This window comes from Castanea sativa, chromosome 10, assembly GCF_040712315.1.
Source record: "Castanea sativa cultivar Marrone di Chiusa Pesio chromosome 10, ASM4071231v1".
NCBI classification, from domain to species: domain Eukaryota; kingdom Viridiplantae; phylum Streptophyta; class Magnoliopsida; order Fagales; family Fagaceae; genus Castanea; species Castanea sativa.
Window position 1 is genome coordinate 10,591,175 of NC_134022.1, and position 72,089 is coordinate 10,663,263.

Below are 72,089 nucleotides of genomic sequence, written 5' to 3' on the forward strand. Positions count from 1 at the left end.
GACAAAGACTATCCTCCTTGTCTTCCAAGACTTTTCCCAGCTCCTCCACTTGCCTCTTCCTCACCCCGGAGTTGCTCCGATGCCTTGAGCTTCTCTTCCTAACGGACCTTCCAAGCTTTCAGCTCCGTCAGCTCTTACTCCGTTGCGTTTGCCTTTGTATGGACACGCTCTAGTGTCTTCTCATAAGTAAGGCAGCATTCCATCAACCCCTTCATCATCAAGACTCCCTACACCAACCACAAAGAATAAGGATAATGATAGACAAATACAACAGAAACATATTGGGACGAACACAAACCTGTGTAAGTTTGAACAAACCCGTCTCCCCCATAGCTTCAGTGGCGTGGTTGCCCAGGTCCTCGTAGTCCTCGTCCTTGATGATGGAGGTGATTTACTTGAGGGCATACTGAGAATCCTCGCAAAGAAGGATAGGAGGTTTCTCCTTGACGAGGTTTGGGTTAACCATCAAACCCTTACCCTTCCCCAGGCCAAGCTTAGAAGGCAACTTTAACTCGCTAGAAGCTTGCCCGACGGTTGGTCCCGTCACCACCTTTTGCTTCTTTGCGTGACGGTCAAACTTGTTGGGGGTTGCCTTTTGGTGGACGGGTAAGCCAAGCCCGTCTTAGGGGGAAGACTCCCCTACTGCTTTTTCTCGGCAGCAGCTTGCTGCTTAATGTAAGCCTTTCTTCAACTATCTTCCATTTCTGCATAAAAGCGGACAGGTAAGAATATTGGTATCTGATAAGAACACAAAAACATACAATGGGCAACAGACTTATGTTTGCGAATTCGCGCATCATATTGACGGGCAGTGGTAGTAGGTTTAAGGCCGTTGCAATACCAGTAGAGAGTATCCAAGGTAACTAGCTTGACCCACGTCTTTTCCGACAACTTGGTGGTCTTGAAAATTTTTTCCAAGAAACCGAATTGCTCGGTGGTAACTTGTGGACGGTCACGAGCTGCAAAAGGAGACGGTTAGAGCGATTAAACAAATTAATTTTTTTTAAACCTAAAAAGGACAGACACCTACCAGACGGGGGCATTATACCCCATGTCTTGTTCACAAGCATGTACTCATGGTCATTAGGGTGAACCATCTAGTCGTCCCCTCGGAGGAAAAAGTATCGACCCTTTCAGTTCTTGTTGGAGTCCGAGGTCTCGCACACTAATCTAAGCAACGGACTCCTTGGCAGGAAACTATACATCCCCTTGGATTGGGCGATTTCAGAAGGACAGTAACAATGGAAGAACTCCTTCATTGTCAACTGACATGCCCCGTTAGACATCACCCCATACAAAACTTCTACACCCAGGAAAACCCTCCAAGCATTCGGAGAGATCAGGGAAACGGCCAATCCTAGGTATTGGAGAAGACGATGGTGAAGAGCAATCAATGGGAAGCGAAGCCCTGCTTTTAGCAACTGCTCATACACCCCGACGTTTTCAAGACCCCTATAGTAGCACTTTTCAGACTTAAAGAGTAGACAGATGGATATGTTGTTGGGTATCTGGTACTTCTCCCTAAATGTATTGAAGTGTGTTGGTTTGATGGTAGAAATGAAGTCATTAATCGTCCACAAGGGAAGTATGATAAATTCCCTGAACCCATTAGGACCTATGATGGATTGGATGGGATGTCTACACCGTCTAGGTCATCATTTGAATCATACTCTAACTCGTCCTCACCTTGCACCTCATCCTCCATATTGGAAGGAGAGTTGGCTGACAGTTCCCCTTCCTCGCTGGAGGTGCCGGGGTCTGCTTGACCTGACGAAAACATCTCATCATAGCCTACTTCTTCGCGGACAAACGATTGACCACTTGATGCCTCACTAGACATCTGACACGTACAAGTGATGGGTAAAAATCCTAAGACTCTAGGTCCACACTGACGACGAACAGACGAACAGAATGAAAAAAGAAAAAACTTGAGACAAGAGGAAGAATACTTACAGCTTGACGGTATAAGAAGGGCGACGGGAAGACTGAAGAGGTTGGTGACACCAAGTCGACGAGGCGACGGTTCGAGAAGAGTGAACGGTAGCGCTCTTATCATCAATTTTTTTTTTTTTGAAATGTAAGAATGAAAGGGACAAGCAGCATATATATAAAGGGAATGTCGCGAAAGACAAAGGGACGCTTCGATCCAAGCAAACAACCACTAAATGCTTTCCACGTGTCCCTACTGCATTAATGGCCCTATGCTAACCTGTCAATCAACACACGATTCTCAAGGATAGAGGCAAACCGTCACTCCATGGATTCATGTAAAATAAGTGACGGGTCCATGGAGTGAGAGGGCAACTAAAGAGGGTGAAAATTAAAGTAAACAACCAGAATTTTCAAAGACCTATAGGTAGGTTCTCTAGGACGACGAATAAAAAGATAAAGCAACAAAACTCCTTGAAGATGGAAGGATGATCTAAAGAAGACAGGTTGCTTGTAGTGGACGGACAACGCTCTGGACAGATACTGAGGTTGATGGTGGCAAATAAGCCACATGGCAATGACATGGCTTACTTGGCCCCCAAGGAAATTTCAAATAACAGTAACTTATGCTCCACTATTAATCCTAGTCAATAGAACCCCTATATGGAAAAGGTCCCTTAAATTATGCACATTTATGAGGATCTTCTCTACAAGGAAATATCCCTCTTTGCCAAGACATCAAGGTCAGTTCCCCACTACTATAAGAAGGCTAAAACTTTCAGAAAACGGGGTACGCATAATTAATCCCAACTCTGGCACTCTAGAGTTGTGAACAGGAAATTTCTCTAACTTGACCGTCAGAGGGTATTTGGCCAGTACCACACCTTTACTCTTCGTAGGTTCTTCTTTTCGGTGTTGTGCAGGTGTTGCTTCGGTACGTAAGGGCTGTGCAACTAACTGACGATTTTCAGCATCATCAGATTACATTTTCTTCTTCTATTCTCTCTGCTTACGAAATTTCCAGAAGATTAAATATTAATAACTATGTCACAAATAAATTATTTAGATTACAAATTTATGAAGTCTAAAATTATGCGTAAAAAATAAATTTATAGATTATGTGTTTGTTTGGATTTGGCGTTTGCATTTTCTAAGTCCGCGTTTTTGGCTTTTTTTTTTATAAGTCCAACGCTTGTTGCACTGTTCATGAGATATGAATAGTGCACTCAGGCATATGAACAGTAATCAAAGCTCAAACAGTAACTTTTTTATTATTATTTTCAGTTTTCAGCCAAATGTGCGGTATCCAAACGCACACTATATAGTAAATAGCATTCGATTAATACGAAATTTGACATATGTATTAAGAGCATAAAAAATATGTAATCCAATTGTTGGATTTTAAAAATATTTTGCAATATTAATTTTTAAAAGGTAATTGTAACTTTAGGCTATAGCAAAGTTTGTAGCCAAACTTAGTCAGCTTATTATATGTTTCCATTTTATTTTTCATTAAAAGTACATTTTTCCTTTTCATTTACTTTACACACATGACTCTTTTTCTTCATTAAGAATATGCTATATTTATGTGTGTGTATGTATGTATGTATGTATTTATGTATATGTATATTTGAGAAGAAGAATGTGCAATATTTGATTTTGAATTGATAAATGATATGGAAGAATATTATGCGATGAAAAAACCTTTTTTTGGGTAAAAAAACCTATTTATTTTTGTGTGTGTGAGTTTATATATATTAAAATTAATTATAATCCTAAAACAATATGCCATAATTGATCAATATCGAAATATTATGTTTTTATGGACAAACTAGAACAATGACTGAAATAGAATTAACAACATTTTATTGTACCATAATTTATTAAATAAAATTCAAACTAAAGACATATTTTGTTTACATTTAGAGGTTGGCTCCAACCACCAAGATAAAAATGACACGTGTTTTATTATGTGCAATGCAACTTGGGATAATTTAATGGATGAAACTTGGGATCTTCAAATTTATCTTACTTCTTCTAAATCCACTAAACCTACCACTTGTATGGATAGAGAAAAGTTTTATTCTTACTAAAATATAATTTTTTTTATGAAAAAAGTTAATAAATACCTTAAAGATATTGATTTAGAAAATATTTTTTAAAAATTTGTATGGATTTTTTTTTGTTATAGAAAGACATTAAAAAAAAAACTAACTTTTTATTAATTTTTTATACTTTTCATTAAAATAGTAAAAAAAATTTCTTAAAATAATCCATTAATAAAGTTACATACCTTGTTTTTATCTATTATAAGCTACATAGACAAAATAGGAAATATTTCTGCCAGAGAAAAAAAAAGGCTTAAAAAGAATTACTATAAATTATTGTTTAGAGTCCTTATTTTCTATTGACACGACAGGACGTTCCGGAGTGGACCCTCTTGAAAAAAATGATCGTCAGCCGTTGGATCATTACACTCTATTACTTTTTTTTTATTTGATAAACATTACACTCTAGTACTAAACAAAACAAAAAAGAAATACAGTAGTATCATCATTTTTTTTGGGGAGTAGCACTTATTTTTCAGAGTCAGAAATTTCGAAAATCTTGGCTTCAGTGCTCGATCCAAGCGATACAACTACTTAACTACTGTATAGTATCCATAATCCGACGGTCCAAAACAATCCTTATCGTGTGCACAACTTTTCGTTCCTAGATAGGAGCCATATACCTCTCTGACTCGATCTAACGGTCTCTCGCCACGTGTCCATTCAAACATACGGATTCGTATTTTCATTATTTTTTAAAAACCATTCAACTCTAATGTCACACCTCTCACAGTCACAGCCTATTCTTTGATCCATCCACGCGTCGCGCTCTCACGCTTCCGTTTCGAATCCAACGATGGAAAACACGCCCGTTACGTAAAGGACCCAGGACCGGGCAGTAACGAAGGTCAAACTTTGAGTCACTTTCGTATCCCGAATCGTAAGAAGCCACGTGTCAAGTGACGTTACGTTTTATACCCGTCTGATCAAAGCCAAATACGAGTGCCCCACTTTTTTTCAAATTCGATCACAATCACTCATTTTTCATATTTTTTTTTTCCTCCTAACTCTCTCTCTCTCTCTCTCTCTCTCTGCACAGAGACAAAGAAAAACAAGTAGCGAAGAAAACAAAAAAACCACTTTGAGTAAACTCTTTCTCTTCCTCTCGTTCTCTCTCGCCGTCGATTTGCCTGAACCCTAATTCGATCCACCGGAAACCAGAACAAGTCCGCCGGTAAGTACAAAATCTCCGGCGACCTTGTGTTTTTGTATTTGAATTCGTCGGAGAGTGAAGTATTGGAGTGGTTGAGAGTAGTGAAAAATACTAACCCTAGGAGTTTGTTTGGTGTTTGGTAGTGAGAGCAGTAGATGAGCGTACGATTGGGGAGCAGTTGAGAGATCAAACGGGCAGGATTTCGTCACCGGATGGAGGGAGGTAGCGTCTCTAGACTTACTTGTTCTGGTACTGTTCATTTCCTACATTTCTTAAACAGTGATAGGGCTTTTCTTTTCTATGTGCATTAGTGCAAAGCTGTTGCTTCCTTTGCTTTCAAATGGTGAGTTTAACACTACTTTCATTATGTTCAATTTTTTTTTTTGTTCATTATTTCATAGCTTACTTGTTTAGCGCCAAGACGAAATTTTTTTAGTTGGTTACTATTCAAATTGATTGAAATTGGTTATTGGTTTGTGTTCGTGTTTGTTTGGGAAAGTATTGAAGGTTTTGGGTCTAAAGATATGAGCTCTTCGAATAGATTGATTTAGTTGATTTGATGGATAAGTAGACTTTTCAGTAGTTAACTGAGTGATAAGTGGTAAGACAAAAAGAAAGCTCAATCCTTTTTGTATGTGTATTGAACTTTGCGAATACTAAAGATATTGTGGGCGGTTCCATCCATAATCAACGTAGGGGTATTTCAATAATAAGATGTCAAATACTATTTTGGAAGTAACATTTAGGGTCCCATTTGGTATGTGCTGCTAACTTATTGACGCGGACAGTAGATTTTAAGTAAAGAGTACTGTTGATTTTGGATTTGGATGGAAGACTGAAGACGTTAGATGTACCTACTTTAGCACAGAGTAAATATAAATATACTTTGCTGAATCCACAGGATACCTTGAAACACTGAATACAAAAATACAAAGGAATACTATGTTGATGTTTAATTAATGTAAAATATACTAGTAATTCATTCAGATGCTTTATTCATCATAGTGAACATGAAGTAATTCTCATTTTTAATAAAAGTTTAGTGCTTGTAAAGGAGAGAGTAAAATATACTAGTAAATAAAAATGGAAAGATGTTTGCTTTGAATCATGTTTGGCCATTTTCTGAATGCAATTGGAGGGTCATAGGAGCTTCCCAGTTGTTAGTTTGGATCGCATGTTATCTATATACCATCTGTTAATGTAAGCAGACTTTAAGCACCAATTCTGATTTATCATGTTAGTGGCTCTAGTCCAATCATAAGCTGCTGTCCACATATAAACACTCCTATAGTAGATCTTATTGCTCTTTAATGTTGGATAAATTGGAGTTCTATTTTGTTTGGTGCATTAAAGATGGACTTTTTTTTTGGCTAATGTGGGTGTTTAGGGCTCTTTGAGCACCTATTATCGTGGTTGTGTAGCCCCCAGCCCCACACACACTAGGTAATTATAGGGAGGAAACCCTTGGGGGTAGGGGGTAGTTTGAATCTAAGACATCATGGATCTCATGAGGGCTTGTTAACTACTAGACCAACCCATTGTAGTTCCAAGATGGACTTTTAAAAAAAATTTGATTTGAAATACTCATGCCATATGAATGATGATAATGTATCCTGATGGGGTTTTTTGTTTACCAAGAATGTGCTTCACATTGTTCTTTCTGGATGCAACTATATGGCGGTGCTTCTTGACCAATGTCTTGTCATGCTTGTGCGTGAAGGGCTACTTATCAAAAAATGTGCAGTGTCATTATTCTGAATTAGAATAATCTTTCTATTTTCAGTCTGCAAAACATTTATGGATCCAAGGAGATCCCCCTTGACTTGTATTTAGTGAAATCCTGTGACTGAGATGTAGAAAGTTGTATGTTTGGATTTTTTTGATGTTTGACATACATACCATGGAATTCTTTCCATCAAATATTATACTCTCGAGTCTGATTCATGATTTTTGTACATTGTGTTTTGATTTTTAACTTAGGATTTGAATTGTTATTGTCTTTCTCTTGCTTCCTCTGCCCTCAATTTGGGGTGCTCTTTTGTACACTCCATGTGTATATTGGTCGCTTCCACTTTTGTGCTCTCTAATTGAATTTTATTGTTCATCAAAAACAATAAAATTTATCTTTTTTAAGCTATCCAAAAAAAAAAACTTTTTTATTTTAATTTTTAGACTTCGTTGCTACATTATTGTTAACTACTTGTAAAATGGGCATGGCCATCAACCTTGATGCTGAACAAATGAAAAGTCGCAGTCACTATAGAATTTGAGTTAAGTAGCTTAGTTGGCATTTTAATATCAAGTGTTTACATACATGTCCAATATGTTGTTTCTAGAGTGACTTTGGCATGTAAATATGTAATTTTTATGATTAATATTTTGACATCTCAATGATGTGTAAAAGTCACTGGTTTTGGGCTGCCTTCTGTGGCTATTTGTGGTTGGTTTTTGATACACATTCAGTCAGAATACAACTAACTATATCCTTTATTACTAGTGGACACATGCTATGTGTGTCCCTGTGTAATTGATGAACTGTCATTCTTGTACTGTGGGAATTGAGATTAACCTAGCAATATGTACTCTAATTATTTTATTTCCAAAAAGAGAACAGGAAATTTTTTTTTTAAGCCAATGATAAATTGATAATTTCGCTATGGCGGAGTATTAGTGAAGGGTGGGACACTTTCGCTAAGCATTTCTCTTTTGTGGTGGGGGGATGGTTCTCGTGTTCTTTTTTGGCATGATAAGTGGACTGGGGATGTTCCTCTCAAAATTCTTTATCCTCAGTTGTTTTTGTGCTCAGCCAATAAGGAGGCTTGTATTTCTGAAGTGTTGAGCCCTCCAACGGGTGATAATGACAGAGTGTGGAGTTTAAGATTTTATAAGGAATTCAATGATTGGGAGTTAGCGGCTTTCTACTCCCTTCTTCATTTCATCCAAACCCGTATCCCTAGGGGTGGAGGGTGTGACAGGCTTTGTTGGGATCTTAATGGAAATGGGAGATTCGATATTCGGTCTTTTTATCATAAGATTTGAAATGTAGCTCCTTCCACTTTCCCATGGAAGGGCATTTGGAAAGCTAAGGTTCCTAAAAGGGTGGCTTTTTTCACGTGGACAGTAGCTCATGGTCAGATTCTTACCTTGGATAACCTTATGCGTCGTGGTCGCCCTTTGGCGAATCGTTGTTGTATGTGCTGCTGTAATGCAGAATTTGTGGATCACCTGTTACTTTTTTGTCTGATAGCTCACTCTTTGTGGGTGTATATGCTTCGGCTGTTTGGAATCAATTGGGTCATGCCAGGTTTAGTGGAGGACTTATTATTTTGTTGGTATAATTGGCTTGGGAAGCATAGTTCTGATATTTGGAATATGGTTCCAAGCTGTTTATTATGGACCATTTGGACCAAACGGAATCGGCGGTCTTTTGAGGATGAGGGGAAAACTGTGGTTCAGTTATTAGAGCTTTACTAACGGACTCTCTTTGATTGGTCTCGTTGTTGCGGTTTCTCGGATTACTCTACCCTTATGGTGTTTCTTTCATCTATTAGAATAGATTAGGGGTTGCTTCTATCTTTCTGTTTCTTTTTTTCCTTCGTTCACTACCGTGAACTTCTTGTATTTTTCTTGCTTTTCTGTTATTAATAATATTCTCTTCTTACTTATATAAAAAAAAAAAGATAATTAAAGATGATAATTTCATTTACTGTTAGAATTGAGCAAAAGGTTTCTTCTAAAATTTTCTGTTGCCCAATGTGGGATCTGGCCACCTTTTTATTTATTTATATTTTTAGCCCTCTATATCATATATCTTTATTTTCCATTCACTCTCTATATCATCAGTATATGATACAAAATAACATCATTTTCATTATCATCATTATTATTGTTGTTGCTATAATTATTAGTAGCATCCTCATCCGCCTCCTCCTCATTGTGATGGAATTCAGTGAAATGCGATTGAATGATGATGCCTTTGAGTTGTGCATACAAATTTGGTTGTATATATGGTTATTTGGACAAAGATAGTTTTGGTATCTTATAGTTGCCCATTGATTAGTGTGAATCATGGTGAGAATATTTTAAATGGTGCTACCACCTAATGGCCAGTGGTACTTACCTGGTGCTATAGATAGTTCCTCCCTATGTTGATGCTTGCAAATTTACTTTATGTGGAGTCCACAGTTTTCTCACTTTAGCGATATCGTAGCATGTTTCTTGTGCCTTTTCATTGTTTGGATTATTTATTGGATTTATTTTTAGTTTGATCTTCTAAATATGTGATTGCTTCTTTATAAACCATGTAAAGTTCTTTTGGGGATGATGATTTGAGACCATTGTTCTTTTCATTTGCACTACACCCTGTTTTTGTCTCCAGTTTTCGTTTTACTTTTTTATATGACCCTTGATTGTTTCAATATGATTACTGATTGCTTTTGTGATTGTTATTGTCGTTACTCTAGCAACTAGTTAAGCACCCCCCCCCCCCCCCCAAAAAAAATTTCTATTCTTGCTTTCATTATTTTACTGAAACCTATTTTATTAATTGTTCTGCATATACATTGTATTGCTAATCTGTGAAGAATATGAAGTTTATGAATGAACATAAGTGGATGATATCATTTAAATATAGAAGAAATAACAGAGGAAGGGTCTTTTTTGTCCTTTCGAATTTTGGTGATCCTTTTTAATCTAACTGTAATTATGTGCATCATAACTTTTCATGTACTATTGTATATTGTCATTTTACTCTGTAGCCTGAAATGTTGAATACATTCCGTGTATATGTGCACCCTATTCTGTCTTCTTTTATCTCTCAATGTTTGTCTCTCTCTCTCTCTCCCCTTTTTTTGTTGCAGGGATACACCCATGGATTATGATGACAATGATTTTCAAAGCCAGAATCTTCATTTAGCTGGTGAAGGAAGCACCAAATTTCCACCGGTTTTGCGGCCATATGCTCTTCCCAAGTTTGATTTTGACGACAGCCTTCAGGGGCATTTAAGGTTTGATAGCTTGGTTGAAACAGAAGTTTTTCTTGGCATTGAAAGTAACGAGGATAACCAGTGGATTGAAGATTTCTCTCGGGGGAGTAGTGGGATAGAGTTCAATTCAAGTGCAGCCGAATCCTGCTCTATATCAAGGCGTAACAATGTTTGGTCTGAGGCCACTTCCTCAGAATCTGTTGAAATGCTATTAAAATCCGTTGGGCAGGAGGAAACTATTCTCAGACAAACTATTGTTGAGGAGTCAGATGCATGTGATGAACTTGGTTCCTTAACCAAGCAAATGGAGCCTAGTCTGAAACATGATGATGACATTCTTCCTAAAATAGGGGATGATACAGATTCAAAGTCTACGTTACCACAGGATGAGATTCCTGAAAACTTTTCTGTGTTAAAAGAAGATATACCAGTTGAGCCTTGTGTTGAAGATACTTCAAAAACTCATGAAGATGAGTTTTCTGTGGATGGAAGATCAGGTGAACTGGATCCAAATGCTGTCAGTGTAAAGGGTGGCTTACCGATGATTGAGGAAGATACGTTTGCTGATAGCAAATCTAATGTTGCAGATAGAAGAAATATCAATCCTTCGGTTGATGAATATTTGGATCACAAGACCCAAGAAGATTTTTCTGCTTCAGGGATGCAAGTTGATAATATGGTTTCCCGTGCACAAAATATCATTTCAAGTGGTGGTGAGCTGAATAATGAAGATCTCCAACAGGAGATAGATGATGTTGGCAATATGAATTTGGATGGAATGCAAACAGGAAATGATGAGCGAAAGGAAGGATTTCATGCACTGAGCAGAGAGGCTGAGAATTTGGATGGCAATGCAGTTGAAAGTGGTACCTTTCATTTGGAAAACCCTCTTGGCTCAACCTTGAAGGTAGAATCTGTGAAAGAAGGAAATGATATTGAAAATCATATCATTAATGTGGAGGAACCTTCTAGTATGGTAAACAAGATTGTTTCTGCATTGCATACGGCGGAACAATGCACAGAGGATGTAGATTCCAGAATTCCCGTGGAGACCAGGAAATGTGATGCGGTTTTGTTCAAAGACACAGAGTTTGGTGAACCTTCTAAAGTAAATACACATGAGGTCTCACCACTGGCCTTTGAAGGTGATTATGCAGTGCAAGTCAGTGGTCCTGAAGCTGGGATCTCTGCAAGTGTTGAGCCAAAGATGGATGCCATTGTGCAGCTAACATATGGACAGGAAAGTGTTGTTGAGAAAGATAATTTGTTAGAAAGTAGTCAACAATTAGATAATGAGATTTTAGTAAGTAAATCTGAGGCATCTTTGTCGTCCAAGGAGGATAATAAAGTTTCCAAAGTTGAAGATAAAGAAAACAGTAGCAGTCATATGGGAGGTATTTCTACTGTAACGGTGTGTTCTTCAGCTGAATTGCTTAGGGAAGCATGTGAGATTGGAACTCTTAAAGTTGGTCAGGTTGTTTTTGGAGTGTCTAGGGAGAATCTGGTTGCTGAAGACCACATCTCATCTTCCATTCTGGATGAATCCACTCAAATATGTGAAGCAGATAAAATCTATGGACAAGGTGAGGTTCATAAATGTGATATAGATGTTTCAATTAGTGATAAGAAGAGCACAAAGTTGCCATCTGAATCTAGTAATGTGGATTGTGTTGTGGATGGATCTCTTATTGTTGATAAGGGAGCTGGGAGCTCATCTCATTGTGAAGGTAGTGCTGGAAATGAGCCTGTTATGCTACTTGATGTCACTGTTAGCAATGAATCAGGTATTTTATAACTTATCCAATGATTGTTGATGCTTATACACATGCAATAAATTTAAAATTTTTGAGTTTTTTTTTGGCAGCATTAAATGCTACCTTGGAAAATGCTAAGGTGGCATTCCTTGATATGACTGGTGTTCTCCACCCTTCTGAGAATGTTAATACTATAGATGGAGTTGGTGATTATAAAGAGGTTATAACAGTATCTTCTGTTGGGGGTTTTACTTACTCTGATAAGGAGTCTACTGCAACCAAAATATCCACAGAAGCAAGATTATCTACTTTGAAGGAATCTTCAGAATTGGAAACTGAGCCAGGTCCTGCTTCTGAAAGTGAAAAAGATGCATCTATTGATACTGCTGGAAAGCTTTTACAAAAGACAGTTCATCAATCGCTGCCAAAGGCAGATACTTGTAATGCAGAAATTCAGAGTGAAATTCAAAGAGTGGTTGTTAATGAAGTTAACCAGGAATGCATTAGGGGGAACGAAGTGCATGCTGTTATCTGTGATGTAGCAGCAAAAGAGGGTGGTGCTGCTGATGCAGTAATTTTTCTTGAAAAGCGTGAGGAAGTGACTGTAGAAGAGAATCTTGAAAAGGCATCCTCAGAAGCTTCAGGTGGGCATTTGTTATTCACAAACACACACACATCTTCTGGTTAGTAACTGTTGAAAATTAACCTGATTTGAAATCTCTCAAGTCTTCTTTCTTTATCTCGAGTTCAAAACTTTTCCCACTCTTATCTCTTGTTTTAAAGTTAAAAATGCTACATGTTGGACCCCACTTATTGAGGGGATAGTTTGGGTCCACATGTGAGGGAAAGTGTAAGGATTAAATTTACCCTTTCATAATAGCTTTAGCTTTTGGGATGGGTGGTCATTTATCCATTACATTTTAAACCCCATAGTTTAGGGTGGTTTTAAAACCTCACTTTTAGAAGTTCCAAATTAAAATCTGTACTTTCAAAATCTTTTTAATTCCATTTACAGTGACATCGTTAACAAAATGCTTAAACAAATATTTACATTGTTTTTGTAAACAAATTATTGTTGACAAATATCTTTTTAAAAGCTTTAGACCTAAATTAAGTTTATCAACTCTAAGTTTTGCTTCTGATATTAGGAATCCTCAGAATATGACAATGTGTATGCCAAGGTCTGACATGGGGAAGGATATCTTTCTGACAGTTATTATGTGGAAATCACATTTTGATATGCAGTGATTAGATCTTGTCTTAGGATATGCAAAGGCATCTTGATATATATTCCCACTTGAGACCGAGTATATAGATTTACTGAAAATGGAGACATTTGCACGTGTTCCAGTTCAAGTTCCAGGATTAGTTAGTGTTCCATTGGTCTGGATTTTTTCTAATTTTTGGTGACGAATTATGTTTCCACAGTTGGTTAATCTATTTTATAGCATGCTATTTGATATCATAATTCTTGTCCAATCTGTAATTTTGATACTTGTCTATGTACTATATGTAATCTTCAAAGTAATGACCGCAATGTGTGCTGTACATAATTGGTCAAATGAGATGCATTTCTCCCTTTCATTGTTGGCTGAGAGGAAGAGAGGTATTATATGCTGAGTAGACCCCTTGTGAAACAAACTTTCTGTATGAAGAAGTATGTTGTAGCTTTAAAGTTTGTGTTGTTTAAAAATGCAATGCTTCACATGCGTCTTGTTCTTTGTCTTGTTAATACTTTTGTGGAAAATAATAATTTTTAAAAAGTAAAAGAAAGGAAAAAGAAGCCTGTAGGAAAAATATATTTCAAGTACCGACTAGCATTTTAAGTTACGGATTTTTTTGTGGGACCTGTAAAAAAGGGCATTAAGATGTGGAGAAAGGTTTGAAGTAAGAGTTTTAGTTCACTTTTGAAGGAGTTTAATAATCATGTTTGTTGGAGTCTTCTTTGTTACCTGATGTTTAATAATCAAGTTTAAAAACATCTATTTTTTTCCCATTGTAATTTTTTTATTCTCATTACTGATTTAATTTTGCGGGTGATGTTTTTAAACTTCATGAAGGTTCCTTATCTTCTGCTATATGTGCAATGGAAAGTGGAAATGCTTCTAGCAATCCTGATAAACCTACTGGTTCCCCTAATATGATAAGTACCACTGAGCTTTCTCAGAGTGAAAAGGAAAAGGAGGGGGTGAGGGCATCAGCACAGGAAGAAGTTAACAGGTCCCCTGATCAGAAAGCCTCAGTTGCTGAGGATCCAAAAGGAAAGGACAGTTCCAAAGATGAGCAGAGCTTCTCTTTTGAGATTGGTTCATTGGCAGATATGTCTAGAAAAGACACTGGAAAGAATTCACAACCCTTTCCTCCTATTTCTGCCGGCAAAGTATTGCCGGTAAGTTCTGTGTTTTTAATAGATGACTTTGTTATAACCTTCCATCTTTAATATTTTTTGTGGCTTAATTTTTATTTATTTATTGTTTATCTGGGGAAGATCATTATGTTGATATATGTCTAAAAATTCTGGAGGGATCTATATTATGCCCTTCAACAATTAATAACCTTTTATCCTTACCGAGAATTACTTTTGAAGATTGTAGAGGGTTCTCCTTCAAGTTCTGGTTTAGGCCAAATGGATGCCAAGATTTCACAAGATAATTCTACTGGAAGTCCACAAGTATCTGAAGGACAGATTACACGTGGTGGTTCAAAAGGTACTCATGAGCGTAAGACAAGGCGGGCATCTGGTAAGACGGCAATTGGAAAGGAAACTCCTAAAAGGGGAAATCATATGAAAGAACCAACTCCTACAAAACAATCAGAAAGAGGGGATAAAGCAGCTACTGCATCCCTAAGCCCATCTGCAATTTTCCAGTTTGTGCAATCCAGGGAAATGCAGCACTATGGGCATGTAGAAGGCAATAGTACAAAGCCAATTTTTGTTATCACTGCTTCGGCATCTAGTCTGCCAGATTTGAATACTTCAGCTTCACCATCTACATTGTTTCAGCAACCTTTCACTGATTTACAGCAAGTGCAATTGCGTGCTCAGATCTTTGTGTATGGAGCTTTGATGTGAGTCCTTTTCTCGTATGAAGATATTTAGGATTGATGTAATTTGTTTTTGTTTTTGATAAGTAAAGGATTGATTTTATTCATTTTAATGGCCATGCCATGATTGAAGAAACCTACACAAAGGGCACCACCGGCTCCCTTTAAGATTGGATGTTAATGAGACGTTCTTCTATTTGTAGGATTAGTGGATATTTTTCAATAACCTAGGGGGGGAGGGGGGGGAATCGCACTTGGCACCTTAATTATAATATTTAAGATGCATTTGAAATTTTATGCAGTCAAGGAACAGCACCTGAAGAGGCACATATGATATCAGCATTTGGTGGACCTGGTTAGTTTTCTATATCTCCCTGTTATGTTTTCCCTTTGGGCCTTCATTGCATACATGTCTTAATGTCTGGCATTGCGCTTTTAGATGGTGGAAGGAATGCTTGGGAGAATGCCTGGCGTGCATGCATGGAAAGGCTACACAGTCAAAAGTCTCATCCCATTACCCCTGAAACCCCATTGCCATCACGTTCTGGTATTTCTTTGGATTTGAAGCTGTTTAGTTTCTCTCCTTATTTGATTGAGTTTGTAATTAGGATTCAGAATTCACATCTACAGGTGCTAGGGCTCCTGATCAAGCAAGCAAGCAAAGTACACTTCAAAGTAAAGGTGTCTCCTCACCTCTTGGTCGAACCAGCAGCAAGGGTACTCCAACAGTTGTAAATTCGATGATACCTCTTTCATCACCATTGTGGAGTATGCCTACGCCTTCTGGTGATGCATTGCAATCTAGTGTCATGCAAAGAGGTTCAGTCATGGATTATCAGCAGACACTTAGTCCATTGCATCCTTTTCAGACTCCTCCAGTTAGAAACTTTGTTGGACATCACACTCCGTGGATATCTCAGGGCCCCTTTCGTGGTCCCTGGATGGCTTCTCCACAAACTTCTGCTGCGCCTGATGCCAGTGCTCGTTTACCTAACACAGAAGCAATTAAGTTGACTCCTGTCAAAGAATCATCTGTGCTGCATTCCTCTGGTATAAAGCATCCAGTGGTTCATAGCGGGGTCCCTACTAGCACTTCCCTGCTTGATCCAAAAAAGGTAACAGCATCACCTGGAAAGAATTCTACAGATCCAAAGTCTAGAAAAAGAAGAAAAAATCCAGTTTCTGAGGATCTTGGTCAGATTGTTTTGCAGTCTCAATCTCAACCTGAGCCAGTTTCAACCCCTGCTGTTACTACACATCTTCCCACTTCTGTTGCCTTTACAATGCCCACTGGTTTTGCATCTAAAGCCACTTCAGAAAAATTCGTTATATCTGAATCTCCTATATCATCCATGGATCACCTCCAAAAAAAGGCAGACCAGGATGTACAGCAGAGGGCTAGTTTGTCAGAGGAAACCCTTAGTAAAGTTAAGGAGGCTAGATTACAGGCAGAGGATGCTGCTGTCCTCTCTGCAGCTGCTGTTAGTCACAGCCAAGAAGTTTGGAGTCAATTGGAAGAGCGAAAAAATTCTGGATTGGTTTCAGATGTTGAAGCTAAATTAGCTTCTGCAGCTGTTGCAGTAGCAGCCGCTGCTGCTGTTGCAAAGGCAGCAGCTGCAGCAGCCAAGGTTGCATCAAATGCTGCACTGCAAGCAAAGATAATGGCTGAAGAAGCACTTGTTTTGAATGGTTATGGCAATCCTAGTCAAAGTACTGGAACTTCTCTCCCTGATAGTATGAATATTTTGGGACAGGCTACTCCTGCATCCATTCTGAAGGGTGATAACAGAACAAATAGCTCCAGTTCAATCATTATAGCTGCTAAGGAGGCTGTTAGAAAAAGGGTTGAAGCTGCTTCAGCCGCCACTAAAAGAGCTGAAAATATGGATGCGATTGTAAAAGCTGCTGAGCTGGCAGCAGAGGCCATATCACAAGCTGGAAAGATTGTTGCAATGGGTGATCCTTTGCCGTTGACTGAACTGCTGGATTTTGGTCCAGAGGGTTATTGGAAAGTATCCAGAGAATCTACTGAGCTTGTTGGGAAATCAATTGAGGTAAATAGAGAAAAATTAAGCAATGATATTGTTGGAGAGGGTCCAGGTACTTCTAATAAGCATATAAAAGATGGACCATTGGAAAAAGAATCTAAGAGTACTACACATGAGAAGTCACATCTTCAAACAGAGATGCCAAAGGAGTCAATGGTGGATCACATGAGATTGGTAGATGGAATTTCAGTTCCTATTCCAACTAATGAAACAGATTCAAGAGTTCAAAAGGGCCGAAAAGTTTCTGATTTGGCAAAAACCATCGGTGTGGTTCCTGAATCTGAGATTGGATCAAGATCTACTGTTCGGAATGAGTATGAAAAGGCTGCAGAAACTTTTAAAGAGGACAGCATCAAGGAGGGTTCACACGTAGAGGTCTGAGGCCTGAAATTGATTTGAATTCTTGAGTCTTAACTTCTTTTAGAATGGGTTTAAAGTAAAATCAATTTTTTTACACACCATTGCATTTCATGGGACTTGAGTTCTAATTTTTAACTTGTTACCTTCCAAATATCTGCATGCTTTGAGGTTTGGTGATTCTGTTGGGTTGTTAGGTCTTCATACTTTTTTTTATTTTGTTTTTTAACTTGTTGATTATATTTTAGGTTCTTAAAGATACAGATGGATTTAAAGCAGCTTGGTTCACGGCCAATGTATTGAGTTTGGAGGATGGGAAAGCATATGTCTGTTACACTGAACTTCAGACAGACAATGGTGAGTTGGCATGAACTTCTGTCAAGTGTACCTATGCAGCTATGCCATAGTATTCTGTACTCTTTTGCACCCCAGATTTTGAGCAATCCTGCCTAGTTGTGTGCGTGTGTATTTGCATGGACTCCTTATTTGGCACAACAATTTGTTGCCAAGAGTAACCCATCCATGAAGGAGATTATTGAAAAAGAATGAATTGTGCTTCTGCATTTACATTGATTGATTATTCACTTAGTATATATTATTTATTTCCCAACTTTCCAGCGGAGGGACCGCTGAAGGAATGGGTGTCGCTCCAAGGTGAAGGAGACAAGGTGCCAAAAATACGCACTGCCCGTCCTGTTACTATCATGCGATATGAAGGAACAAGGAAGAGACGTAGAGCAGCTATGGGAGATTATAATTGGTCTGTTGGAGATAGAGTTGATGCATGGATTAGAGACAGGTGTGTGTAAGGAATGATAAAAAATTTTCTAACAGACTTTAGAAAAGAAACTTTCAAGGATCTATCATGCTGGATACAACTCTAGTATAGACAAAGTGTTTTGGATGCTATTTAAGAATTTTTAAAATTGTTATATTGTCATCTGTCTTAGTTTCACCTTTTTATTTTATGACCAGAATCTCTTTATTAAATTGCCTATTGCAAAGCAAACTCCAAGAAATGTTACCTAAAAGATTCCACAAATTTTAATATTTTTATGACTCTAGCTTTATAATTTATTTTCACTATGTGATTGGTCCTGATGTAACACAGCCTGAACAACTTATTCTACTCCATAGATATTTATTTGCAATCTTCAGTTTCTGAATGGTCTGAGGTTCAAATTTTTAATGAAAAACATCGTAGAAAGCGATCGAATGAAGACTTATCATTTGAAATGTCTTAGTAGCTGGCTTTCTAACTCGCTATTTTGTTTTGATGATTGTTCATACTACTTGCTCTGTAATGTGGGATTTAAAGACAGTAACTTTAGTAACAAAATACTGTCTAGTATCTTATTTGATGATTGTTCATGCTGCTTTTGCATGGTATGCAAATAAAAAAAAAGGATTGTAGTAGGTGATGTTTTTTCTGAAATCTCAAGCTGCCAGTTTGGCACATATTTCACCCCACCTCATCATCATATTTTTGTGGGAAGAGGAAGTTCTATTTTAGCTAAAGCTAGCTCATTGGCTTTTCTTGCTTCTCTCTTTTTTTTTTCTTTTTTTTTTGAAGCATCTTCCTCTACTGAAAATATTTAAACTTGACCCAGTTCATGAATCCTGTTCCCAACTATATGCAGTCAAGTTTGAAATTTTTTTTGCATACACTCCATGTGATAATAGCTTAATCAATCCCTGTCTATTATTTCATCTTTCAGCTGGTGCGAAGGGATTATCACTGAAAAGAACAAGAAAGATGAAACTGAATTAACTGTCCATTTTCCAGGTACTTTTTTTGAAAGAAATTTGTTATTATTTAAAAAAAATTGGTTATTTGAATATCCCCAATTGTTATGTGCTTGCTATTGTTGTGCGGAGTCTACTGATCCTATTTATTGAAAGTGAATCATTGTTTGGTTCTTGCAGCTCAAGGAGAAACATCAGTTGTAAGAGCCTGGCATCTTCGGCCTTCTCTCATTTGGAAGGATGGGGAATGGATAGAATGGTCCAATTTGCGAGAAAATGTCAGTGCTTCCCATGAGGTGTGTTCTTATACTTGATGTTTGTCTGATGGTGACTAAAAATAATTTTAATAATTACTTTTTTCCTTTACTGAGATGCAAATCTGTTGTTCAGGGTGATATGCCACAGGAAAAACGAATAAAGTTGGGCAGTCCAGCAGTAGAAGCCAAAGGGAAGGATAAGATGTTAGAAAGCAAGGGTGTTGTGGAATTAGGGAAATCGGAGGAGTCAAGATTACTGGATTTATCAGAGAATGAAAAGGTGTTTAATGTTGGTAAGAACACCAGAAACGAGAATAAGCCTGATGCTCTCAGAACATTACGGACTGGTTTGCAGAAGGAAGGATCAAGAGTTGTTATTGGTGTTCCTAAGCCTGGAAAGAAGAGAAAATTCATGGAAGTAAGCAAACATTATGTTGCAGATCGGGGAAATAAAATTAATGAACCAAATGATTCAGTTAAATTTGTGAAATATTTGATGCCTCAAGGCTCAGGATCCCGTGGATGGAAAAATAGTACTAAAAGTAGTATTTTAAAGGACAAACGAGTAGCTGAAACCAAGCCCAGAGGTCTTAAGACTGGAAAACCACAAAGTGTCTCAGGTAGAGCTGTTCCAGCAAAGGACAACCTCTCAATTAATGCAGTTTCTGCTCCTGATGATGGCACTCTGACAAATCACTCAGCAAAAGTCAAGGATTCTGTAAGCCATGCTGAGAATGCATCAGGAAAGCATAACCAGTTTGATATTGGATCGCTCTCTAGCACTCTGGGAACCGCAGAGGGCCCAATTTTATTTTCTTCACGGGCTTCTTCATCAGATGGATCCTCCAAGAAAGTTTCCACATCAAATGCCAAATCTGAGAGGGCTAATAAAGGAAAACTTGCACCAGCTGGTGGAAAGTTAGCCAAAATTGAGGAGGAAAAAATCTTTAATGGTAATTCTGCAAAATTAACCTCTGAAGTTGTCGAGCCTCGTAGATCTAATCGCAGAATTCAACCAACATCAAGGGTAAGTATTTCATAACTTCTGTCTTCTTCTAATATACATGTTGCCATGAGCTGTGGCACTTCCTCTTAAAAACAGGGTGGAGTGTGAAATCGTGGGTTCATGACCCACCTTGTGCATGTTTAAATGACCAATATAAAAATAAATTATGTTCTAAGTAATGAATTTGTTAGAATATATCTTCCTGTGACTTTTGCAATTAAACCAATCCTTAATTAGTTCTCCATTTAGGGAAACTTACCTGATTAAGAATTCTTTCTCATCTGCCTATGTATATATTTGAACGCTTGCATACATTTATGTGAAAAAATTTAAGAGGTGATATTTTTTTTTTCAATCCATTGTTTAAATGAAAATTGAATAAATTTCACTTTTGCACCCTAAACTATGAGTCTAGTTGCAGCATCCCCTCTAAATTTTAAATTTGAGCAATCAATATCCCCTCTATATCATCTATCTTTGAAGTATATCCATTTTTTCGTTATACTTGACCCTTAATTTCATATTCCTATTATATTATCACATATACACTAAACACCATTATATAATCACATAATCATGTGCATGTTTAACTTTTGGTTTCTTCTTTGATCATGCAATGGTTGTGGGGGTCAATTGCTTGACTTCAAATTTAAGTGGCCCATTGATGATGACCCTATAGTGCAATTTACCCTTAAAAATATAAAATACGACCTGTTTGAGAGATTATATATGAAATTCATTCATTACTTGCTGGTTATCATGTTGACTGGCACTGGCACTGGCAGTGGGTTTTTTGTAGCAATGTCTGCTAGAGTTAGTGAAGTAGCCAAATGAGCTCTAGCTCAAATGCCACGTCCTTTCCTCTCAAGGTATAGTGGAGAGAAAAAGTTTAGCTCCAAACCGGTTTAGAGCATTCCTCCAACTTACTATGTGCTTTGAAAAGATCATCTATGTGTAACTTTTTTAATAATTCATATGATTTGTTTGGATAATACACATGGATAATCATATAAATCGCCATGTAATAGATTGGAGGAGATTATTTCAAACTAGTTTGGAGATAAACTTTGTCCAAAGTGGAGGGTAAGGTTGCGGTTTTAAGACCCACCAGGGTTGCATAATTTACTAGCATACTGTTACACTCTGGATTACTCAGTAATCCAAGAGAAAAAAAGTACCTTAACTCTAACAAGACAAGAGGAGAAATATTATTAATAGAAAGCCTTAGTTATTATTTATTAAGAATCCACCAGGAGGGACCTTAGTTAAGTGTTGTTAATTATTAGAAAGTGTTTGCTTTTCCAAAAATTAGTCCGTGTAATTTCTATAATTTATTATTTCCTTTTCCCCTCCAACTCTTATTATTCATGCAGTATTAACCTGTATATATATGCCTTCTTAATTTCGTGCCTTTTGTGCTTCTTGATATTGCCGGCAACAGCTATTGGAAGGATTACAAAGTTCATTGATCATCTCAAAGATTCCCTCTGTTTCACATGACAAGGGTCACAAAAGTTCAAATAGGAGTGCTTCTAGAGGTAAGGCGTCTGATAATTGATTTTCTTATTTGATGTGGCACTAGTCTTCTCTGGTGTGTATAAGAACCAGTATGCATAAAACTGATTGCTTGATTGTAACAGGGAATAACCATGGCTGAAATGAACTTTTGCAATGAGGGGTTCCAGTCAACAGAATGTCAGTTGTCGGATGACCACACATCAAGCATAGTTAATATGTATATCTATAGTAGGGGAGAAATTAGGAATGGAAATTCTTGCTTCCTTTGATTTAGTCTTAAAAATCTAGTCAGTAGATGTTCATATTGATTTTAGTTTTTTCATAATTATGATTTCCCTAGGTCCTGCCCTAATAGGTTGTATATGGAAAATTCTCCATGTAGTTTGGCTTGAAATCACCGAGGAAGTTTGCAGATGATCAAAATCACGGCATGTTGCTTTGTGCCTTACTGATATTTACTTCTCTGATATGCTTTTTGTGTGCGTGCGCAAGAGGGGGAGAGAGAGAGAGAGAGAGAGGTATGCATGCTGCACGCCAGTTGAAAGAGAATGGATGCATATACCTGATACACATGATACTTTAATTCAATGTGACGTTACTTTGTCACAGCCTGAGCTTTTATTTTTCATTTGCAACCCCTCCTCCCAGAAAAGTATTAATGTCATAGTTCCAGTGGTTCTCATACATTCTCTCTATTGACTTGTGTTGTTGGAACTACTTTAATATTTATTCTTACAATAGGGGAGGGGGAATTTGTTCTTAGAAGAACTGGTCAATGCTACTAAACTATACCGCTCCTGGCAAGCTAACTTTTTGAGATGGCCATAAAGTAGTATTTTTTAACTTTCTCAATCCTATTTAATCAAGAGCAGCGTAAATTGAATATGAGTAAATTTATTAATCATTTTGCATAATATAACTTGACAAAGTTCGTGACCCTAGTAATCGTTCGGCAGATGGGTCATTGCTGAAAGGCTGAATTATATGGGAGCACTTTCATTCATATTTACTTGTTTTTTATTTTAATAATTCGATAGTAGGAGAATGAATTAATGTGAGTTCTTTACACGGACTGAGCTGCTGCCATGCAATTAAATTCGCCACATGGTGCAAAATAGTGGTGTCTAGATATTGATATTTGACGACGACTACTTATTTAATAATCTACGCTTATCATCCATAGCAGGTTTACTGACGTGAACTATATAAATTGAATGCAAGCAGGGCATGACGAGTCACAATATGATAAATTTGAATTTTGTTGATGCAAGTGTTTCTCAAAATCCTACCCGGCTGTCCCTAGAGAAACTATTTATAAACAATTGCACCTCATCACTTCAAGCTATACATGGACCCAACCCAGTCAATTCTGCAATCCAAACGGAGATATTGAACAGCAATAATGGACCAAAAAAGAGAAATAAGCTACAAGATGCCATGATTGATTTCGCTGTTCTAGGTAAAATTTTGTGGCGGCATGATAAAAATTTGCCATACTAGAGATGAAAAGGCCGTCAGAGCCATCACCATCTCTGGTTGATGTATGAACTAATTCCTACTACCACATTATATCGGGATAATTTTTTTCCCTATTCTCTCCTTGGTCATTCTATTCCCACTCGTCTCCCTTTACTCTCTTCATTGTCCACTTGATTTACTAAGAAAGTTGGCTCTTCTGCCATGCTTCTCTTTTTTTGTACTGGTAGACTCTCACCTCAACCTTTTCGATCATGTGAATTTAATTTTTGCCACAGATTCCATGGCAACTTGTTCTGACTGATGATCTCCATTGTAGCTGGTTTCATCATCATTGAACGGTTTCTCACAAATACAAGAGTACGGAGTTTCAAGAAACTCTCCTCGACCTGGTCTCATCTCATCTGGATCTCCCATGAATCCTTTTTGGCATGATTTTACCTTTCTTGCAAATGTCTCCCAGTCCATCTGATGTCTCGCCATAAACAAAGCACTAAGTTTCTTCGCATTTGGTCTGATAGTCCTCTTATGACCAATGTACCTCCTATGATATCCATAGAATGAAATTAAAAAATTAACAAAGAAACAACATACTGAACAAGCAGAAGATTCAACAACAAAAGCAAATTAACTGGTGAGAATTACAGTTATAACAATGACGATTTTTTTTAAAGCTAGGTAAATAGGGGGAGGGGGAGAGGGGGGGGGTGGGGGCTTGTAGGGTTTGAACACTCAAAACTCAAACCTTACATCCATAGTGCTGAGATAACATGGAAGAAAATTCCTGAGTTCTGTAATATTAAAATGTAAGAAATCATTCCAACAAGGGTTTCAAAAGAAGGCTTTTCAATCAGGTTCTAGTGATCACAACATTCAACAACAAAAGTGGTCCATAGTTATTCAAATCTGAAGTCTATAACAACTGCAACTTCCTAGACTTGACCCACCATGCATTCATACCCATCTGGTGCCCTATTTACTGTGTCTTTGTATGGAATCAAACCATCCCAGAGTACATTTAAGAGAACAACTCTTGGTAGTTGGAAATAACTGCACTACTTTATTAGCCTAGGCCATGAAGTACATATCAAATGGGGACATAAATTTAGGGATAGAGTTATAGGAATAGAGAAGGCTAAATTATATTTTTGGCCCTTCAAATATAAGATAGGTCCCAGTCCCAACTTGATCCTAAATTTTTAAAAGTTTCAAATCACCCTTTAAATTTTAATTCTGAGTAATGTAGCCCGTACCGTTGAAACAGATGACATTACTGTCACAAAAATTGATAGCATGGAAAACATAGAGACAAGCCACATCAACAATTTCTGTGCCAGCATCACTTTTGATGGATAAATGGAGTAATTTCTCAAACGAAGATATTTTCAACAACCAAATAACTTTTCAAAATCTAGGACCTAAATTGGAACCTGTCCAATATTTCCAGGAGCAAAAGTATAATTTAGCTGAGAAAAAAAATCGAAAGGATCACCAAGCAGGACAGGCCAGTACTTTTAACAGAACACTTGATACCTCCACAAAATTCCATCACATTTTGACATAGATTCACCTCATTTTTAAACCATAAAGCGTTATCTTTTAGGGAGATTCTTTGAGTATTTGATTCCAAGGCATAAAATTTCCTGCAACTGATTATCATATTATAAAATTTAAAAAAAAAAAAAAAAAAAAAAACAGGTTGTACTCGGTGCATAAAACTCCCAATTTTTATTTTAGTAAGATTGATTCCCGGACTTCAACCCACAACTTGTCCCTTTTGGTATCTATAATATGATACTGTTTATCATAGTATAGATACCAAAATATACGACAAATTGTATTAACTTAAAATCAGTACAATATGTTTTTTTTCCCCGCTATACTAGAACTGGGAATCTATATTGGTCAAGACTAGCAGCGTATGCAGCACTTGAAAAGATGCATTACATGTTTCGAAGTGAAAACTCCCTCTTACACATCCCTAGCAATAGAATATCACCCAGAGAAAAAATAAGTTGTTAAAGGCTTCTCTTTTTAATTTCTTTATTTGAGAATAGTGGGAAGGGTGCAACAGTTAAAATGATGAAGCAATGAAAAGTTGGTGCATTTTCTTGTGATTGTGTACATATGCCAGACAAAAAAGAAATGGAATAGATTTCTTACCTTCGACCTGCAAGAATCTTGGCCATATTTCCATTGTTATTAGTGACAAATACATCACTCTCATCACAGACAATGTAGTCAATGGCAGCAAGGCGGGAAGAGAAAGGAAGAAAAGGCTTTAACTCTTCATTGGCAAGAGTCTCCTTTGTATAAAAGTTTGGAAAGAGTTCCCTGAGAGGCTGCAGAGTCTCTTCACCACCATATATTTCTCCAGATGCAACATAGAGATATGTGTCATTTGCAAAACCAAGTGCTCGCAGCATCAAACCCACTTCATGAGGAGTAAGTGGGCATTTCCCTCGCTTCCGCTCTCCATCAGGGCTTAAATCCTAAAAAAATAATGAGACAACATTTACTTCAGATTAGAAGAGATGGAAGATGTGATGCCCCAAATTGACTGGATATTGATTGAGTGTGTGTTGCGGGGGTGCGTGCTAGGTCCCACATCAGGCATATACTAGGTTAATCTGGGTTTTTTTAACAACAAAGAGTCTCAACTGTGACTAGACTAGTCCTTTTGTGGTATAATGTAGATGTAGCTAGCGATTCTCCTTGAGTTGTTACATAAGAATTATAATAGAAGTCACAAACCCATACAACATTACCAAATGTGTGTAGTCCCTTCATCCCACACACACCAAGGGGGAATTCCTTAGGGGTGGCCCCAAGATTTTGGTTGGGAGTTTTGAACCCAGATGTGATGTGAACACTTCAAAACAAATAAATATTGCATATTTTACCAAGAAGTTTGACTTTTATTTGAACAACAATTTTTCATCATCAAGCTGTTAAGAAGAATATGAATATGTTAAGACCATAAATTATTAAGGATAGCAATCTCACTGGTAATGTTGCCCATCGTTTTCTTATTTCACCAAGCTCATATCTCTCTTTTTCACCCCCACCATAGTAACACCCGGAAAATGCTAGCATATCAGGTTCAAACCTGTCATAAAAACAGTTTCAGCCACAACAAAAGAACCTGAACATAAAAGCATAAATTCAATTAAATGAAGACGTGCTATATGTATGTATCTATAGAGTATAGACATGTTTGTTTAACATTTCTATGTTAGTAAAAAAAAGAGGGCAGAAGACATAAGAGCACAATGCATAAGCAAACATCTATATGAGACGCATTTTCATAATACTGGAGGTAAGAGGTGGGAGAAAAGAAAGTAGTCTTATCATTGGCTTCTCTGATTTGGAATATTTAAGGTCAATAACAGTTCTAGGAACAGGGGATCTCCAAACAAGTCCAACTAGGGATTATCCACATATCAAATACAGACAACATAAATTTTGTATTCAATGTTATATGAAGAACATCGGTAAAGGACAGTTCTTAGTTTTATAATCAATTATTAGTGGTTTTTTTTCTTTTTTCGATTGGTTACTTAATAGTTAGTATCATATGGATTAAAACATATATATACACACACACACACTAAAATTCATTGAAAACATAATTTTATCATATTTGGCACACTGTAACAACAATCAATTGAATTTCACAGGGCAATTAAAACTTTGCATGCTATGGATAATGTACATGTCTGCGGATGTCCAATAAGATAAAATTGAGAATATTGAGATTGGTTACATTAGTCACAGATAAATGTTTTCTGTTTGAGCATCCATGCCCCACAGATAATGGTTTAAATGCAAGTTAAAATTTTAAAATATCTGTCCAATTTTATATTTTTTTAAGTTACAGGCACAACCCATCAACTCTTACCCCCTTTGGACTCTTATTCACAAAAGGAAAGAGTTACAGGCACAAACCTTAAGTGAATTGCAATGAAGCGTTTTGCCATCTGTTGCATTCTAAAAACTAGTCTTTGACCAAGCTCTTGTATAGGTTTTGTAAATCTTAAGGCATGATAATTAACCCGGCAACGCAACTTCTGCAGCTCTTCATCAAGATCATTTGCAAGTCTATAATCAAATTTCGTCAATTGCACTACCTGCAGAATTTCACGAGTGTTAATTGCCTCAACCTGCAGCAAACTGAAACCAATTTCAATGATGTACGATGCAACTAGAAAACCAGAATTCTGTATTGACATTTTTTGAATCAAATGCATTCTCATTTCACCCAAAAAAAAAATCATGACTATCGGTCTTCAAAGACACTGAAAGTTGTGCCCAAAAATGATTCTGAAACAAAAAGTTTGATTAGGAATATATACTAACAAAATTCAAAATAAGAAACATTTATTAAAATTAAGTGAAGTAGACTTACACGCCTCCTCAAAAGTATAGGGAGGACTTGATCAAGATAATATTCAGGGGCAGATTTCCTTGGGACGCGCATAGTATATGGAGGTTTTTCCATTGATCGCATGACTTTATCAGGAACTCTTCTGACAATGGTCACATCTTTTGCAAGAGTAGAAATAAACCAATCAACATCAAAAATGTTGATGAAGTCACTGCATGCCAAATAAGGTGTCCTCAATAAGATAATTATTGTTAAGTTGATTATCTCATCACAACTGTGGGGGGGGGGGGGGGGTGGGGGGTGTGAAATCACAATTAAGTCCCATTGCTAGCAGGTTTTAGAATATCAACTTACCTATCGTCCTTCCAGTAGGAATGATGATCCAACTCAGGTACAACTAATGTAGCATTCAGAATCCGTGCAACAACGACAGCATCTGTTATCTGAATGCAGGAAATATGGTCACCTCAATAAGGTTAGCATGTTCATTTTTTGGTATGAGTAAGTACTTCATTGTAAAGACAGAAAGATAGAACCTAGTTCAACCTCCCATCACAAAAGCCAAGCCAGAGTAAATAAATTTCGTTTTTTTTGAAAAAAGGAAGTAAAGTTGGCAAATATATTGTCATGTGTTCTTGTAATTGACTAATATAACTTTTACTATATGGTATCAGGTGAAAATTTAGCAGATCAGAAGATAACTTCACTTACTCCTGTTCTTTGTTGGTTCAGTCCTCCACTTGTTGCAATAAGCAAATAGCCATTTGATGATCGTTCACGAACAGCAGCTAGATTTCAAATTAGCAGTGTTAGTGAGGGCAATAATTGAACATACGTAAATACATCTCAGGTGTTGAGTATGGGAATTTTCAAAAACGTGCTCTCACTATAAAAGATGAACTACTAAGAGTCAAATAATGCACATAAAATTTAAACAGCTACAGTGTTGCACTGGAAATTTGTTCTGAATTAAAAAAGCAGCAGCATCAGCAAATTGTTCAAAACTAAGATGGGTAGTGACAACAATAAACACAGATCCACACGCGCAAACACATGTTTATGGTTGTAAAATCAGCAAGGAGAAGCAGTCCAGCAAGTTTGACCTGCAAAATACTTTTCACAAAGAGAAGCTTCAACAAGCATTGTGAGCATCATGCCGGGGAACCAGTGAAGCAAACGAGGAACAAGGGTGGCAAACCTAAGCAAAAATTATATCGTAATGCACACACGCGTCTACAAGGAATTCAATCACTGCATTAAATTGATGAGCTAATGGACCTAACAAGCATGTATGGTAAATAATATCCTGCCTACATAAAATTGTATTAACTATTGCTAATATTCAAATTAAAACAATTGATGAGATAAAACACACAATAAGCGAAAACCGAATAGCGTAAAGAGACAAGTAATGGTATTTAGGCACAAGATATATAAAGAACTTAGACATGAACTTACGAGCAAAATGTCGGCCTCGCTCACTGCAACTGTAGAAGTACTTTGAGTACTTTGATTTCCATATGTCAATTGGTTCACGCCGACTCCCATCCTTCAAATTTTCCACATCAACTTAATTCATATTACAAAAAAAAAAAAAACTTCTAGAAGTTTCACAAAATAAACAGCTTTGTCATTTGCAATGTTTCTAACCCAGCACAATCTAATTCACAATTTAAACAAAGACACTAAAATAGAAACAAATTGTGTGTGTGTGTGTGTGTGTATTTGTGGAGTCGAGAAAAATTACCAGTCTAGAGTAGAAGCTGCGCTTGACTAAGCGCTGAGAGTACCATTCAAGATCAGAGGCCACGTGGCCGGTGAAAAGCGAAATCAAGCCCAAACCGAAGAGCATTAAGCCGCAAACCCAGGACCATGAGATCGGCTTTCTCTGAAACGGCGTCGTGGTCGTAGTCTGCGTTGGTCTCGAACACACAACATGCTTGTTATTGCTTTCGCTGTTGGTTTTAGCGTTGGTGTTGGTGTTGGTGTTGGTGTTGGTGTTTGTGTTATTGTTGTGACTGTTTTGGTTCTGTAACAAAGCCAGGTTCGCTGATATCACGCTAAACCTCCAGGCTTTGGCAATGCCCATCAATACCTAAATTTCAGCCCCTGATTTCATTGCTTAATTACTCCAAATGCCATTCCTCCATGGAGGTTAGTGTCTCTCAGTGATCAGAGTGAGTGTGAGAGGGAAAAGGGGTATGAGTGTAAATAATGTGAATGTGGAGGCTAGGAGGAGTCTGAGATTGAGGGATTTGCTGTTGTTGAAAAGTTGAAACCCTAATTTAGTTTCTATTTCTGTGTGTGAAATGTGAATCACTGTGTCTGTGTGTGTGTGTGAGAATTTTTGAATGTGGGAGAGACTGTTTTAGAGGTTTTTAAGAGAGAGAGAGAGAGAGAAAGAAATGAAGCTCCTTTTTGGTACTTATTAATTGGCTGTAGTGAAATTTAAAAATTACTGCCGGAATTTGATCAATTCTGTAATAATGAAAGTGAAATTGAAAATAGCTACGTACTCCGTAATCCGTATTAGGATTTGGGTTTTTCGATAACGAAAGAGATTAGAGCGCGAGTGACGGAGAGGTTCTCCGGATTATAAGGAACGGATAATAACGAACTAACGGCGACTCATTTCATTTCTTTTACTCCGTTCTGGGTATTTTACATTTCTTGGGGTCAAATTTGGCATTTAACACTTCTTCAAAATTTAACACTTCTATAACAAAAAATATACGGAAAAATGTAACAAATGTCTTAAAAATATTAGTTCAGAAAATATTTTTAGAAATCTATATATATATATTAATTAATAAAAAAAAATTAGTTTAAAAAATATTTTTAGAAATTTATATATATATATATATATATATTAATAGACAACTCTGAGATAAAATTCATTTAAATTTTAAATTGAAGTCTAATTCTGCATCACGTGTTTCATCTAAATTTTAAATTTGTGTGTGAAGTAAATTATTAGGTGCAAAAGTTAAAAAGTTTAAATTTAATTAGATTCTAAATTAAATTTTAATTGGAGTTCAATTTTGCATCATGTGCCCCATCTATTTTTTTTGATTTTGTGACAAGTGAATTATTGGGTGTAAATCCAAAGAGTCTAGATTCAATTAGATTCTAAATCATAATAATAAGAAAACATTACATATTTTAGAAATTTATGGCTTAAAAAATGTGTAAGTTGTAATTCTTATACCAAATTTAATTTGAACTCATATATATATATATAATTGTTTTTAAATATACATGTGCATATGCACAGGGTTACAAACTAGTTTTTTTTTTTTATAAAAGAAAGTAACTAACTTTTCTTATCTCTTTTCATATTTTTCATGAAAGTAATATCTAAAATTTCTTAAAATAGTCCAATAACAAATACTCTAATGGTACCCGTTAATTGAAATATAAAAGTACTTTCATAGTTTATTAAAAAATAAAACACATTGTGTTACGGATGGGTACCTTTACATTAAAAATGTGGTTTGTTTATCTTTCTTTAAATTAAAGTAAAATTAGCTTAATAGACACCATTGGACCTCCCAACTTGAAGAGTCCAAGTTTAATTCATTAGCATAATCCTGGTAAGTGTGGGAAGGGAGAACATCTGCATACACTTTAGATACTTGAATACTCTCAATTGTTAAAAAAATGTAAAATTATACAAATATTAATATAAAAAAACACAAAATCATTTTATATTTGTGTGTTAGTGAATTATTGAAAATTGTAATTCTTTTTTCTTTCAAAAAATGTGAACACATGTTTTTATTCATTAACAAAGCTAAATATTTAAATTTAGGAAGAGAGTTTATCTTGGATCTCTAACTTATTATGTGACTATTCAAATGATCATTCTTATGCATTTTATTCATATGACTAAAAGTATAAGTAAAGATTTATTTGAGTCCTTACACGGTGAGTTGGAGAGACTTTCCTTTACAAAATTTGTCCTCAAGTTCTTAAAAAAAATAAAAAAAAGATTTGTCCTTAAATTTGTCCTCGAAATACTGTAACTTTTATTTATTTCACAAGACCCCTTTAAAACACTGGTAAGCCATACTCCATAATGTACTAATTTGCCCTTCCTCCCGAATCTATTAAACCGTTGAGTGCTCAAATATGAAAAGGGTCTGGATTCAGGAATATCATTTTCCTGTATTAATGATCAAAAAGAGGTTATCTACTTCTAGTTATTAGGTGTGGCAAAGATTTAGGACCATAAATTAGAAATGCATTTAATTAAGGTCGTAATCTGGGCTATTTAGGTTACATTTATTGTTCGAGTCATTAGTCATTCATGTTCACCAAATTATAGTAGCTCCTTGAAGGAAAACAATCAGTATCACTATTTATAAGGGTATTGTTAACGAACATCATAAGTGTCTATTAAGAAATTGCTCTTTTTCTTACTTTATTTTAGATTTTTGACCAGATTTATAGGATAATTAATAGCATGACATTTCCTTGCTGGAAAATGTTGCTCTTTTTCTTGCCAGTTATGGATAACTAATCCGAAATTTATTCATTTTATATGGATTATGTACAGCTTTTTTAAATTTTATTATTTTTGGTATAATTGTACTTCTATTGTTAAGAAACTTATAGCACAATAAACAACTCTTGAACTTCTAATTGAGTCGTTCAAGAACAAATCCCCCCCTCTCACAAATATTGAAGTTATACTTTCTTCTCTTAGAGCAAGAGAAATAGCTTGGTTCTAAAAATCGGAACAATTAAAGAACTAAAATTGGGTATGGGTATGGGTTTTTTATTGGTTCTTACCTGTTTGACAAATTTTTACCAGACCAATTTAGAGTCCGTTTCTTGATTAAACCAACTGTACTGGTTTTTAAAATGGTAAAAAATAGTGCAAAATCCTACTATACTCTTTTAACCAAAAAAAAAAAAACACTAAAATTAATATCCCCCGAGTTAGAGCATTTTTCTAATGGAGTGACTTAAGCAAATGCCTAAAGCAGACCTTGTCTGCAACACAATTGGTACAGGCCTCCTGCGCCGATATGGAATAGAAGGATCATTTCTTTAAATATTGTTAGGAGCTATAAGCTGCTTAATATATAGGAGCCACCATTAGTTTATTATTGTATAGTTATCATTGAAGTTAATCCAAAAGAGGTAATACTAGCCTTGATAACTTAGGAAATGCATTATCAGTTTATCGGGGTTCATAAAATGAAACCATGTACTATAAAATCAAGCAATGTCCTCTCTTTGTCTATGGGGTAATTTACAATTAAGCAATAGCACCCCTTTACTATTTAGAATGGGCAAATACTCCCTACCGTTAATTAACACAAAACATAATATTTTGTTCTTGAAATATTCCCCAATAAAATTACTAAAATATCCTTAAGGGAAAATTGCAAATGACATGATATCGAAGAAAAAATTAATTCAAAAAATATTTATTAATAGACAAAAAAATTACTTAGTTCACTAAATTTTTTTTTTTTTGATTTACATAAGAATATAATGTAAATGTAAGTTGTAATTTTTTTTCCGTGCTTGGTTTTCAATTTATTTCTTTGAGCTTAGTATTAGGGTTAGTATAATCATTGTTACGTAAGGTTCTTCATAAATATCTTATAGAAAAAAAGGTTCTTCATAAATTAAGTTGGCTATAAATATAATTGCTAATATGTTTAAAAAAAAAAAGAATAAATAGACACTAAGGGCCCATTTGGATGGAGGGAGGAAGGAGGGAGAGTGAAGGGGAGTAGAGTAGAGTTGGCTGAAAATAGACTAATTTTGAGCCAAATCTACTCTACTCTCCCTCCCTTTTCCTCAATCCAAACGGACTATAATATATGAAGTTAAAAAATATTAATAAGATATTCCAAAAAAAAAAAAAAAGATATTCCAAACAATCACTTGAATACTTTAAAGTAAAATTAAAAATGATCTAATTTTATAAATATTAACAATATGATCAAATACTCTAAAATTTTAAATGGAATATCTATGCCTTTACATTATATGACGTTTTTTTAATTTAAATGGACTTTTTTTTTAAATAGATTTTTAACCTATGACATCACTTCTAACAATAGTTTTTTTATCATTAGACTAAGACACTAATCAGTTTTTGGTGTAGGCGGGGATTGAACCCAAGATCTCATATACAACTATCAAAAACTTTATCAGTTGAGCTAATTGGAACCCACTAATTTAAATGGACTTAAAATATTAATGTTTGATTTTTTTTGTAAAAAATTATTTTATCTTAGATTTTATTTCTAACTATCAAAGGGTTAGTTTTTTTTTTTGGGTAAGTATTAAAGGGTTAGTTAATTGTGAATGACCTTAAAAAGTATATAGCATCGCAAAGGTTTTTTTATTTTATTTTTCTGAAAAACAACATATAAAATTCAACGCTTTGATTAGGAAGTATTTCTATAATCGTGTTAAGACTTTTTTTTCATGACTACATTAGGAAAGTTATAAGTTATTTGTAACCAAAAAAAAATTTGAGTTTGGAATTATGAAATTTTGAATTTCGGAATATTAATAAAATTCAGCAAATTTATTTGCAATCTCCCCCCCAACTATTGGATTATTTTGTGTTCCCCTACAAGGGTATTTTAGCAATCGTCATAAAATATTCTAAGAATCAAAAGATTATGTCATATGTTAACAGATTAACTAAAAGTAGGAAGATATTTACTTATTTTCTATATCTAAGAGGAGACATTGGGCAATTTTATCGTTTAAGGGGGGATTGTGAATCACCCCATAGATGGAGGAGAACATGATTTTTTTTCCTGATAAAATTTGAGTCCTAGAAATCATAATTGTGCCAAATGACTCAATGTACGTGTTCCACGTTTCAATAGACTTTTGCCATGTGATTCAATAGTTATTAAGACACAAATATGAAATTGTTTATTAATTGTTAGGATAGTTTACTAAAGGTAAAAGTAGATTTATAAAAATAAGTTTAAAATAGAAAATTTCAACTTTCAAGAAATTTAAAATAAAATTTATAACTAAAAGTTTCAAGAAGTTTAGTATTTTGATATTTTATCAAAATTTGTGTTTTAAAATAATAAAACTTCTACATGTTTCATCTGCATTGAGCCACATATGCATTAAGTGGCTCAATGCATGTGTTATAGATAGGTATGTAAATGAACCAAGTCATTCATAAATAACTTGGTTTTAGTTTGATAAAAAACACATTTATGTTTGTTTAATTATAAATAAGTCAAGTTTGAGTCTTTATTTTAGGCTTGTTTAATAAACAAGTCAATCTAAAAAAAAAAAATTGTTCATGAGGCTCAATATAAGACAAGTCGAGCATAGACTCAAATATAGGCTTGCAATGTGTTTGTTAAATAAACTTATTACATATATCTTAATGATGACACGGCTAACACAGGATCGCTATCCTTGACCTTAATTTTTCTCTTCCTTCTAAATTGACCAAACACCGCTTTTTTTTTTCTTTTTTTTTGTTGATACAAAGCACTGAAAATTTTTATTAAGAGCTAGAAAAACTTATTATATCATGGGCTAGAGCTTGCTCTAAAAAGTAAGGATTCTCCTCTATCCAAGTCATATAATCAGTAACGCCCAAAGCGCGTACCAAACATTACTTTAGACGTTAGTTACTTTTAAAACAAAATAAATAAATAAAAATTATGTGGGCCCTGAATTGTCTTTCCCCATTAACCATCTATTATAAATTTATGAAATATGTTAGTCATTTCCTATTAATAATAGTTACAAACAAGTTTTTTTTTTTCTTTTCTATTTGTTCACCATCTAACATGGATATAAAAACTCTATGTTGAACAATTGTTAAAACTATAGACAATGAAGGATGAATGGATGAATTTAATTATGTAAAGTTGAAATTTGAACAATGGCTAATTATAAGTTGGACTATAAGCCAGAGGTGGAGTCAGGGGGGTCGAGGAGGGGCAGTTACCCCTCCTGACTCCTTGAAAAAAATCCTTGGAAGTAGGTATAATATGAACTATTCTTTGGTACTTTACTCTTGACAAAAAAAAGACTCCCATTTTAATACATGTAAAGATCCTTGACACCAAGAAAGTAGGAAAAAAAATCATATCACTTTTTCACCAAATTTACTATTCTTATTAGTTTTATCTCACCACATACGTCTTCACCCATTTCATTGTTCCTTTTTTTTTTCTCAATCATTATTTTCAGCTTACTATTGACAACACTTTTTTGAGAAGCAATGCTATGAATACTAAAAATTTTATAAATTGACGTATTATCAATCATAAAAAAATTCTTTCAAACAGTTATTTATTATATTGTTTAAGCGTCATACATTTTTGTCACATCAGTTTGTGAACTTTTATAGTCGTTTTAGCTTTGAGAAATTCTATATTTACAACATTTTAACAATACTTTCACAAAAAATCTTAAGTAATAAGTTGTTACTGATTGGTATTGGTGAGCAAAAAATTAATTTCAATGGTGAGTTGAAATTTGAACAAATAACAATTTACCATTTATGATTTGTTGTGAAAGTATTGTTAAAATCTTGCTTATCACTTCTTTTTTTCATGGCAATTCAATTAGTGGTCATCATAAGTAACACATAATTATTAGGGAAAAAATACTTAATGTCCTTTTAATACTATTTTAATCTTACCCTCTTCAACTAAAATTCTAGCTCTGCCACTGCTATAAGCATGGGATTTGTTTGTGATCCGCTTAATTTGTTGAAACTAAAAAGTTTTTACTGAAAGTATTGTAAATAAAGGTAAAAGTTAGTTAAAAGCCTGAAATAGTACAGTGAGACCTATGAATACTATTAAAAAGTGTAGTGGGACATATGAATAGTAGCAAAAATAAGTTGAATAAAAAAAATAAGTTGGCAAAAATAATTTTTCCAAACACACACATGATAAGTTTGATAACATAAGTATGCTATTTTCTTCTTCTTTTTTAATTGATTTTTGGAGATTTAAACATTTGATAATATAATTTTATTAGATTTCAAGCTCAAAAGCTTGATCTGAGTTTGAGTTTGAGTTGGAGCTTGATATTAAGTTCGAGTTTAGCTTGACTAATTAATTAAGTCAAACCAAACCAAGCTCAAATTTTTTGGCTTTTTCATAAACTCAACCTCAAACATTAGTAAAATATTCTATAGTTTTATTAAAAAGTACTTCTATAGTTTCATTAAAAAATAAAACACATTGTGTTACGTATGGGTACCTTTACATTAAAAAATGTGGTTTGTTTATCTTTCTTTAAATTAAAGTAAAATTAGCTTAATAGACACCACTGGACCTCCCAACTTGAAGAGTCTAAGTTTAATTCATTTGCATAATCCTAGTGAGAGTGGGAAGGGAGAACATTTGCATACACTTTAGATACACAAAGAAGTTTGAATACTCCCATTTGTTAAAAAAAATGTAAAATTATACAAATAGTAATATATAAAAACACAAAATCATTTTATATTTGTGTGTTCGTGAATTATTGAAAATTGTAATTCTTTTTTCTTTCAAAAAATGTAAACACATGTTTTTATTCATTAACAAAGCTAAATATTTAAATTTAGGAAGAGAGTTTATCTTGGATCTCTAACTTATTATGTGACGCTTCAAATGATCATTCTTATGCATTTTATTCATATGACTAAAAGTATAAGTAAAGATTTATTTGAGTCCTTACAGGGTGAGTTGGAGAGACTTTCCTTTACAAGATTTGTCCTTAAGTTCTTTAAAAAAAAAAAAAGATTTGTCCTCGAAATACTGTAACTTTTATTTATTTCACAAAACCCCGTTATCTACTTCTAGTTATTAGGATTGGCAAAGAGGTTTTCTACTTCTAGTTATTAGGTGTGGCAAAGATTTAGGACCATAAATCAGAAATGCATTTAATGAAGGTCGTAATCTGGACTAGTTAGGTTACATTTATTGTTCGAGTCATTAGTCATTCATGTTCACCAAATTATAGTGGCTCCTTAAAGGAAAACAATCAGTATCACTATTTATAAGGGTATTGTTAACAAACATCATAAGTGTATGTTAAGAAATTGCTATTTTTCTTACTTTATTTTAGATTTTTGACCAGATTTATAGAATAATTAATAGCATTACATTTCCTCGCTGGAAAATGTTGCTCTTTTTCTTGCCAATTATGGATAACTTATCCGAAATTTATTTATTTTATATGGATTATGTTCAACTTTTTTAAATTTTATTATTTTTGGTATAATTGTACTTTTATTGTTAAGAAAATTATAGCACAATAAACAACTCTTGATATTTCTAATTGAGTCGTTCAGAGATCAAATTCCCCCTCTCACAAATATTGAAGTTATACTTTCTTCTCTTAAGAGTAAGAGGAATAGCTTGGTTTTAAAAATCAGAACAATCAAAGAACTAAAATTGGGTATGGGTATGGGTTTTTTATTGGTTCTTACCTATTTGACAAATTTTTACCAAACCAATTTAGAGTCCGTTTCTTGATTAAACCAACCATAGTGGTTTTTAAATGGTAAAAAATAGTGTAAAACCCTCCTATACTTTTTTAACAAAAAAAAAAACACTAAAATCAATATCCCCCAAGTTAGAGCATTTTTCTAATGGAGTGACTTAAGCAAATGCCTAAAGCAGACCTTGTCTGCAACACAATTGGTAAAGGCCTCCTGCCCTGATATGGAATTAGGGTTGTCCAAATAAACCCACCACCCGCCCCACCCACCTAGACTTGACCCGAAACCACTCGATCTGATTGCTCTGGCGGTCGGACTTGGGTCCTGACTCTAAAAACCCGACGCCGGCAAGTTGGGTTTCAAATTTATTCCTATAAAACCCGTGAACCCAACCCGCCCGAAGACCATAAAATCCGGCCATTTTTTCCATCGATTTCTAGCACAATAAACATCGGATCTAGCCAAACCGGTGAATTCTCATCAAGATTTGGTAGAAATCTCACTGGATTCAACGAGATCTCACCGGATCTTGGATGGATCTGGCAAGATCTCGCAGCGTTTCGCTGGATTCCGGTGAATATTGGGTTCACCCGAAACTGACAACGTTCATTCGGTGACCCGAACCGACGAATCTGTTAATGTAATGAGTCGGTTGTGGGTTGAAAAACAGCCCACCTGATCTTGTACAAGTCGATTGCGGGTTGGGCAAAAACACGACCCACTCAACTCGTGGACACCCTTATATGGAATAGAAGGATCATTTCTTTAAATATTGTTAGGAGCTATAAGCTGCTTAATATATAGGAGCCACCATTAGTTTATTATTGTATAGTTATCATTGTAGTTAATCCAAAAGAGGTAATACTAGCCTTAATAACTTAAGAAATGCATTATCAGTTTATCGTGGTTCATAAAATGAAACCATATACTATAAAATCAAGCAATGTCCTCTCTTTGTCTATGGGGTAATTTACAATTAAGCAACTCCTCTTAACTATTTAGAATGAGCAAATACTCCCTACCGTTAATTAGCACAAAACATAATACTTTGTTCTTGAAATATTCCACAATAAAATTACTAAAATATCCTTAAGGAAAAATTGCAAATGACATGATATCGAAGACAACATTAATTCAAAAATATATTTATTAATAGACGAAAAAATTACTTAGTTCACTAAAAAAATATTTGATTTACATAAGAATATAATGTAAATGTAAGTTGTAATTTTTTTTCCGTGCTTTGTTTCAATTTATTTCTTTGAGCTTAGTATTAGTGTAAGGGCAGGTTTTGGATCCTAAGCCCAAGAGATAATAGGATTAAGGTCCAAAGAGCCCAACATAATGAATTTGTAGAGAGTGAGCTAAAAAATAGGCTTCAATGTATTAAACAACGCTCACAATTGACTAAAGATGGTAAGATGGTAAAGAAAAACAAGCTTTATGCAAAGAAATCCTTCCTTGGCAAAGCCCAAGGAGAGTAGTTCTTGAATATATTTCTTTTAGACTTGATTACAATTTCAGTTCTTGTTGCTACAGTATATTTGTTTACAAATTCTCATACGTCCCCTGTATAATGGTGTCTTTCTTCCTTATTTTCCCTTCCTTTGCTTCATCTCCACCCTCCACGTGTAAGCCAAGTTGTTTGCTTTGATCCATGTCCTATCAGCATCTTCTTGAAGTCTTTGGAAGTAGCTGTAAGATTGAATATCACTGTTTAGGTATCACCTCCATATTAATGCGATCAGAGGGTTAGCTGTAGAGCTTTTAATGCGGTCGTAGCTTTCTCTTAGATATTTCTTAACTTCCCTTTGTCTTATTCCCTCCTAGTGTTTATCCTTACCATTAAGATCATCTAGAGTGTTGCTCTTAATAATAGATCAAGCCTTCTAACCTCTGCTTCACTAAGCCAAGGACACATTCCTCCTCAAACTACTGTCCCAAACCCTCATGGCCAAAACTTTCCATAATTCACTAATTTGTACTTATTCCCTAACGTCTACTTGTCTTCGGACTATTGAATGTCCCCTGACAAGGCCCACGACTCAATATACATTCCTAGGCCTTCTCTCCCTACAATTAGGGTTAGTATAATCATTGTTACACGTAAGGATCTTCATAAATATCTTATAGGAAAAAACGTTCTTCGTAAATTAAGTTGGCTATAAATATAATTGCAAACAAGTTAAAAAAAATCAATGAATAAATAGACACTAATGTATGAAGTTAAAAGATATTAATAAGATATTCCCAAAAAAAAAAAAAGATATTCCAAACAATCACTTGAATACTTTAAAGTAAAATAAAAAATGAACTAATTTATAAATATTAACAATATGATCAAATACTCTAAAATTTTAAATGGTATATATATGCCTTGAGTCTTAAATACATTTTATGACGTTTTTTAATTTAAATGGACTTAAAGTATTAATGTTTGATTTAAAAATATTTTATCTTAGATTTTATTTCTAACTATCAAAGGGTTAGTTAATTGTGAATGACCTTAAAAAGTATATAGCATCGCAAAAGTTTTTTTTTAATTTTATTTTTCTGAAAAACAACATATAAAATTCAACGCTTTGATTAGGAAGTATTTCTATAATTGTACTCTATTTGTTTTGTTGGAAAACTTTCTGTAAAGATAGTTTTCCACATTTTTTTAGTATTTGGTAGCACCAAAAAAACTGGTCAATGGAAAACTATTTTTAGTCAATGATAAATGCTAATAAAAATAAGGCTTGTTTTTTATAGGTTGTTTTCTAAAATAATTTTTTTGAAAACAATCTCTCTTTCACGGTACAATCTCTCACTCTTTCTCTCTTCCCTTTTCTTTTTCTTTCCTCACACTCTCACTGTCACGAACTCTAGTCTCTCCTCTTCCATAGATCTCTCTCTCTCTCCATATTTCTCTTCCTCTTTATAACACAGTTCTCTGATTAGATTTTTTTTCCCCTCATTGCTCAGTAATTATTTCATTCATCTCTACCGACTTGCAAAAGAGAACATATTTGCAACGGTAATTATTTCATTCCTCTCTACCAAAATCCCAATTCTTTATTTTGAATTTCAAACTTTATTTTATTTTTTCTCTAAGAAATTTTTGGTTTGATGGATTCCAGGTAGAAGTTTTTTTTTTTTGGCACATAAAAGTACTATAAAAATAAAAAAGAAGAAAGAAAGAATGAATGAAGGAATGAAGTAAAAGACAAAATTTTTAAACATAGTGCCTATATGGCTCTAAATTGCTTTTACATAGGATAATATTTTTTGTTGACAGATACATTATGCAGATCTTATGTAGTGATGATATATTATGTAGATACATTATATGAATACATAATTTTGAGTAATATTAAAGACTTGTGGTTGACCATAGTAGACAATTAGTGTACCAACAAAAAGAGTAGACAATTAAAAGTTATTGTTATTTGTACTTATTATAGATGTATTCTCCTATCAATTTTATATATATAGACAAATGGTTGATATGTGTGTGTGTGTGTGTGGACGTTCCTGTCTATATATATGAGCAAGATGAGTGATAGAGATCATGAAAACTTGACAACTAATTTTGATTGTATCTATTGTCAAAATTTTAGTATGAAAACCAAATTCATTCTTGGTTTTTTATTATTATTTATATTGATTACATTAGTTGGTTTACATAATACACATGTTTTAAATTACACAAGAAATATAAAAAATAAAAATAAAAATTTGCATACCAAACACCAGAAAACACTCGCAAGCTTATTTTTAAGGTCGTTATCAAACACTGAAAAATTATATAGTTTTCTAGAAAATGTTATTTGAAAAATGAACCATTTTTCAGAAAACGTTGATGCTGAAACAAACAGAGTGTAAAACTCTTTTTTTTTTTTCACAACTACATTAGGAAAGTTATAAGTAATTTGTAACAAAAAAAAATTGAGTTTGGAATTACAAAATTTTGAATTTGGAATATTAATAAAATTCAGCATATTCATTTGCAATCTCCCCCCCCCCCCCCCCCCAACTATTGGATTATTTTGTGTTCCCCTACAAGGGTATTTTAGTAATCGTCATGAAATATTATAAGAATCAAAAAATTATGTCATGTGTTAACGGGTTAACTAAAAGTAGGAAGATATTTACTTATTTTCTATATCTAAGAGGAGACATTGGTCAATTTTATGGTTTAAGGGGGGATTGTGAATCACCCCATACATGGAGGAGAACATGATTTTTTTCTTGATAAAATTTGAGTCCTAGAAATGATAATTGTGCCAAATGACTCAATGTAAGTGTTCCATGTCATTCAATAGACTTTTGCCATGTGATTCAATAGTTATTAAGATACAACTTTAACACCAAAATATGAAATTGTTTATTAATTGTTAGGATAGTTTACTAAAGGTAAAAGTACTTTTAAAAAAAAGTTTAAAATAGAAAATTTAAACTTTCAAGAAATTTAAAATAAAATTTTATAACTAAAAGTTTCAAGAAGTTTAATGTTTTGATATTTTATCAAAATTTGTGTTTTAGAATAATAAAACTTCTACATGTTTCATTTGCATTGAGCCACATATGCATTAAATGGCTCAATGCATGTGTTATTAGATAGGTATGTAAATGAAAGTCATTCATAAATAACTTGGATTTAGTTTGATAAAAAACTTGTTTATGTTAGTTTATTTATAAATAAGTCAAATTTGAGCCTTTATTTTAGGCTTGTTTAATAAACAAGTCAATCTTAAACAAAATATTTGTTCATGAGGCTCAATATAAGACAAGTCGAGTATAGACTCCAATATAGGCTTGAAATGTGTTTGTTAAATAAACTCATTACACATATCTTAATGATAACAAGGCTAACACGAAACTGCTATCTATTATCTTAATTTTTCTCTTCCTTCTAAATTGACCAAACACTACTTTAGACTTTAATTACTCTTAAAACAAAATAAATAAATAAAATTTATGTGGGCCATGTATTGTCTTTCCCGTTAACCATCTACTATAAATTTATGAAATATGTTAGTCATTTCCCATTAATAATAGTTACAAACAAGAATTTTTTTTTCACCATCTAAAATGGATATAAAAACTCTATTTTGAACAATTGTTAAAACTATAGACAATGAAGAATGAATAGATGGATTTAATTATGTAAAGTTGCAATTTGAACAATGGCTAATCATAAGTTGGACTATAAGTTTGATAACATGAGTATGCTATTTTCTTCTTCTTTTTTAATTGATTTTTGGAGATTTAAGCATTTGATAATATAATTTTATTAGATTTCAAGCTTAAAAGCTTGATCCGAGTTTGAGTTTGAGGTTGAGTTTGAGTTTGAGCTTGATATTAAGTTCGAGTTTAGCTTGACTAATTAATTAAGTAAAACCAAACCAAGCTTAAACTTTTTGGCTTTTTCATAAACTCAACCTCAAACATTAGTAAAATATTCTTCTCATAATTATTTAAATATTTTCTAATTAGCTTTGGACCGCAAGGAGTACTCTACTAATTTTCGTTTAAAAAGAAGAATGAAAAACCTCTTACCTCCCTTTCACTCTAACTCAGAGGACTTCCAAGTTCCAACCAAGGCAATTAGGCAGACACAAAGGATACAAAACAGTGGAACCCACTCATCAAAAAAATAAAAATAAAAAGCAGTGGAACCCACAATTAGCAGTGATGTTAATGGGATGGATCTTTCAAGTTGATTGAATAGGATTGTTTGTTTGTGTTGTGTCAATTAGATGAGATACCTTGCCACAATTGTTTTCTCAACCATTGAATGTGTCTTTCATTTATTTGGTAGGAAAATGATGGTCCTAGATTTTCCTCTTCTGTTGGTAAGGGAAGACGTTCCACGATGTTTATTCTATTCCCACCACGCATATGAATTTTTTAAATTTCTGAACCAATTTTTTAATAATACATAATTTCTTTGTTGATGATTTTGAGATACGACTAAACTCGGTCGGTCATTAAATGATTAAGTAACGTAAAATGAAAAATATTGGTGTTCGGTGACACAGCCTCCCAGAAAAAAATATCTGGCGGCAAGCTTGGATATGGATCTTCGACTTCGTGGATTCCTATTTTGTTAGTCGGGACGAATCGATGTGTGCCATGCATTCCCCAAATCCCATGCCATGTCAAACAAAACTCAAGCCCTCACAGTGGACAAGACAAAAGTCACAATACTATACTCCCATTGCACTCTCAGGATCCTTTGGAGAGAGGAACGTCTACGGAGGACTTGCAGATGTTGGAAAAAAAACTGGTTTTGCATCTCATACGAAACTCAAACAAAACTCATTGAGAAAGCAACATAATAATCTACTTCATTCATAAGAAATAACATACAACCTTGAATTTTAGAACAAAGAAGAAAAAACATACCTTGATGCGGTAAAATTTGAAAAACAAGACTTGAGAATACCTTCAATTTTCATCTTAATTTACATAATGCCCAAGATGAGTGATTTTTCAATCAATTCTTAAGCACGTTGATTTTCCTTTATAAAAGTATATTCAAAAATACTACAGAGAAAAGCTGTTTTCTCTTCTTTTAATTATATGTACATTTTTAATTGACACTATATTTTGTACCCCTTCGACTTGGTCTGTTCTTCAATACTACCCATTCTGTCCACAGGACTGAATAAACTATTTTCTTCCTCAACCTTTTTTTTTTTTTCCTCAATGAATTTTCCTCACCAATCTTAGTAAAGCTTCGTGGAGTTAATTTATTAATTGTCTAAAAGTGTTTATTATTAAGATACTTCCAACTCCAAAAATACCATGCCAATATTTATTGATTGGATTATGATCAACGGATAGTGGACAATTTTGTTTTCTTATGGATTGCAATGTGACACGCTATTATAAAATAGGATTACGATTCATGTGCGAGCCAAGGAGAGCATTTTCTATTTAAAAAAGAAAACCCTGTAAATTACGCTGCAATTGAAGACTTGAGGTACGTATTGTAAGTGATGAAATTCATGAAACTATCTCGATAAGCAACATACTGGCAGCATTGGAGTTCAAAATGAACTTTAATGGTTTTTTTTACAAAGCTTAAAAAGGGCAAAAATTCCTGAATGTCTGAGATTTCGTTGTCAGCCTATATTAGTCAATTTATTGTGTGGATTGTACTTAAAAGAGACAACAAGCAAACTCAAAGGTTATAGAGGCTAACGAATGCCTTTAGGATATTGATTAATAATTTATTTAAAGAAAAATTTTATGTGAAAAAAAAAAAATTAATATTTTGACAGTTTTTTTTTATTTTCTATAAAAGTGATGTTAAAACTTTCATAAAATAGATTGTTAACCAATGTCTAAAGGTACTCGTTAGCATAACCTTATAATATAATGCATTAATGCCAACCGAAAATGACAGTTAGGGTTTGATTCAACAAATGGATGAATTAGCCAAAAGAGGAAAGATAACCGAAGGAATAAAGAAGAGATATAAGTGAAACACACATACTAACAAAATAAAAAGAAAAAACAAAAGTCAGAATTTTGAATTATTTAGTGCAATGATGATAAAGAAGATACCATTATCTTAAATATGGTTTTCAAAAGAGAAAAGATGGTTTTCATAATGATGTTTTCGGGATAATGGATTAAACTTTTGTCTTGGTAGTGAGTGGATTATAGAAATATTAGAGTGGGTTCTAGAAATATTAGATTTTAAAATAGTAAAATGCTCAATAGCATTGACTATCTGAAAAAAAAAATATATATATATATATATATATATATATATATATATATATATATATATATATATACATATACATACACACACACATACACACTGCCTTGTGCCGACCTATTAGGCTAATACATAGTACTAGTACATAGTACACATGGTGCCGACTTAACGATATAAGCTATTGATGCAATCGTCTAAGGCCTCGAGTATAAAAAATGACCCCAAATTTTAATTTAATCAAACCCAAATATCAGCCCATAAATAAAATAATATATATTTTCAAATAAAAAAACAAGAGAAATAGAAATGCTATATTCACAACATTTTTCACAATATTTTCACAACAAATTTTAAGTAACAGGTTGTTATTGATGACAAAAAAAATTGATTAGTAATTGATTAGGTGAACAAATTGTAACCAGTTTTCACCTAGATTCACCACCAACATCACGCTTTTACTTATTGCTTTCATTCTACCACATAAACATATGTGAAAAGTTTTGTCAATTTTTTTGTATTTTTAAAAAGTAAATTCTACGTGGTTCATGAATATTGATTAATAATAATTTTACGTCTAAAACAAAATAATAAAATTTAAATAAATTTTTTTTTTTAAAAGATCATATTTAAATATATAAAAGACTTCACTTTCAATTTTCGCGTTTGGCCCCAAATACATCAACGAGCGACTGAATACACACTCTCAATGTAAAGCGTAGACATCCTTAATAAAATGTGGATATACCTGGCTTTTCAAATTGTAGACATTGTGTAAACTAGTGAACATCAAGTAGTGTAAAAGAAACAGTGATGTATATATATATATTAGAGAATAACATAATTTAAACAGGGGATAATAACAATAGAAACATAAAACACATACAGCATATATAAACTTTAAAAGATAGATTACAGTTATAAATTTAAAATTTGAAATAATATTATTTGAACTTTGAAAAACTTACAATAAGGAGATATGCAAGCTTGAAATTGAAAGATTGAGAATTCATGGTGACAAGGAAAATTAAGAGAAAGAAAGAAGTAATGCCAAAAGAGATGTAAGTGGAAAATACAGTAGTGTCCTTCTTCATGCAAGAACAACAACAATAACAATAAGGTCTTAGTCTTAAAATTTAAGATTGGCAATGGTTCTTTGACAAATTAGATTGAATTATTTTCTATCATTTTTTTTTTTATATCTGAAGTTATACCCTTTGTTACTCTCCTATTTGATATGTCCTTTTTTTATTGTTACTAATATTATTTTTGGTATTTTCTACTCTTTTTTTTTTATTCCCTCAATTTGGATCAATTCACTTTTTTTTATCAGTTAATTACTCGTAAGCATAACCAAACTATCTCAAGTGACTCTCCTTCATCTTTTCATCAATTGAGGCGACTCTCAAGTCCCATCTTTAAATGAATTTATTCATTTCTAACCTTATTTTTCTTTCTTAAACATACAACTATATTTTAAAATGTTCGGGAAAAAAAAAAGCACTTTAAGATAAGATATAGGATTAAATAATTTTAAAAATTATTTCTCATTTTATTATTTGAAATAACTAAAATAAGTAGCATCTAAAATTACATCTCAAAATGCATGGAAAAATATACTCAAATCACATCGGGCATGCCCTTAATCTCAGGTAAGCACATCGTGCATGCACGCCTCATGTAAAAGTAGAAGAATACGTGCAAATCACAGCCCCACACACATGGATTATTAAAAATAAAATTTGGAATTTATGAGATGATGATTGTTTTGTCTTGAATAAAAAATGCAGAAGATTGACACCAATCTTTTATGATTTTTTTTTCTATGCTTTGTTCCTCACCCTCTCTCACTTGATAGCAATGCCCCCAAAGAAGGAACATATGGGAAAAATGAAAATAGGACTCAGCAATCAAATTTTTTTTTAAGTAATCAATGAGAAAGAGGGGAATAGATGAAGAACTTATTAGTGTAAATCCCAAATATACCCTAAAAGGAGTACTCTTAACTATTAAGATTTCTCTTTGCAGAAGTTTTATATGAACGACAAATCTACCCTCATAAAGAAAGAATTTTATTGAAATTTTTTGTAATTAGTCTCACCACACTCATTAAGAAATAAGAATACAAAAAGAATTTCCCAATAAAAGAGAATAATTTTATTGATACTAAAACATTATACAAACATTTTAACACACACCACAATATTCTTCTTCTTATGTCCCTTGTACTTGTATACTCTTGCAATGGATGGGAAGCTTATACAGAGTACAAAAGAGACGATGACTTCCTAAACTCATTCACCTAAACTAGATGCAAAATTTGAATAATGCAAGAGAAAAGTTAGTAAAAGCAACTAAAGTATGATGATATTGTCCCTATCTTATTTTTGTACGAACCATAAAGACATGCCAAATGCTTCAACAAATCATCACCTATTGCTAGAATTGATGATGACTCTTGAACTAACTTCCAAACTAGTTTAGGCTCTTATTAACACCAACATTCAATTCCCTTCTTAGTAAAGTGGGACAAAACCCACAAGGGGATCTTTTAAAGAGTTTTCATTTTCTTTTGCTAGGAGTTGGAGAAGCCATGTGGGAGATAACAGCTGCATTATCCTGGTGACTTGTATTTAAGGGTATTCAAGAAAAGCTTTCATGAGCTTTTACTGATTGGATTCAAATCCAAGCTTGGAGATTGAGATAAGAAAGGCATATTCCTTGAAACATGTGGAAGAGCATTTCTCCTCAACTTGCTACACCCATCTGGCATCCAAATCAAAGCAGTAAGTTTTTGAGTTGGCAAAATTTATAACAAATTTATCACATTCAGATCAGAAATAATGTGTAGGGTTTATCAAAGAAAAATTTATGTTGATTTGTTCATTAGGTCATCCACCATAAGATTCAAAACATGTAGACGTGCTTCCTATTTCACAGGAAATGAGAGGGTAATGCCTGAAATTTAATAATCAATTTTTGTCATTAATATCACCCACTTTTTCTATAATTATGATTTTGATAAATACTTCCTCTAAATAATGGTTGAAATGTTGCTCAATCTTTTATATTTTCTAGACTGAGGAAAAAAAAAGAAGCACAAAGGGATTGGGTATATTGATTAGAGGTAAAATTTAAATTCAAAAAAAAAAAATCAATCCGACCTGCCGGATTCGAACCAGCGACCTAAGGATATCTGAGGTATTTTTCCACTACAGTCCTCCGCTCTACCAACTGAGCTAAGGTCGGCTGTTGTTCTTTTGTTATGTTATTATTTTGTTATCTTATAAATAATACTAATAATAATTTGTTGGATTGGATTGGACAACGATCCAATTGCCAAACGTAGTGGTTTTGTGGGTCAGGCTCTTTGTACCTACCTTAAACTTAATAAATTCAGACTCTGATCAAGCCCATTAATATAAACCGAAGGAGATGAAGCCCATTTACAAGATTGGACCATCTCAAAGCCTCTGATTCTCCACCAAAAAAGATAAAGAAGACTATCTCAATTCTCAAAGCCTCAAGCTAAGGGTTCTTGTAGTTCGTTCAAAACAAAGTTAGATATTAACACGACTCGCAAGCAATAAGATGGGCTTTTTGGGCTTTTGGTTGCTAATATATTAAGCAAGACTACCCACTGACAGCGATGACTGACTCATGATCTTGTAGATCCTTGGCTTTTCCGCGCGAGGTTGGTATTCGTTTTCATAAATTCATACTCGAAGTCCCATAAACAAGAGAGTAAAGTTGCTTTTTTTTTTTTTTTGGATGGAACAAAGAGAGTAAAGTTAAGACATGGCACCAAACTACTTTCTCAAGAAATATAGAAAATGTACCTTAAGTTAAGTCCATAACTCATTCTGCAAATTTACGATTTCCTTTAAAACAAAGAAAAATAGGCATTTATCGAACCTTAATAGTTAATTCTCAAAGGGTAGGCCTGTTGTTTAGATGTAATACCCGTTAGTAGTAGAGCTATTGACCTTTTGTGGGATTTGAGAATTTTTATTAATTATTTTTTTGTGGGCCCTGAAAAAATCCATATACCTGTCATACATGCTCTTGGATTCCATTTAGGAGAATAACGCATGTTTCACGCCCATATCTATACTCTTAAGAGCACCCCATTAGTATGTGCAAAATTTTTTCCATTTTGCACATTTAAAATCTACTTTTTATATTTTACACTCTTATTTTTATAAAACACCTATATTAGTTTGTCTATTATACACATTTATTCAAATAAAATATTCACTTCTTTAACACTTTCATCTCTCTCACAGACCCAACACAACCCGCACAACCACCATCATCAGCCACCATCTCTCTCAAGATCGACGCCTCTGGCCTCCGATCACACCGGAATCCCAAAGAAAACCAGTAAAAAAGAAGAAGAAACAAACCCAGTAAGAAAAAACCAAAAAACCCCAAAGATTGATGAGATGAGAGAAAGAGAGCTGCTCCTCGACGTCTAAGTCTTCGTCTTCGTCAACGTGGTGGTCTAATTTCTGCTCCTTGGCACTCAAAACAAAGCCTTAGGTTTCTCCGTCAGAGAACTCCGTTCGTGTTGTAGGCGACGGACACGTCTGGCGACTCAGCTTGCTCGATCTTGTAGGCGACAGACTTGGCTTGCTCCTCGGCGATTGGCGAAAGCTAAAGCAGGCCAGATTGATGAGATGAGAGAAAGAGAGAGCTGTGCGCCTGAGTCTCTGATGAAATGAGAAAGTGAGAGTCGGTATAGAGAATAGAGAGAAAAAAAATATTAATATATTATATGCACATGCTACAGTAACCGTGTATATTTGCATGGTTACTGTAGCAACTTGCATTTATTCACAAGTTTACACCCACTGATGTGGGTGTTTTTTTGCTCAGATGGTGTAAAATAGTGACTATTTTCTATTTTGTAAAATTTTCCACAAATTGATGTGGTTGCTCGAACTAGTTGCTACTTCATGCGGTGCACAAAATAATTGGCAAATGCTCAGTAAATAAATAGATATTAACTTTTTTTCAATACTGAAATTAGTTAAAACCAAATGATAATCAAATCAATACCTGATAAAAGGAGGTAAAGAGATAATTAGAAATAAATACAAAGTTGGTTATTCAAAAATAAATTATAAACAATAACAAAAGGAAATACAATCAAAATGAAAGAACCAAAATAATACAAAAACCAATTGGACAAAAAGGGAGAGGACTTGTTCAACGAAATTGGATATCTATGGGCAGAAATATGCAAGCTTTCTTGCAAACCCACCATAGAAACCACCCCTTTATTCCTCAAAAAAAAAAAAATTATATTAATTAACCTAAAATTAGGGTACCATTAAATAACGTTAATAATTATTTATTGGGAATGAAGCAATTGATGCATAATGGGTTATGTGTCAACAAAAAAGAAAGAAACATGTGTCCAAGGGTCATGTGCAATGCACATGATCAAGTGGATCCAATCTATTCCAAACCTATTGTGACTTAAATTTCAACTAAAAATGTTGTCAAATATGAATCACATAAACAACCCAATTTCAAGGGCAAAACTTGGTCCAAAAATCGGCTAAGTGCATACAATTCAAAAGAAATCAATACTTATATTAATTAACTTAAAATTAGGGTACCATTAAATAACATCAATAATTATTTATTGGGACCATGTTATTGATGTTATTTAATGGTACCCTGATTTTATGTTAATTAATTAGGGTACCCTAAAATTAGGGTACCATTAAGCAATATGTGCATAATGGGTTATGTGTCAACAAAAAAGAAAGCAACACATGTTCAAGGGTCATATGCAATGCATATGATTAGGTGGACCTTTAGATACTTGTCACTTTCTTTTGCTGCCACATAACCCATTATCTGGCAATTGCTGCATACAAATATGTAGCAAAACATTTTCCTTATTTATTTTTTATTCTCAAAAATTTTGTTATTTATTTTTCAAGATACAAACCTAAATTATGAAATCAGAGGTAGAAATTTAAACAATGCAAAAGTTGCAATATAATCTTCTTTTTTTTCTTATAAAGATGCAAATATGCAATACAATTATATAGTAGCATGCACTTAGGGGGGGAAGAGAAAGAAATAAAGCTACCAAAATTACTTAAGCAAACTTTCACCAAGAAGGAGACTCTAAATAAACCAAAAAAGGGGGAGAAAAAAAACTTACCGTAAGACTCACCTACAATAAACTGAAGACTTATTTATGAAAAATAGTAAAGGAATGCCAAAGTTGTTAACTGTGTGTGGGTTATAATTTAGACACATGCGGCTCCACATGTATCTTAGGGTGATCACAGGACCACCCAAACTTGCCAAAAAATGTATATATATACTTGCAAAAAATATGTATATACTAAACTAACCTATTTTGACCACTCCAATAACAATATTGACCACCCTAATTTGAGAATTACAATAAATTTTATTCAATAAAAATAAGAAAAATTCTACATTCACAATATTTTTACAATACTTTCATAATAAATCTGATGTGATAAACAGAAATCGATTACTATTTTTAATTTGGATCTAATATTAACATTACTTTTTAAACTACTAATAACAAATTATTATATAAGATTTTTAAAAAATGTTGTGAATATAGCATTACTCCAAAAATAATTTGGGCCCCTCAAGAAATATATTGTAGTCATGAGTTTTCCTTAATAGTGCTAACAGTTATGCTCTTTTGTCTTTGCAGTGGCAATAATATTTCTTTCCTTAGCAACTCAGCTCACAGTTGTAGCAGACATCATACATTTTTCTTTCTATTCTCTATTATCATTTCAATTCTCTTACTTCATTACTCTGATATCAGCATTCTCAATTCTTACTTTATCTCTTATCAATCATTTTGTTTCTCTTTGTTAGTAGAAGAAAAAGGTAACACTTCATGAGTTTTAGTGTTTTTTTTTTTTTGTGATATTGATATATTCAAGTTGTTTCTTTATTAATTAGTGTATAATTTAAGTTTCTTAGTGACCATTCTAAAAATAATTTTTTGAGCCACCACTAAATTTAGGAGAAGTTTTACTATTTTAAATTTTGAATTTGATCTAAGAAAAGATGGATGTAGAAGCAAAACCATGATTAACAGAAAACAACAACTCACAAGAATAATAAATTTATTGATTATATTGACAACAATCACACCCTCTGTTAGGATTCAATTGGCAGTAGGACTGAATAATTGGCATCATCATTATTCCCTGCAACCCAAACTTTAAAAATAAGAGTTAAAGAAAATTGTAGAGAGAGAATTTCATGAGAAGTAGTTCGATCAAACAGGAGAGAGAATGATAGAGGGGAACTATTTAATTTAATCGGCTCTATGGCTGAATAAGTCCCTAGAGAAGAGAGGCTGAAAATTTTCTTATAAGGGAAGGGAATGGTTGGTTTTTTTTTTTCGATTGTAATTTGCAATAATAGCGTGAGAGTAGTAGTCTTTTGTGCCCGAACAATTTTAGATTCTAATAGAGTTTTGTACATTACACTAGCCAAAGCATGTGAGAATGCTGACATAGTTGGATTCGAGCCATACATGTGGAATAGCTGTGAGCAAAGGAAAAGAAACGTTGGCTGAAGGAGAGGATCTTTGGCCTATACTAACGGCGTGATTATCTTGGGGAAGAGTGAGATTTGCACTTGACATGGACACCCAACACTTGCACAAAAGGGAGATAGTGACCCCCTATGGTCAGATGCTATAGGATACCCCTTATCGGCTAAGCTTGTGCTAGACCACTATTAAAGACACGTGTATCACTCCCAGTATCCCTGATGTCCCTTGCCTTGTCCAAGGTTTGCTCCCTATGTAGTAGTGAGGCTACCCTTCATTCCATTACCCTGAGTGCTTTCTCTCTCCTCTAGCCTTATATAGTACCATAGTTGTATTAGGGTTTGAAATGGGTGAATGAGGGTTTGACACCTGTCTTGATGTATCTCATAACATTCCTTGTGCTATAAGAGGAACATGTTGTTGAACAATTAGGACAAGAACCTAGAGAAAAATAAGAGAAAGAGCAGAATGTTTGTGTAGGAAAGAGAGGTAGAGAAAAGACTTTCTTTGGGAAGAACATCACCTTTATACAAAGGTTGGCTATCATTTTCACATAATAGAGAGCTCTAAAGAGTAAGGGGCATTCTTCCCTTGCTCACCCATGGTTTTTCATCCCTTTCAAAGAGTTTTCCATGTATTTTCCCATGCCTTATTTACTTTCCATGTTATGCTTTCCATTTCTCTCAATGTTAAAGTATTAAAGTTTTCATTTTTATTGTTCTTAAGCTTTATACTTAATACTTAAATGTACTGTTAGATGCAGTATCCATTCTCTCACATAGTCTTACAAATATAACTTGCACATACAAGTTTTATAATTAAAAAAAAACTAAAAAAAAAAAGAACAGTTTATGATATGGAAAATTGTAGAGCTAGTAAAGCTAATGTGGCAACATATCATGAAGTCAACAGAAAGTCAAAGGCTTCAGTTTTATAGTATAGATAGATAACAGGATTCTCTATTTGGGTTTCATCATTTTGCGTACTAAAATATCTTCACACAGATTCTTAAACTTTTTAAAATACCCATATCTTTTAGTTAAATAATTTTAAATTTAAAAATATAAACTAGTTAAAATAGTAATTTACTATTTTTCAAAAAGTTCCTAAGTTGTAGGCTTTTTCTTTTATTTTCTCCAATCTAAATTACAACTTTTTTTTTCCTATAAAAATACCACTTTTTTGTTTTATTCAAATTTTCAAACTTTTATCAACTCTATCTCCCTCTAATTAGGAAAAAAAAAAACACTTAGGTGGCGTTTGGTATGGGGTAATGTTTTAGAATTCCCAAGAATGTTTAAAGATTCCCATGTTTGGTTGCAAATTACACTAGGGAATCAGATGTCAGGAGAATCCTTAAACCCCTCTCAGTAGGAATGTGGATTCCCTTTAAAACAGGTGGGAATCCAGATTCTCAAACTTAAAAGAAATTGTATTTTTTATAAATTGACAATTTTAACCATTTTTCCTTATCATTTAAGCAATTAAGATAAACTATAAAACAAATTATCAATATCTTCTCTCTTGTTTTTATCTTTTCCCGCCAAAACAACATAAACAGGATAAATAACTCTGCTAATAGTTATTTTTGTATTATTCTTGTCATTTTGAAATGTTAGATCACAGTTTTAATGAATGTATTGCTAATTGATAGTTTATATAATGTTTTTTATCTATCTATTTAGAGTAAGATATTTTTTTAAAGGACTAATTAATAGTTTATATATATTTTTTCATTATTTATTTAAAGGAAGATTTTTTTTTAATGGGCTTGGTACTTCACATTCAAATCTAAGGACAAAATGGGAAAAACAAATAATTCATTTAAGATTTATGGGAATACACCAAACATTATCATCTCACATTCCTAGGAATCTCCCAATGAAGCCAAACATAGAAATAGCTACATTCCTGGGAATCTAAATGCCAGGAGTAATGTGGATTCCCCGTACCAAACGCCACATTAGAGAAAGATTTTAAGAATTAAGTCGCTAGCTTTATCTCACTTTTAAATATTATGACACTAAACTCAAAAAAAAAAAAAAAAGCATCATTGCTCGCGCAAAATGCATGCAATGAGCCTTGTTTATTATGTTCATTTATAAAGTCACTCTCCTATCAATTTCTAAAAAAAATAAAATATTATGAGCTTTGCCGAACAACATCGTTAACTCTTATACAACTTATTGAGAGAGATAACACAAAGACTTCAATTAATACTTTTATTATAAAGCATTGAGGCAACACTTACTCCAAAAACTTAAGTCCCATAGACTATAGGTTTTGGTCAAACTATGTTACGTTAATTTTTTTGATTTTCTTTGGTTTAATTACACATTTGGTTTTAAACATTTACCCATATTTCAAAATGGTTGTTAACACTTCAAATATTTTATTTTAGTCTTAATATTTTAAATGTATGTCAAATAGGTCCATATCGTCATCTTGTGGATAGTTAAGTATGATTTGACAAGCAAAAATATTAAAATGACAAGCAGAAATATTAAAATCAAGTATTGATGTTAATGTGAAGCACAAGTGACAAAATTGAAATATTTGAAAAATTAAGGACCACTGTAAAATATAGGATAGAGATTAAGTACCAAACGTTGAAATTAAACGTTTTTGTTTTATGTGAGACTTCCACTTCCACTTCCACTTATAATCTTGAATAAGGCATAGTTTATGGACTAGGATTGGCATAGAAAAGTTCATTATGTTGTGGAATTCATGGAAAGGTCAATAATTTAGACTAAACGCACTAAGCAGAAGTGCACCATCACTTCCTTGCAATTTATCATTGGCCCATCACTCCCACTTGAGCCAGAAGCTCGAGTGATTGAGCTAGGCAAGGAAAAGTCTACCATATTATCATTATCATTAGAGATGTGCAATTTATCATGGCATCATCATACTTTAATAGATTTTCCTACTGCTTTCCAAATTAATATGAGATTTGGTAGGTTCAGCCAGTTCAATTAGTAAAGTTTTTGATGGTTAAATATGAGATTTGTGGTTCAATCCTTACCTATACTAAAAACCGATTGATGTTTTGGTCTGATAAAAAAGAGACATCATCAAAAACGGATGCCATTAATTGAAACTCTAAAAAAAAAAAAGAGATTTGCCACGGCAATAAGTGTAATACTTTGTCCAGTCCTTTGTTAAGAGTTATTGAACCTACAACCTACTACACTACTCAACACACTTTCCATTCATACCTATTTCTTTTCGTGTTGAAGTTGTTCATCTTCCTTTCTTATTTTGTTGGACTACCTACCCTGTTCCCAGAATTTTGAGAAATTGTTTATTATAGCAAGTCCATACAGTTAGAAGGAAGGTATTAGTAACTTGGGCCTGGCCCAAATTACTTGCTCTTTGATGGTGGATCTTGTGGGTCCAAGTTTGGTTATTTTCTGATGTTTTAGCCACGCGGATTGCATGGGCTAAGTGAACGGTTTTTTGGGCTTAACTTCGTGGGTCCAATCTAGACTAAATACATAAACTGATTTGTATTTCTCATGGGCTGCAGGCCTTGGGCCTTTTCTTATTGCTTCAAAAATATACCCTTTTAACACCATTTTTTTTATTCATACTTAATTTTTTAACCTATGACTTATGATAATTACTCTTGTTTATAAGGCTAAAACACCAATTGGTCTTTGATATAGGTAGGAGTTCAAACCAAATCTCTTTTTCGATAACAATAAATTTTACTAATTGAATTAACTTACACCAACTACATACCCTTAACACCATTAAACCATATAAAATTCAAGATTCACATGTTTTATTAGTAATGTCTTTTTTTAATCATTGTTATAGACTCAACCATATCTATAAATATAAAGCATAAACTATACATATTAGTTGGAATTTTAAAACCATATGACATATGCTGAAGCGTGTCTGATTTTTTTTTTCCCATCTTTATCCATAGACTTGCTTAATAGGTTGTACATAAAATTGGGTCCATTATTTTTTATTTTTTTAATTTATATCATTTGACTGATTATTTAGATTGATGGGAAAAGACAGGGTAGTCCTCTTCCATGAAACTATCTATGCCTAGAGTTAATAAACACACACCACAGAGATGCCAAAGATTTCCCTAAACTGATAGTGTTTATATAAGAAAGTCACTTATGGGCTATGGCATCCTATAGCCTAGCTAGTTAGAGAGGCAAGGCGAATAGGTATTGAAAAGGAGCTTTCTTGAGAAAGGTAGATGGATATATACAAGTGATTGAGATCACAATTTCATTTCACTAAGTTGTCACAATAAAGCAACAAATGAAAGACACGGAGAGCGAACTAGGACTCTTGTCCTTGTGCAGTAACAATGAGAGTAATCATTCATAATAAGATAGTGGCATTGCGTCACCCAGATAATTTCATGGTGCCTTGAAAGCGAGACCTTGAAAGACGTACACCTTAACTACAAATGCATATTATTAACTACAAATTATAATAATTATTTTCAAAAAACAGATAAATCACGTTATAAACCTCATAATTAAACAGCACTTTACATAAATTTAAATTTAACATACACTTAGTATGGAATTTAGTATATTTGTTATTCTTGAATTGTAATTTTTTTATTAGATAAATTATACACCATTTCTTTGAGTTTATCAAAATGATATTCACCTCAAACGTCGGGTAAATGACAATCTATCTTAAGGTTTCTATAAATGCAACATATACGTCCACATCCTCTTATGTTGTTACTTCATTAATGACGAAACAATTTTTTATTTTTATTTTTAAAATAGCAATTCATTTGTAAAAATCTCAAGGGAAGAGACTAACATTTCATCCATAATCAGGCATTGACTTATATATTATATTTATAGAAACCTCAAAGAGAGAGTGTCATTTGTAGAAACATTTGAGAGGACATTTTATTTTGATAAATTTCAAGAGAAGTCGGTGTCATTTACCAAAAAAAAAAAAAATCTTTTAATAAAAATTATATACCCAAAAAAATTGTTGTTCATGCTTTGACTCCCAAATTAAAGATAAAATATCCTAATTTCATCCCTGAACTTAATGCAAATCTTTTAGAATGGTTATGGAGAAGAAGATACAGATACACACAAGCCATACAAATTAATACATAACAACACTTTTTTTTTATTAAAAAAAGTATAACAACACTAAGGATATAATTTTATTATGGATATAGTTGGCTACAAACTTGATTGTAGTAAGTGACTATAACTTCTACTAAAAATTTATTTGGTTATATATTTTGAAAATCTATTCATTGGGTTGCATGATCTTTATGTTATAAATACGCATATCAAATTTCAGGTCAATTAGAGGTTATTTACTATTTGATCCATAAGCTTATTTTTATTGATAATTTTATATATTAATAAAACTTAAATTGAAGTATTTGATTAATGATATAGCTATTGATTTTTGAAAATTTTGCAAGCATTAAAGATAAATAGAAAATGTAAGGGCAAGGTTTGAATTTATGGCCCAAAAGTGAAAAGGACTAAGGCCCAAAAAGCCCAAAATAATGAATTTGTAGAGGATGGGCTAGAAACTGAACTCAAATGAGTTGAACCGTAATCACAGTAGATTCTATGATACTTGAAAGCATAAATAAACAGGTTTATGCAAAGAAAATCCCCCTCGGCAAAGTCTAAGGATGGTAGTTCTTATATAGTTCTGTTAGACTTAACCACCATTACAGTTCTTGAGTGTATAGTCGTTTTCTCAAAGATTCTCTCTCCCCTCTCCTTTGTAATGGGGATTTCTTTCTTTATATTCCCCTTCCTCATTTCATCTCAGCCCTCCACGTGTAGATCAGACTGCTGGCTTTGATACTTGTCCCATCAGCATCTTCCTGAAGTCTTTGATAGTAGTTGTAAGGCTGCTTACTACTGTCTAAGTATCACCTCCACATTAATGCGACCAGAGGGTTAGCTGCAAAGCATTCAATGCGGTGGTAGCAGCTTCCCCTTAGATATTTCTTAACTTCCCCGTGTCCTACGTTTCCCTGATGTTTATCCTTACTAAGAGAACCCTCTGAAGTATTGCCCCTAAGGGCAAACTAATCTTTCTTACCTCTGCTTTGCTTAGCCGAGGAGGCATTCCTCCTCGGACTATTCTCCATAACCTTCGTGGCCATAATTTGCTCGTGGCGCTCTAACTCTTACATCTTCCCTATTGTCTATATGTACTCGGACCACTAAAGTGTCTTCAGACAAGGCCCACGACCCAACATATTCTTCTGTGCCCTTCATTCTTGCAGAAAATATTATCCAATGATAAATTTGTTAAAATTCACATTCAATATAAAGTTATTGAGTGAAGTTGTAGTAATTAATTTTAAAATCAAGTTTGTATCCAAATTTTTTATTAGAGACTTTATCTTTTAATTATTGTGTTGAAACTTGAAAGCCACTGGCTAAAAAATCTACTATTATTATTATCTTAAGTTATAGACCCCTCAGGCCTATAGTCACGGATTTTAGGCCACAGTTAAAAACGCGGGTATAGACCAAATTTTCCTATAACCACGTTTTTCTGAGCTATAGCCACATTTTAAAAACGCGAATATAGAACCCTTTTTTTTTTGTAGTGAAATTAGGATATATACGTTGGGGAAAGTTTATTTTCCACTTATTTAAGTTATTTGGTTTACATATAATTTTTTAAAATTTTACTTTTTCTTAAATATGACTTTATTTTTATTTAATTTATTTTTTAATTCTAACAAACCAATAAAAATAATTTCTATAAAATAAACACTTTCTCAATATTTGAATGATTAAATTAATAATTTAACCCAAAATAATCTTACATATACTAATAATTGAACACAAGAATATCCAGGTTACTTTTTTATTCCAATTTTACATCTGACATTGGAAATTGGTCGTTTAAATCGAAACTCGGATGTTCTTTCTTATAGGGGATATTCATAAGCTATCCCATACGTAAGTACTAGTAGTAATAAAAAATAAAAAATAAAAAATTGGCTGACCAAACCTCCAAAAATTTCCACATCTTCTCTCCCTGCCCTTATAGATGAAAAGTAGCTATTCGTAATTATGAGATTGTATCACAGGAACAACATCCTCTCCAATGATAAGTAAATGGTGTTATTCAATTTTCTCTCTAGAAAGACTTTAGGTTTGAATTCCTATAATCCATTTATTGTAAACCCCCAAAAGAGAAAAGAATGGTTTTTAGCCATCTAAGATTAGTTGGTTCAAACATTGCTGAATGTGTGCCTAACATGAACAAATGTCTTCTTCAATAACTAATAAACCCTCCCTAGAAAACGGTTTAAGAAGATGATACTAAAATCATTAAATCAACAAATTTGGTCAACCAACGGAGTTAGCAGCTTCAACTATACTCGAACAAATCAAACCTAGCCTATTACTAATTTTTAAACATATCCCTTATGTTTCCACTTTAAAAATAAGAGAGACATATTGATACAAAACTGATGCCAATATTAATTCACAATTCATTTACTAACCCAAAACAAATAAACAAATAAAGAAAATTAGGATTAATAAAGACAGATTCAGTGGTTAACCCACCATGACACCAACAAAGTCAGAATCGCCTTTGAAAAGGCTCGCACGGCAGAATCTTCTTAACTTTCCCATCATTTTATTGTGTTTCTTGTTTCACTCCCATTCCCATATATAGTCTAAGCCAAGCTTCAATAATTTTTATTTAATTTTTTTTTAAAAAAATATTTATTTATTTATACAAAAAAAAAAAAAATTCAATTATAAGCTCTTCTTATTTCTTTCCCGCAAATCCAAAGCTCAAAATCCCAAAAAAACCATGTTTCCGTTTCTCAGTCACTTTATCTTCATCTTCTTCTTCCTCCTCTTTCTTTCCCGCCCTTGCTTTCCCGCCAGAATCCTACCAGACAAATCAACTGTCATAACCGTCGCTTCCCACAACGCCACGTGGCACGAGTTCATGAAATTCCTAGACGCCGGGAAGGGAAGCCACGTCAGCGGCATGTCCGAACTCAAGACTTACTTCAACCGTTTCGGGTATCTCCCGATATCCTCCAACGACACCAACTTCACCGATACCTTCGACACCCAATTCGAATCGGCCGTTATTCTTTACCAGCAGAATCTAGGTCTGCCCCTCACAGGAAAGCTCGACACCGATACCATATCCACTATCATGTCACCCAGGTGTGGCATGAGTGACAGTGTCAACACCACCCCCCATGGCTTCCACACCACTCGTCGTTACGCTTACTTTTCTGGCAAACCCCGGTGGGTCAACTCCACGCCGATGACTCTAACATACGCTTTTTCGCCGTCTGACATGATTGATTACCTCAGCTCATCGGAAATTCGGATGGTTTTCGGGCGAGCCTTTTCGCGGTGGGCGTCGGTTATTCCGGTGAATTTTACAGAGACCGGGAACTACTTATCGGCCGATATCCGAATCGGGTTTTATCGGGGTGATCACGGGGACGGAGAGCCGTTTGATGGGGTGTTGGGAGTTTTAGCTCATGCTTTCTCGCCAGAAAATGGGAGGCTCCATCTTGATGAAGCGGAGACGTGGGCCGTTGATTTCGATACGGTCAAGTCAAAAGTGGCCGTTGATTTGGAATCAGTGGCTACCCATGAGATTGGGCATGTACTAGGGTTGGCTCACACTTCGGTCAAGGAAGCTGTTATGTATCCAAGTTTGAGTCCTAGGACAAAGAAGGTGGACCTCAAGATAGACGACGTGGAGGGAGTTCAAGCTCTATACGGGTCAAACCCAAATTTCAAGTTTAGCTCTTTGTTAGAGTCTGAAAATTCTTCTAATCATGCAGCCATTGGCCTAGAGAGAACATTCTCTAGTTGGACAATTTTCTTGACAATGGTATTTTTATTATTGTTTTTGCATACATGAACCCTTTTTTTTTTTTTTACCTTATACATGTAGGTGAATTTTACACATTTTTATGTTCAGTAAAATTGTAAATCACACTCAAAAGAAAGCTTAGAAACAACCGAAAATTCTTTCTTTTTATACTATATGGTTGTGGTAATTAGTTGTATAAGATTTTTATTTTCATAAGAGGCGTGCACTTTTGTAAATACGATAATATTGATATATAAAACTAAAAGATATAGACTTTTTATGGACCTGCGGAGGTTGGGACATCACCACAAAACAAAAGAGAGGCACATTCCCTCAAAAAGGGGGACAGCGTAAAAGTTAATATTTAAAAGTCGGCATGAGAGGAGAGGCCAATGAAATTTGAAAATCTTCTAGCCGACCAATGGCTGAGACTCCTACCCAATGTGGCAATTCATTGGCATTGCAAAGCATATACCTAACCTCATACAGGGATTGAACTAAAGCATCACTTAATATTCAAGATATAAAATTGTACAATAGCTGACACACAAATCAGATTCAAGTTTCCTCCAAGGAAGCCTCCCCAAAGAAGAGGTTGCATTGCATTTAGTTATTTGAGATCCACATGCGAAAATTTTTTTTTTCCTTTTCTAACAGCCAAAAACTATACGCTTCAAAAAAAAAAAGAAAAAAAGTGAGATATGAATAATTTTGAAGACACAGTTAACTTGTTGATTGTGCAATTATGAGTGGGAGATATTTTTCGTCCATTACTTACTTGTGAGACCCATAATTTTTTGTCGATTACTCATAACCATAAATTAACAGGTTTTGAAATTAAAGTGTAAGAATGATTTACTTGGTAGTATTGTCACCCTTGCCAACAAAGAAAAGAGAAGAAAAAAGTAATGGAAAAGAAAGCGCTCATTTCAGCCGACTCTGCTGATGTCAAAACTATGAATAATAACAGCGACACAAACCCACCAATAACCAATTTTAGGTCAAGCCACCTCTGATAAATAAATAAAAAAATTTTAAAAAAAATTTAAGCCACAATATCATTGTTCTCTCGGAGTTGACGGAGAATTAAATTTGTAAAACTTAACTCGGTCCTCATTGGCCGAATGAGAGGAGTGAAATGACTCAGCAATGAAGTCGACACTATGTAGCTCTACCAACCCACCAATTGGCATGAAACTCATAAGAAGGATCCTAATCACTTTAATCAGTCAGAATTGTCGAAAACACGCAAGAAAAAAAGTATTCATCTTTGTCTAGGAAATTGATCTTTGCAATTGACGAGGATTTAATTTGTAAAAGTCAAAAAGTGGATGATACAAAAATTTTATGTTTTAAAAGTTTGTGTTGAGTTACTGATTTAAAACTGAGCTCAGGAGGAAATAAAATGTAAGGATCAAAAGTGTACTTATGCTTATATTTTGACTCTTTTTTTAATTCATTTTAGTCTCTACATTTTATTTTTATCATTTTTAGTCCTTAAACCAATTAATACGGGACATTTAAGTCATTTTCGTCACCCAACTAACGGGGAAAGCTGATGTGGTTGACGAAGACAATAAAATGGTGATTTTTTTTTTTTTACACATGGTCCCAAACCCAATCATGTGTATGTCATGTGAGGAACTTACCAACCAATCTAGTGCACAATTCCTCGGAAAAATCCCCAAATCATACTTTATTCCTTAGATTAGCCTCTTTGTCTTTCTCGAACCATTAGCCTCTCTCTCAAACCATCTCTGCTACTTGAAGTCACCATTGTCATCAACCATCTCTCAAGATCTTCAACCATTTCGAAACTGCAAAAACTAGAAACTGCAAAACCACTCCTCTTTTTTTCTCTCTGTGAACTCTGATCAAAGAAAGCGAAAATGCTGGTTGTTTTTGACAAATCTGTGGCCAAGAGTCCCGAGGCTCTTCAGAGTCCTCAATCGGAATCGGTCTCGATTTTGAAAGATGGGTTTTTGGCCAACCACTTTGGCTCTCTCCACCCTAGCTCCATCATTGTTAACCTCGCATCTTCTGGCCTCATTGCCTACTTGCTCCAAAATAAGAACCCACTCCTACCTAGGTATTCTGCAATCCATAGACCCCATTTCTCATACACACCAAGAAACTGAAAATATGGTATATCCATTTTGTGTTTTTTCTTGGTTTTATGATTTTTGGGTTGATCTGATCTTGGTGATTCTTGGGTCTGTTTGGTTTTTGCCGAGAAATGGTAGGAAAAAAAGAAAGGAAAGTTGGGGTTTTTATCATAGGATCTTGGATTTTTTGTTGGGTTTGTTTGACTTTATTGTCTGTAGTTACAAAATGACAATTACCTTTTTTGAATGTTTTTTGGTGATCTTTAGACTATTGTTTTACTTTGAGAGATGGTTGATGATGATGGTGGCTTCAAGTGGCCAAGATGGTTTGAGAGAGAGGCTGATGGTTCGAGAGAGACAAAGAAGCTGATCTAGGGATTAAGGTATGATTTGGGGATTTTTCTGAGGAATTGCGCGCTAGATTGGTTGGTAAGTTCCTCACGTAACATACATGTGACTGGGTTTGGGGCCATGTGTAAAAAAAATCATTATTTTATTGTCTCCGTCAGCCACATCAGCTTTCTCCGTTAGTTGGGTGACGGAAATGACTTAAATGTCCCGCGTTAATTGGTTTAGGAAATAAAAATGGTAAAAATAAAATGTAAGGACTAAAATAGAAAAAAGTCAAAATATAAGAACTAAAAATGCATTTATGCCTAAAATGTATTTTAAGCGATAAAATTTTTTATGGGAAGTGTGTGATTTCTTTGTGGTCTTAAACTGTGGATTAACATAGTCAACTTTAAAATTTTGATAGATAACTAAAGTCACACTGTTTTGTACCAAACACTACATTGAATCTCTAGCAAGTAGAGGTTTTCCTTACTAAATTACAAGTAGGCCTGTCAAAAAGTTACCATACCTCTATGATCATCTCTAGAGAGATGGGTCGTTTCAATGTAATTAAAATCTTTAGAATTTTATTTTTCTTTTTTGTTTTTGTTTTTGCTTTTGTTTTTTTGTTTTTTTGTTTTTTTGTTTGGCTGTGAAAAAACTAAAAAATATGTATATTAAATTATTAATAAGAGGCAAAATGAGTGGAGAACCGAATCAATGTACTTCACACGAACTCACACATATAAGGGAGAAAAAGTGGTTCCTAAACTTTTATAAGAGTAGACCCAACTGAACTGACAAGCGAGCGTGCTGGAACATTGGCCTCACAAAGTACAAGAGAAAATGACCAAAAAGGAAATTGAAATTTTTAGAGCTACAATATGTCTGGTCCATGCAATATATACAACCTTTTGTTATTTAATTGAGCAAGTGCATTAACACATATGAGAAGAGACTTGTTTTAGTTGGAAAATTCTTAGGTAGTCCCAGAGTATAGTGAAATGGTGCTCCTTCCTCTCACATTCATGGTAGACCCCACCATGAATTTAATGAGCGGACCCTACCATAAATGTGAGAGGAGGGAGCACCATTCTCTGTGCTCCGGGAGTACCTAAAAATTACTCGTTTTAGCTTGATAAAAGAGTTGTGTTTATAGATTAACTTATGATACAAAGCATCATTGCCATCATATGAGAATAGATTGTGTGAGTACCCAAAACAGTATCTAATGGACCGGGCTTAGAATTGGTCTTACAACTTATTTGTATTGTGGGTTTAGTGTTTCCTACTAATGGTAGTTCTTTACCAACTAACTTAATTATGCCTTTCAGCTTTCACCGACTTCCTTGTTACCTCCCTCTTAGTTCTCCCTTTTATCACTCTCTCCTGTTACTTTCAATTGCCAACCCCCTCTCTCTCACTCGACCTCCCCTATCTATAGCTTGAGGTTGGTGGGATGCTCATGATTATCTTTTGGTCTCACTCGTGTGAGTGGGGTCCAATTTGATTATTCCTGATAAGGATATGCTCCGTTGGATACAATGATAATTGCATTGGAACTGAGTCCTGCCTCTAGAAGGCTATTCGGCAGTGATACTCCCCAAGGCAATACCGAGCTGTTGAGGGCAGGGGCCACTCCGGACAGGCGCATTCTCGATCAGGTCATAATTGACCGGTATAGGCTTGTCTACTAGATATCTGAAATGGAATGAATTGTGATGTGGGCCCGGTTATGTCCATAGGTAATGTTCGGGCCAAGGCCTAAGGTCCAATGAGCCTAGGATCATTTCCCGTACAATAGCCCCCATTTGATTCGGGTCTGGCTACTAGGAACGAATCAAGGTCAATCCGGTAGGGCTAAAGATTCCTCGAGAAGCTCAACCGTCAACCATTAAATGAACAGGACGGTTATTAATGCCCTCTAAAAAGAAGTGTTCTACCAGGTTGTCAAATCTAACTGTAATCATGACTTGACGGTTCGTGAACCGAGGCCATGCGTGTGGGAGTTAGAAAAGGAATTTAAAAAGGTTTTCCTGCTTTCTTTTCCATTAAGCGTTTTAGCTCTATAAATAGTTCCTTCTGACTCTCCATACCATTTTTACTTCCTCTCCTTCAAATTTCTCTCTGTCTAGCATACTCCTTCCATGCATAGATTTTCGAACCAAGATCACCATTTCCTAGAGCCCACAGTAAGTTTCTTTACTCTTTCCTTCTCTTTTCTATTTTTCCCTCACTCTAGAGTTACGAATGGGCTATTCACTTCTTCTTTCTATTGAAGCGTCCTTGGCTAATTTTAGAGCAGACTATGATATTCCTAGAGATGTGGATGTGGCTTATTGTCACGAGGGTGACATCGCTCTCCAGCAACACTCTGGTTCTAATACAATGTTCTTTCCTTTGATGGCCATTTTAGAGGGAGGAGTTAGATTTCATGTGGACCCTCTCATACTTAGTACCCTTAGGTTTTATGGTTTGTGCCTTGACCAATTTCCCCCCAATTTTTATTACGTCGTAAGTTGTGTCAGTAGATTAAACTGGATATACGGGCTACAGCTAAACCACCATGACATAAACTTTATGTATAGTTTATGTGGCAATATTAGATCTGACTATTACTTAAAGGTTAGGGATGTATAGGTACGGCTTATATCATGCCTTCTCGACTCTAACAGAAATTCAGTGAGAGAATATGTTCGAGTGAGCGGCAATTGACTTGTCGACGAGCTCACCTGCCCACTTTCACCACTTGACGTTGGTCAGTATTGAGCACTTTTTACTGTTTTCAATCGTGTTTTACCCGCGCCTATTTTGTTCAACAGGCACTAACCAGTTTTTCATATTATTTTGGCACAGATAGCAAAATGTTTAAGCCAGACATTAGAGTAGTGCATGTAAGAGATTTAAATTCAGTGCTCCGGTCAAAGATATTTGTAAATTCTGACGGGCAGCTCTGGGCATCCCATCTCATACTCGGTTGCAATCCAGTTTACTCCACCTGGTAGCCATTCGGACAAGCCTTACTAGTGGTGAGTCCTTTGTTGTTGTACATTGACGTGTGGCATCCTAATCTTCTTCCCCCCAAGTTAACTGTCGGTGAAGCTTGGGACTTCGGCCCCCGGATGTCTTGTGCAGAGTCATTAATACCCATAAGGGACGCTTCGGCAGGTCTTGTCTCTCAAAGCCGTAAAGTCCACCGACCTGTTGAGGAGCCTTAAGCCCCAGTTCAAACAGCCGAGCAAGCAACAACCGAGTTGGTAAATTCTTCGGAAGCAGAAGCTTGCCAAGGTGAAGGCAAGATGGTGGTCAAACGAACAATGACCCTGGATCATTTTGTGCTTGGTGCTCGTCCAGTGGCGCAACAGAAACCACCCCAAGGCAGGAATCAGACTCCTTCTCCTCCTCCTCCTGCCCGTTCCCAAAAAAGGCAGCGCACAACTGACCAGCCGTCCAATGGCTCAGGGGACGTGATGACGCCTTAAAATGTATACTTGTTATATATTTATGTGGGCGTTATCTCCTTATTACTATGCTTAATTTGTATAATTAAGCCATGATTTTCATTAGTCCCTATAATTTATCTTTACATAATTTCTTGAATAAGATGCCATTCATTATGTATAAGTTTCTACTGTTAGGAAATCATGTGAAAAAGATGAGTTTATAGGAATTTGTGAGAGAATGGAGGCCAAATTAGAATTAAAGTGGAGCTAAAGGACCATACTTAAATGTCGAAGGAGGTGCAGCTAGAGTGCTTGGATCGTCTACTCTGATTGGAAGCTTCAAATAAGGAAAAAAATCAAAGAGGCAGAATCTGAAAAGGAAAAATTTGATTTGAGCACTGATCAGTATTTTGGGCGTATCTCTCTCATCAAAAGTCCAATTGACAGAAGGCCGGATGGGTTGGAACCGTGAGTTTTGACACAAGGCGTATCTCTCTCTACAACTTTCCAGTTTTGAGTTTTTTCAAAATTCTCAATTTTTGAAGGCCGAAATTAACTCATAAGTGACCGCTATAAACCTTGACGGAAGTTAAAATAGTAGAAGTTTTATTTTCTTTAGACACTTTTATGTTAGGGCTTTGAAGGGGGGCTGTAAGAACGAATTTTGGGGTAGAGAAAACTTGTATTTTCCTTTCTCTAATGGCAGCCTAAACTCTTTGCTAGGGCCAGGAGTTATGTTTCTTCTATATGGTATGAATATTCAATGTGATTTTTTCTAGGATTTTATTAATGACATATTTGATTGTTCAATTAGATTTCTTTTGATGTATTAGTTCTTCCATGCTTTCAATAAATTCAATCATGTTTTTCTTATTGTTTAGATGAATTTCTAATAGTTTCAAATAGAAATAAGATTTTAAAGTGAATGAGTTTTTTCTGAAAAACTTTTCTAACCGCATTATTAATCGAGGTTATCATATGTTTTTGAATTGTCTCAGTTCAACCGAATCATAAGTTTTTAATTGTATAAGAACAATCAATTATGAAATAGATATTTTCTTAGATCACAAAGAATTTCATATCGATATAGGGAAACACCCCGATTCCCTAGTATTTACATTTTTGATTTAAATCAATTTTTATTATTATTCCTGTTAACAGTCACCAAGCAAAATTGTTTTTCTTCTTCACCCAAATTGTTATTTAATTATATTGTCTTTGAATTTACTTTGCTCCTTGTGGTTCAACTTCGGTACTCCAAGAATTATACTGCTAAGATCTCCTACACTTGGGAGTGAGCAAGCAGGACGCTTCTCCGAAAACTCCACCTACTCGAACATCCCAGGGAATAGTTATCCAGGAGCCTGCCGGTGCCACCCGGCCCACCGCATAAATGGGGTTTATTTTGGCATCCTCCTTCCGGCCAAAAGTAGGTTGGCAGACTATTTTTGGGCTCAAGAACGAGCCTCTTCCTGTGACAGCTAGTGTTAGGACCTAGGTCCAAGGTGAAGGGGGGTGGGTTGCTCAGAGTTTGGCGTACGTTCTTTAACTACCTAAAGATGTACACTTCTTCTTGGGTGGTACAACACTGGTTTCGCGGACGCCGAGAATTCTACGAAGCTAATGGTCCATCAAGCGCAGAGGCTCGGTTTTGAGGAAGGTTGGATGGCTGCCCTTCAAGCTACGGGGGTTCCAAACGATTCTCCACTGAGGAACCTGAGCAGATTCCTTTCCCCGAGCCTCCACCTCCTGTTCAAAATCCCTCATGTGCCTATGACAAAGAGGACACTCCCAGCATGAAGGAGCTGGTACAAGAAATTGACTCCTATGTGGAGTCAATTGATCTAGAAGTCACCAGCACCTTCGATGCCGCGCTACACACAACCTCACTGCCGCCCTTAAACTTTGGAGCCTAGCCTGCCGAGGACGCGCCAACTTCGCCACCTTCTGTCGTTCAGCCCGTCAAGGATGCACTGAGTCAGTCAACCGTGGAGACTGACCCCGCCGCTTAAGCATGAAAACTTTTGACCATTTTTAATCTTTTACTCTATCTTTTCCTTTATTTAGTTCTTGGTTTCTCTTTACTTGGTTTACCCATTTGTCGCCGGGATGTGGTGACGGAACAATTACTTTACTTAAATTTGATTTCATTTTAGTTTGTTTAGTCACCGTGATATGGTGACAGAACATTTACTTTGGTTATACTTATAAATAGTTTTTACATTGCTATTAAATTATTAAATTATCTTTGTCGGACCTTATTCTTTCATTTATGGCGATTATAAAACTGAACTTAGATTCATTCTTGGATGGTGACTTGTCTTAACCGAGCATAGTTATCCTGAGCACGGGTTCTCGTTAGTAAAGATATACACTGGGTTTCCATATGTTCGGTGATGAGGATTGAACCAAGAACAGGTTTCTATTTTTAGAGAAAATTGATATAAGGTTTCCACCTATTCGGTGATTGGGATCGAACCGAGCACATGTTTCTATCGTTAGAAAAAATTGATATAAGGTTTCCACCTATTCGGTGATTGGGATTGAGCAGAGCATATGTTTCTGTCCTTAAAAAAAATTGATGAACAAATAAGGATAGTAAGTCAACTTCTATACATTTGGTATATCGATGTCGTCTTTTTTTTATTTATTTTTATATATACAATTATAATACATAACTAGTAACCCATTCCTCTGTAAATGATAAAATCTTCTTAAATTTTGGACATTCCATGACTGGGGGAGTGGCCTCTCTTCATATCTTCCAAGTAATATGCTCCAATTCCAGCAATTGCAATAACTCTGTAAGGACCCTCCCAATTCGGAGCTAACTTTCCAGCACTGAGATCCCGTGCAATCCCCACAGTCTTCCGCAATATCAAATCTCCAGTGCTGAACTCCTTACTTTTGAAGTCTTGGTTGTATCGGCGAGCAAGCTTTCACTGATACTCAGCTAACCTTATGGTCACTAATTCCCGGCATCCTTCTAATGAATCTAGTTGCTTCATCATTAGCTCTTCATTCTCGGGAGGGACAAATCTTGAAAACCGAGCACTGCACAAGATTATTTCAGCTGGTATTATTGCTTCCCCTCCGTACGTCAACGAAAAAGGAGTTCCTCCTGTGGATCTTCTAGGGGTTGTCCTGTAGGCCCATAATACGTTCGGAAACTCATCGGCCCTCAGCCCTTTAGTGCCCTCCAACCCTTTCTTCAGCTCGGTCACAATTGCTTTATTAACAGCATCGGCCTAACCATTGATCTGTGGATACACCAGTGTGGACTATTTGTTCTTAATACCGAGGTCGTTACAGAACTTGCGAAAGGCTTTACTATCAAACTGCAACTCGTTATCAGATACCAGGGTTTCGAGGACCCCAAATCTCATTATTATGTTTCTACACACAAACTTCTTAACATCCACATCTTAGATGTTGGCTAATGCTTCAGCCTCCGCCCACTTGGTGAAGTAATCCATGGCAACCAGAACAAATCTGTAGTTTCCTGTAGCATGAGGGAATGGACCAATAATATCTAGCCCCTACTATGCGAAAGTCCATGGACTACTGATAGGGTTCAAACTCCCTGTCGGTTGGTGTATCAAAGGAGTGTGCTTCTGACATTGCTTGCACTTTTGGACATATTCGGCAGCATCTTTCTGCATCTGTGGCCATCAAAATCCCTAGGTCATTGCACGGTGGGCCAATGAGCGTCCTCCAACATGACTACCGCAAACCTCCTCATGGAGCTTGGTTAGGAGCTCATCAACTTTGCTAGGATGCAAACACCGTAAATACGACCCCCAAAAGACCTATGGTACAAAATGC

General features: G+C 34.6%; 3 protein-coding genes and 1 non-coding gene across 9 annotated transcripts; 2 read left to right on the forward strand and 2 right to left on the reverse strand.

The window, feature by feature from the left end:
* Positions 1-5,002: 5,002 nt before the first annotated feature.
* LOC142613522 (protein SWOLLEN 1) lies at positions 5,003-22,375 on the forward strand. Of its 6 annotated transcripts, none has more exons than XM_075785902.1 (17): positions 5,061-5,211; positions 5,334-5,412; positions 5,502-5,533; positions 10,050-11,959; positions 12,040-12,573; positions 13,990-14,318; positions 14,517-14,998; positions 15,277-15,329; positions 15,414-15,521; positions 15,590-17,397; positions 17,628-17,736; positions 17,998-18,178; positions 19,098-19,165; positions 19,306-19,421; positions 19,516-20,409; positions 21,830-21,926; positions 22,029-22,375. In XM_075785902.1, exons 4-17 carry the CDS (start codon positions 10,060-10,062, stop codon positions 22,043-22,045), a joined length of 6,696 nt encoding a protein of 2,231 aa, XP_075642017.1. In that variant the 5' UTR covers positions 5,061-5,211; positions 5,334-5,412; positions 5,502-5,533; positions 10,050-10,059; the 3' UTR covers positions 22,046-22,375. The 6 variants fall into 6 exon arrangements, with proteins under 6 accessions (XP_075642013.1, XP_075642012.1, XP_075642015.1 ...); XM_075785899.1 differs by having other exon boundaries at positions 5,071-5,211; positions 12,040-12,612; XM_075785898.1 differs by lacking the exon at positions 5,502-5,533 and having other exon boundaries at positions 5,003-5,211; positions 5,334-5,439; positions 12,040-12,612.
* Positions 22,376-23,131: 756 nt separating this feature from the next.
* On the reverse strand, positions 23,132-30,165 carry LOC142614019 (O-fucosyltransferase 29). The gene is made up of 9 exons (XM_075786542.1): positions 29,517-30,165; positions 29,228-29,318; positions 28,481-28,557; positions 28,124-28,212; positions 27,791-27,980; positions 27,331-27,512; positions 26,389-26,491; positions 25,546-25,874; positions 23,132-23,926 (listed from the first exon to the last, which is right to left on the reverse strand). Exons 1-9 carry the CDS (start codon positions 29,856-29,858, stop codon positions 23,635-23,637), a joined length of 1,695 nt encoding a protein of 564 aa, XP_075642657.1. The 5' UTR covers positions 29,859-30,165; the 3' UTR covers positions 23,132-23,634.
* Positions 30,166-49,103: 18,938 nt separating this feature from the next.
* On the reverse strand, positions 49,104-49,194 carry TRNAY-GUA (transfer RNA tyrosine (anticodon GUA)). The gene is given in 2 exon segments: positions 49,104-49,139; positions 49,158-49,194. It is a non-coding gene; the product is annotated as a tRNA-Tyr (tRNA).
* An 11,817-nt stretch (positions 49,195-61,011) lies between these two features.
* Positions 61,012-62,563, forward strand: LOC142613850 (metalloendoproteinase 4-MMP). Its single transcript, XM_075786362.1, has one exon. It carries the CDS (start codon positions 61,349-61,351, stop codon positions 62,429-62,431), a length of 1,083 nt encoding a protein of 360 aa, XP_075642477.1. The 5' UTR covers positions 61,012-61,348; the 3' UTR covers positions 62,432-62,563.
* Positions 62,564-72,089: the final 9,526 nt, after the last annotated feature.

What these genes read in the sequence shown, in the direction of transcription:
- LOC142613522 (XM_075785898.1), top strand. Translation starts at nt 10,060, where the DNA reads ATGGATTATGATGACAATGATTTTCAAAGCCAGAATCTTCATTTAGCT. An exon ending in ATCAGCATTTGGTGGACCTG is followed by an intron (nt 15,330 to 15,413) that starts GTTAGTTTTCTA and finishes TTGCGCTTTTAG; the next exon opens with ATGGTGGAAGGAATGCTTGG. An exon ending in TGAACTTCAGACAGACAATG is followed by an intron (nt 17,737 to 17,997) that starts GTGAGTTGGCAT and finishes CCAACTTTCCAG; the next exon opens with CGGAGGGACCGCTGAAGGAA.
- LOC142614019 (XM_075786542.1), bottom strand. Translation starts at nt 29,858, where the DNA reads ATGGGCATTGCCAAAGCCTGGAGGTTTAGCGTGATATCAGCGAACCTG. An exon ending in GCGAGGCCGACATTTTGCTC is followed by an intron (nt 28,558 to 29,227) that starts GTAAGTTCATGT and finishes TTTGAAATCTAG; the next exon opens with CTGCTGTTCGTGAACGATCA. An exon ending in AAGATTCTTGCAGGTCGAAG is followed by an intron (nt 23,927 to 25,545) that starts GTAAGAAATCTA and finishes TGGATATCATAG; the next exon opens with GAGGTACATTGGTCATAAGA.
- LOC142613850 (XM_075786362.1), top strand. Translation starts at nt 61,349, where the DNA reads ATGTTTCCGTTTCTCAGTCACTTTATCTTCATCTTCTTCTTCCTCCTC.